The 68956-nt window shown below is 47.6% G+C and overlaps 1 protein-coding gene across 12 annotated transcripts; it reads right to left on the reverse strand.

Annotated features, from left to right (window-relative positions):
* Window positions 1-20215: 20215 nt before the first annotated feature.
* On the reverse strand, window positions 20216-53969 carry LOC113904033 (zinc finger protein 250-like). 12 transcript variants are annotated; one of them, XM_027560664.1, is made up of 5 exons: window positions 30896-30970; window positions 24766-24859; window positions 24421-24547; window positions 24219-24332; window positions 20216-22138 (listed from the first exon to the last, which is right to left on the reverse strand). In XM_027560664.1, the coding sequence occupies exons 2-5, from the start codon at window positions 24808-24810 to the stop codon at window positions 20814-20816; spliced, it is 1611 nt and encodes a 536-aa protein (XP_027416465.1). In that variant the 5' UTR covers window positions 24811-24859; window positions 30896-30970; the 3' UTR covers window positions 20216-20813. The 12 variants fall into 12 exon arrangements, with proteins under 12 accessions (XP_027416465.1, XP_027416464.1, XP_027416471.1 ...); XM_027560663.1 differs by lacking the exon at window positions 30896-30970 and adding an exon at window positions 24960-26384; XM_027560659.1 differs by lacking the exons at window positions 20216-22138; window positions 24219-24332; window positions 24421-24547; window positions 24766-24859; window positions 30896-30970 and adding exons at window positions 39491-41612; window positions 51071-51275; window positions 52170-52449; window positions 52560-52814; window positions 53831-53969.
* Between the last annotated feature and the right edge of the window lie 14987 nt (window positions 53970-68956).

Raw genomic sequence — 68956 nt, forward strand, 5'->3', positions numbered from 1 at the left:
ATGACGCTAAGGCTGAAACTCTGGTACTCTGGCCACCTCACGCGAAGGGTTGACTCACTAGAAAAGACTCTGATGCTGGGAGGGATTGGGGGCAGGAGGAAAAAGTGACGACAGAAGATGAGACGGCTGCATGGCATCTCCGACTCGATGGATGTAAGATTGAGTGAACTCCGGGAGTTGGTGGGGTTGCAAAGAGTCGGACACGACTGAGTGACTGAACTGAACTGAACTGAAGACAGTAAATCTAAACAGTTCTAATAAGGAAAAATACTATTTTTCTTTTTTTTCATTTTGCATCTATATGATATGATAAGTGTTCACTAAACCTACTGTGGTAACCATTTCAAGAGGTATGTAAGTCAAATCATTCTGTAGACCTTAAACTTATGCAGTGTTGTATGTCAATTATATCTCAATAAAACTGGAAGAAAAAAATGACATAGAAAAAAAAAAAGGAACACTAGGCAACATTCAAGTAATCCAGGAAAGGAAAAAAAATAGAAATAAAAATATCGAGGATAGTTATATGTCAACTATACCTCAATAAACACACACAGGGGACAAACAGATAACAAATAATAAAATGACAGACTTATACCCAAATATATTAATGGTCACATTAAAGGTAAATGGTCTAAATGCACAGACTAAAAGAGAGGGACTATCAGACCCAAATACATGCTCTCTTCAGGAAATCCACTTCATGTTTTAGTAGAAGGATGGGTGAAACAAGCCATATAAACAATACTGCTTTATGTAGAGTGACTATATTAACACCAGAAGAAGTAGACTTTGGAGGAAGGAAATTATCAGAGATAAAGAGGGGCATTAAGTGATTTCAAAATGTCCACTCACCAAGAAGATACAATACGCCTAAATGTAGATATACCTAAGGAGTATGTCAAGGCTGTATATTGTCACTCTGCTTATTTCACTTATATGCAGAGTACATTATGCAAAATGCTGGGCTAGATGAAGTACAAGCTGGAATCAAGATTACCAGGAGAAATATAAATAACCTCAGATATGCACATGACACCACCCTTATGGCAGAAAGCAAAGAAGAACTAAAGAGCCTCTTGATGAAAGTGAAAGAGGAGAGTGAAAAAGTTGGATTAAAACTCAACATTCAAAAAACTAAGATCATGGCATCCAGTCCCATCACTTCATGGCAAATAGATGGGGTAACCATGGAAACAGTGAGAGACTTTATTTTCTTGGGCTCCAAAATCCCATGAAGATGGTGACTGCAGCCATGAAATTAAAAGACGCTTGCTCCTTGGAAGAAAAACTATGACCAACCTAGATAGCATATTAAAGAGCAGAGACATTACTTTACCAACAAAGGTCTGTCTAGTCAAAGCTATGATTTTTCCAGTGGTCATGTATGGATGTGAGAGCTGGAGCATAAAGAAGGCTGAGTGCCAAAGAATTGATACTCTGTGGTGTTGATGTTGATAATTGTTACACTGTGGTGTTGGAGAAGTCTCTTGAGAGTCCCTTGGACTGCAAGGAGATCTAACCAGTCCATCCATAAAGGAAATCAATCCTGAATATTTATTGGAAGGACTGATGCTGAAGCTGAAGCCCCAATACTTTGGCCACCTGATGCGAAGAACTGACTCATCAGAAAAGACCCTGATGCTGGGAAAGATGGAAGGCAGGAAAAGAAGGGGACAACAGTGGATGAGATGGTTGGATGGCATCACTGACCCGACGGACATGAGTTTGAGAAGCCTCCAGGAGTTGGTGTTGGACAAGGAAGCCTGGCGTGCTGCAGTCCATGGAGTCACAAAGAGCTGGATACAACTGAGCGACTGAATTGAACTGAGATATATCTAAAAATAGTCCAACAAAAAACACGACGCAAAAATGGACAGAACAACTGCTTTTTCAGTTTCACAGCTTTCCTGGGGTAGAATCCTCCAAAAGCCAGTAACTGGTAGAACCACATAAACAGTGGCTGACAAATGCTGGAGGCTAGAGGTGGCGAGATGAAACTTAAAACTCCTGAGCTAGGGGGAGGGAGAGGGGATGACACTTATATGAGTTTTACTTCCAGGAGCCCCATGGGGTCTTCATGATAAAGACTTGAGAAAAAAAAGAATCAGACTTTCACTATTTAGACAGGGAAGAGAAGAAAACTAACAGTTTAGAAGTGTACCCAGAGAAAAGTAACCATTTTCAGAAACATCCATACCAAAGGGTGTTTCTTCCCTCAGAATAAACTATTTTATCAGACAGAGCCTAATCAGACATGGGGGAAGGGCAAAGAGCAACTTGACAACTGGAACCTCTTCTAGCCTTCCTGTCTTACAACTGGGATGGAAAAAAAAAGGATGGGTGGGAGCTAAGAAACTTCTGAAGGGCACAGTCCAGGACCTCATGACCACAAAAACAGTCTGACTCATAGGAATGCCTCCCTCACCCAGCACCTCTCCACCACATGCACAGGGCTCTGGTAGAAAAGCCATGCATTATACCACGGGCGCTGCCAGACACAGACTCTGTTTCAGATAGAGTTTCTGGGAAAACCCAGAGACAACAGGGAGACCACAGAAGACACCTGAAGCATCTGAAGCCTCTGACATCTACCACAAGTCCAGCTTTCAACACAAAGTTACAAGTCAAACTAAGGGCAAGAAAAAGCAGAGCTTGAGGAGGCCTGAGAAAAAGCAGGCATGAGAACTTGGCTCAGATATGGCAAAGATTTTGCAATTATTAGACTGAGAGTTTAACTATGATTAACATGCTAGGGGCTGTAAAGGGAAAAAAGTGGACAACCTACAAAAAAAACCGATGGGTAATATAAGCAGGGGCTTCCTGGGAAGCTCAGTGGTAAAGAATCCACCTGCAGTGCAGAAGATACAGGTTTGGTCTGGGAAAATTCCATGGACAGAGGAGCCTGGCAGGCTATATAGTCTATGGGGTTGCAAAGTCAGACATGACTGAAGCAACTGAGCATGCATGCAATATAAGCAGAGATATAGGAACTCTAATAAAGAAGCAAAAATAAATGCCAGAAATCAAAAATACAGTAACAGAAATAAAGAATGCCTTTGCTACATTCATCACTAGACTGGACATGGCTGAGCAAAGATTTCAGTAAGCATTAATTTATCTCACTAGAAACGTCTCAAACTAAAAAACAAAGAGAAAAACTAATGGGGAGGGGGAGAAAAAGGAACAGAGTATCCAAGAATTGTGAGACCATCACAAAAGGTGTAATATATGCATAATTGAAATATGAGATGATGAAACAAAGAAATTAACAGAAGAAACATCTGAAGTAACAATGGCAGAGGATTTTCCAAAATTAATGGCAGATCCCAGAGGACACATCCAGGAATTCCAGAGAACCACCAATCAGGATATATCGCCAAAGGACTACACCTAGGCACATCACATTCAAACTGCAGAAAACCAAAGACAAATCCTAAGGAAAGCCTGAGGGGGGAAAACCACCTCACCTATAGAGGAACAAAGTAAAGAATCACATGTCTTGTCAGAAACCATGAGCAAGAGAATGAAGTAATACATCTGAAGAGTTGCATGAATAAACCACCTACCTATGGTTGTATATCCAAAGAAATTATCCTTCATAAGTGAGGAAGAAATAAAGACTTTCTCAGACAAAAACTGAAGGAATGCATTGCCAGGAGACCTGCCTTGCAAAAACTGTTGTTCTTCAGAGAATAGGAAAATAATATATACTAATAGGTCAGAGATTCAGATCAATGTTTAAAGAGGGAAAGCATTAGAGAAAGAATAAATGAAGATAAAATAAAGCATTTCGTTCTTTTTTCTTTTTTTGTTTTTGGCGACGCCTCGTGGCTTGTGGGATCCCTGCTCCCAGACCAGGGATTGAATCCATACCCTCGGCAGTGAGAGCACAGAGCCCTAACCCCCAGTCCACTGGCGAATTCCCTCATGTTTTTTATTATTAACTGATTCAATATATAACTGTTCAAAATAAAAAAGCAACAATGTGCTGGTGATCATAGCTTATGAATGAGTGAAATGAACAACTGCAAGGTTATAAGGAACAGGAAGGAGGAATTGGGAATACTCTGTTAAGAGTACCTGCACTATCTGTAAAGTGAAACAGAGTTATTTGAAAGTGGACATAGATTAGCTGCAAATGTACATTGCAAACTCCAAGCCAACCATAATTTTTTTTTTCAAAAGAAGAATTGATATGCTAAGAGAAGAGAGAAAATGAAATCATATAAAATGCTCATTAAAGTCAGAGAAGACAATAAAAAAGAGTGGAGTATATTTTTAAAAGGTAACAAAGAATAAGTGCAATGAATGGAAGGTTCCTTTACAAATAGAGTAGATAATCCAACTATATCAATAATCACCTTCAATGTGAATGGTCTAAATACACCAATCAAAAGAGTCTGTGAGAATGGATTAAAAAAATATGACCCAACTATATGTAGTCTACAAGAAACGCATTTTATTTTCATTTAAAAAAAATTAATTGCAGCATGCAGGATTTAGTTCCCTGACCAGGGATCAAACCCTGGCCCCCTGCATTGGGAGTTGCTGCTGCTGCTGCTACGTCGCTTCAGTCATGTCCGACTCTGTGTGACCCCACTGATGGCAGCCCACCAGGCTGCTCTGTCCCTGGGATTCTCCAGGCAAGAATATTGGAGTGGGTTGCCATTTCCTTCTCCAGCATTGGAAGTTTGGAGTCTTAAATGCTGGTCTACCCGGAAGTCCCCCAAAGGCAGAAGTTTTTAAAAAATGACCTCTCTCTCCCTTTAAAAAAAAAAAAAACTGCTTACACAAAAATTGACCCATGCGTGCATGCATATATATGGTTCCAAGAGTTTTAACATGTACAGATTTGTATAACTGTCACCACAAGGAGAACACACAAGAGTTCCATCACCAAAACACATGCTGACCTCAAACAGTCCTAACACTGCCCGTGTTTGCTGATCCCACAGTCTTGCCTTTTCCAGAATGTCATATAAATGGATCCTTACAGCACGTGGCCTTTCTGAACTGACTCTTTCTTTCAGCATCGGTGCGGCTGCACGGATGGTTGTCCTTTCACAGAGGGCAGTGTTCCAGGGGAGGGTTGCCACAGTGTGTCCAGTCATTCACCTGGTGGACGATGTTAGGATTGTCTTTCTAAAGACAATCTTTTTGATCTTTCTAAAGAGCCCCCATGCTGCAACTAAAACTCAGTGGAGCCAAATTAAAAAAAACAAAAACAAAAACAAAAAAAACCTCCATCCTTTGATTCCAATTAAAAAGAAAATCCTGGAGGCAAGGGAACACCAAGATCTGGTACCATCTTAGAATGGAAAAAACAGAAGAAATACATATTGAATTTCAATACATTATCCTGCTGCAGGTTTATAAATGTTAAGGCATATATAGCTAGTTTGATCAAACAAAATCACTTCAACTTACTTCGGAGGCTCTGTCATTGACTTCCCAAGGAGTTTCAGCCTCCCTCCCACCTGAGCAACAAAAGTGTGGAATGTGAAGCTGCAATTCCCTTTTGTCCCACATGCAGCCTGTACACAGTTTCTGAAGCACTGGACCGGGACCAGCCCCAGTAAACGGAGGTGGGTGGGTCACCTCCTCCCCAGACGCCACTGTGGAGAAAAGATGTGGGTGCAGACACGTTTCCAAAAACAAATGAGTTTTTCTGTCTGAAGTAAGTAAGTACATTTCTCTGTCTGAAGTAAGAGGCGAGAGCACGCTGCAGCCAGCAGCGAGGCAGGCAGAGCAGACCCAAGGGTGCAGGTCCCAGGACACCTGTCATTACAGAAATGTTATTATTGGTCACAGAACCGGCTAGTTTTATCAGTGTTTGATTCTCTACCAAAGATAGAAATTCCAGAAGAGACTTCACATAAACCCTGTTGTTTCATTTCCAAAATGTCTGAGATCCCAGTGTTGAAGTGAGTGGGTATTAGTGTGACGGACAGCTCCTTCCTCACATGTTAGTCTAAGAACAGACCAGAAGGTCGGCACAAAGCACCCCTGCTGCTGTCTGCAGGGTTCCACATCTGCCAGAGCAATGTCCTCAGGATACCCAGCAAGACGGGCTGATTCCGACAGGCATGATCTTGCTTTTCTTCATCAAATAAGTAAACACTTAACAGACCCAATCTTGCTAATGTCAACTTAAAAAATAGTCACAACCTAAAAGTTGAGAGTTACAGTTTTTTGGTGGGAATTTTTAGGACTTCAAGCCTAAATAAAGTAATCTCAAGTAACCCTGCGGGGGGGGGGGGGGGTTTAGGTTATATAGGTTTGCAACAAAGCACAAGTAGTCTGAACATCAAACGTTATTTTTGTGAATTAAAGAAAACCAGATATCTCCAGGAATTTAGCACTTTTCTACATGTGGGAAGAGGCTAGAGTCTGGGCCCACTAAAATCATTTCTCTCACACGCAGCTCAGCTATCTGGGGTCAGTATCCTACGTTTTTTCACATCCTGAGTTTCCTCAGTGCTCACCGTCGGGAATGGTGCAACCTCATGGCTGCCTTATTGCAGGCATTGTTCTTCCCGGGAGCCCTCGGAGTTCAGAAATCCACATTTGGAGAGCTGGAATTGCTGATCGCTGTGACAGCCTTGTTTACTGATATGGCAGGAAATACTCCATCTCTCACTCATCACTAAAGAAACCGGACTGAAACAACTCAAGCAACAGGTTTCCATCCAGATCTCCCCGGTGCTTCCTCCACAAACCACCGGTCTCCAGGGAGGCACACCACACCAACAAAGTGAATGCCTTAAGGTTTCACTATATTTTTCCAGGACACTTAAGAAACAGACCCTTGAAGGGAGGGGGTGAGGGGGGTTGGTCTGAATGAATTAGGTGCGCCCAGCCTTAGGGAAGGAGGTGGAAACGAACACTACCTGAGGGATGTGAGGAGTCTGGGATCTGCCAGGGTTGGGGGTTGGGAGTTAAACCGATAACCTGGGAAATTCGGGGAGGAGGGGGGGCGGCGGGGAGACAGAGCCGCGGGAGCCGGCGACACCTACTCGCAGACCCCTTGGTAAGGGTTTTCTTTGAAAAGTGGCAGGGGACCAAGTTCCGGGGAGTGGTCGCTGAGGGGTCTCGCGGGGGCAGTAGTCACTGGACGGTCGGGACCCCGGCGGCCCTTTGCCCCCACCCCGGATCGAGGAGCGGCTACCTGTTGAGGAAGGCGTTGCCGAAGGCGTTGAGCTTGCGGAAGGGCCGCCGCGGGTAGACGACGAGCGCGTTGCCCGGCACCACGCCCTCGGTGGGGCCGTGCATGACCGCGATGAAAGAGTCGGTGGTGGGCTCGGCCCGAGGCGCATCCCCTGGAAGTCCTGCTCAATCAGGTGCCGGATGAAGGTGGTCTTGCCCGTGCTGTACTGGCCCACGAGGAGCACCATGGGCTTGTTGTCGAAGTCGGCGTCCTCCAGCGGGCGAGTGGAACTCATGGAAGCGGTAGTGCTCCTCCAGGGGGCAGCAGCTTCTGCGCGTACAGCTGCCACAGCCCCTAGGACACCGTCTGGAAGAGCTCCGGCTCCTTCTTGCGGCGGGCATCCTTGCTGACCCAGCTGAACATGCTGCTGGACACCGGGCTGGCTGCTGTAGGGTAAAGGGGCGGCTGAGAGCCGAGCGAGGCCGCGGAGCCGAGGCTGGGCCGGGCCGGCCGGCTGAGGGGATCGGTGGGGCAGCGGGGGGCGGGGAGCGGCCCGCACTGCGCAGGCGCACGGCACGGCCCGCCGAGTGCCCTTCTGCACAATGGAACGCGCGCCTAGCCGTGCGCTCTTTATAAGGCCCGGCCGCGCATTTGAGCGCGCGCGCCGCCGCCACTCGGGGCCGCGGGGAACTGGGATGGGAAGGAGGAGCCCCGCCCGCGCGCTCCGCACCACGTCCTCCCCGCCCCTTCCTCTCATTCAATTCAGTTCAGTCGCTCAGTCGCGTCCGACTCTTTGCGACCCCATGAATCGCAGCACGCCAGGCCTCCCTGTCCATCACCAACTCCCGGAGTTCACTCAGACTCACGTCCATCGAGTCAGTGATGCCATCCAGCCATCTCATCCTCTGTCGTCCCCTTCTCCTCCTGCCCCCAATCCCTCCCAGCATCAGAGTCTTTTCCAATGAGTCAACTCTTCGCATGAGGTGGCCAAAGTACTGGAGTTTCAGCTTCAGTATCAGTCCTTCCAAAGAACACCCAGGACTGATCTCCTTTAGGATGGACTGGCTGGATCTTCTTGCAGTCCAAGGGGCTCTCAAGAGTCTTCTCCAACACCACAGTTCTAAAGCATCAATTCTTCGGCGCTCAGCTTTCTTCACCGTCCAACTCTCACATCCATGCATGACCACTGGAAAAACCATAGCCTTGACTAGACGGACCTTTGTTGGCAAAGTAATGTCTCTGCTTTTGAATATGCTGTCTAGGTTGTTGGTCATAACTTTCCTTCCAAGGAGTAAGCATCTTTTAATTTCATGGTTGTAATCACCATCTGCAATGATTTTGGAGCCCCCCAAAATAAAGTCTGACACTGTTTCCACTGTTTCCCCATCTATTCCCCATGAAGTGATGGGACCATATGCCATGATCTTAGTTTTCTGAATGTTGAACTTTAAGCCAACTTTTTCACTCTCCTCCTTCACTTTCATCAAGAGGCTCTTTAGTTCCTCTTCACTTTCTGCCATAAGGGTGGTGTCGTCTGCATATCTGAGGTTATTGATATTTCTCCTGGCAATCTTGATTCCAGCTTGTGCTTCTTCCAGCCCAGCGTTTCTCATGATGTACTCTGCAGAGAAGTTAAATAAGCAGGGTGACAATATACAGCCTCAATGTACTCATTTTCCTACCTGGAACCAGTCTGCTGTTCCATGTCCAGTTCTAACTGTTGCTTCCTGACCTGCATACAGGTTTCTCAAGAGGCAGATCAGATGGTCTGGTATTCCCATCTCTTTCAGAATTTTCCACAATTTATTGTGATCCACACAGTCAGAGGCTTTGGCATAGTCAATAAAGCAGAAATAGATGTTTTTCTGGAACTCTCTTGCTTTTTCTATGATCCAGCGAACGTTGGCAATTTGATCTCTAGTTCCTTTGCCTTTTCTAAAACCAGCTTGAACATCTGGAAGTTCATGGTTCACGTATTGCTGAAGCCTGGCTTGGAGAATTTTGAGCATTACTTTACTAGCGTGTGAGATGAGTGCAATTGTGCGGTAGTTTGAGCATTCTTTGGCATTGCTACAACGTGGATGAACCTTATAGTCATTATGCTAAGTGAAACAAACCAGAACAAAAAAAGACAAACATTCTGTGAGTCTGCTAGTGTGAGACAGTGGAATCATCTCAAAGCAAGTTAAATTCAATGACAGAACAGGAGCTGAAAAGAGCTGATGTTTCATGGATGCTGTTTCACCTGGGGAAACTGACTTCCCAAGACATCTCCAAAACCTGTTGTATAAATAACTGGAATCCATATGCAATCAAATGAAAGTAGAAAGAAATTTTATGACTTATACCAAATTCACTTAAATTTCTCAACAGATAAAATGCAAAGCTGTATCTACAGTACTTCAGTTTTGCTTATGAATATTAACAGGAAAAAAAAAACCTGAACTCTATCCCAAAAAATATACAAAATTTAAAACATGACCTTTAAAAAATTAAAAATAAACTCATAAAAGACCTTATTCAGAAAACCTAAACACAAGCTGCCGGGAGCCGGCGAGAGACATTCCACTCGTGACAAAGGTCATGAGGAAGGAGCCTCGGCATACTCAAAGGCAGGATCAAGCCTCAGGAGTCCCCCTGGATATTCTCGAGCATCTACCCCCAAAAAACCAGAGTCTGCCTACTTTATTGCTTTGTGCTCTCACCTCTGACTTTACTGGGGGCTGTCCCCTACCACCATCTCGCTCTCTCTGACAAAGAGTTAACTTACAGCTCCAATTAATAAAAGTTCCTGGGCAATTAGGAGTGTTTAAATCCAAACCCCTCAGATAGCTCTCTAACTCGCCTGGCAAGTTTACCCGGACTCCTACAGCTATGCATACGATTGTTTACAGTCTCCCAGCCTCAAGAGGCACGGGAAGCTTAAGATATTCAAATAGCTTAGAGCCTCTCAGAGAGTTAGAAACTGTCAGAATAAAACTAGTAAAAGATTTCATTGATGAGCCAATGCTTGTTGCCAAGTTTCCACATCCCCTGAATTGTATCCTTGAATGTGTATTAATTAATATAGTTGGTATGTAGAAAAAATAAGTAGTGGCCTTGGTGTTAGTAACTTTAGACCCTTAAGGTAATAAATTCTTTCCTTTGTTGTAAACCCATTACTCATCCGCCCTATAGGAATGCAATTTTATCTTCGGAAGATGGCGCCAAACCTTAAAATAATTACTCTTAAGGAGAATAAGTCATTGTTGATAAGTCTTTGTCAAGAGTCATAAAATGTTAATAAGCCTTCTGGCCAGAAGATGATGTAAATCACCTAAACCATTTGTATACGATAAATTTGCAGGAAAGAAACCTTGGTTTTTGATAAGGATCAAAGACTGCTGACTATGCATCCCCTATTATCCTCTATGTGTAACTTAGGATATATAAGCCCCTGTTGAAAATAAAGCTACAGGCCTTGCTCACCAACGTGTGGTCTCCCCATGTCATTCTTCCCCTCAATTTCCAGCTGAGTCTCCATCTGGAGCGCGGATATCCTCTGCAACCATTTATTTGCCTGGGCTTCTAAGACCCACTTGAGAAGGTGTCTAAGGTGGGGCACCTTCCGCTATTCGAGAGGGCGCCTATGGCCTCCTTGGTCAGAGCTAACCTGGTGTCACGGGTTATATTGATTTTCCGCGTAAACCAAGCCACTCAGCTTCTTTTCTCCACTGAATTTTCCTACTGAGCTATCCTCATTCTATTACTCTTTATATCTTTGATAAATAAATAAATACATAGGTCGCCAAAGCCGCCTCTCCTTCGAATACCCTGGATCAGCCGGGGCTGGACCCCGGCAACAAGCCACAAACAGAGAAATATATCTACAAAAAACATATCTGATAAAACATTGTATACTCAAATAATACCAAAAAATCTGGAACAAACAGCCTCATTAAAGATATATAAATCTGAACACCTGGCCAAAGAAAACATACAGATACTAAATAAACATATCAAAAATACTCAAAAATCATATATCATTAGAAAATTACAAATTAAAACCACACATCTATTAGAACTAGTAAACTCAAAAAAAAAAAAAAAAAAAAAAAACCCAGGGGCTTCCCTGGTAGCTCAGTGGTAAAGACTCCACCTGACAATGCAAGAGATTAAAATATGATCCCTTATCTGGGAAGATCCCATGTGCCACGGAGCAACTTAGCTGTTTTTTTCCCAAAGCTAAACAAGGCTCACCTGAAGATCAAACACTGCACATCTAGTATTTAGAAAACAGCTTTGAAAAGGTGTCCAAATAAAAACTATCATGCAATAATGCGCAGCCGCTCTACTTGTAATACCTACAAACTTTCAAATATCAGGATGTCTTCCATAGATGACTGTGTAAGCAAACTGGGATACATCCAAAGTGAGGGGGAGCAAATGCAACCCCAAAATACACCTCTTCAACATGAGAATTCAGTTCAGTTCAGTCGCTCAGTCATGTCCAACTCTTTGAGGCCCCATGGACTGCAGCACACCAAGCTTCCCTGTCCATCACCAACTCCCAGAGCTTGCTCACACTCATATCCATGGAATCGGTGATGCCATCCAACCATCTCATCCTCTGTCATCCCCTTCTCCTCCCACCTTCAATCTTTCTCAGCATCAGGGTCTTTTCCAATGAGTCAGTTATTCGCATCAGGTGACCAAAGTATCAGAGTTTCAGCTTCAGCATCAGTCCTTCCAATGAATATTCAGGACTGATTTCCTTTAGGATGGACTGGTTTGATCTCCTTGGTGTCCAAGGGTCTCTCAAGAGTTTTCTCCAACACCACAGTTCAAAAGCATCAGTTCTTTGGCACTCAGCTTTCTTTATAGTCCAACTCTCACATCCATACATGACCAGTGGAAAAACCAAAGCTTTGATTAGACCAACCTTTTCAGCAAAGTACTATCTCTGCTTTTTAATATGCTGTCTAGGTTGGTCATAGCTTTTCTTCCAAGGAGCAAGCATCTTTTAATTTAATGGCTGCAGTCACCATCTGCAGTGATTTTTGGAGCCCAAGAAAATAAAGTCTGTCACTGTTTCCATTGTTTCTCCATCTATTTGCCATGAAGTGATGGGACCAGATGTCATGATCTTATTTTTCTGAATGTTGAGTTTTAAGCTAGCTCTTTCACTTCCATCAAGAGGCTCTTTAGTTCTTCTTTGCTTTCTGCCATAAGGATGGTGTCATCTGCATATCTGAGGTTATTGAAATTTCTCCCGACAATCTTGATTCCAGCTTGTACTTCATCCAACCCAGCATTTTACATGATGTAATATAAGTTAAATAAGCAGGTGACAATATACAGCCTTGACATACTCCTTTCCTAATTTTGAACCAGTCTGTTGTTTCATGCCCAGTTCTAAATGTTGCTACTTGACCGGCATATAAATTTCTCAGGAGTCAGGTAAAGTGGTCAGGTATTCCCATCTCTTGAAGAATTTTCCACAGTTTCTTGTGATCCACACAGTCAAAGGCTTTGGCATAGTCAATAAAGAAGTAGATGTTTTTCTGAAACTCTCTTGCTTTTTCTATGATCCAATGGATGTTGGCAATTTGATCTCTGGTTCCTCTGCCTTTTCTAAATCCAGCTTGAACATTGGGAAGTTCACAGTTCATATATTACTGAAGCCTGGCTTGGAGAATTTTGAGCATTACTTTGCTAGCCTGTGAAATTAGTGCAATTGTGCAGTAGTTTGAGCATTCTTTGGCATTGCCTTTCTTTGGGATTGGAATGAAAACTGACCTTTTCCAGTCCTGTGGCCACTGCTGAGTTTTCCAAATTTGCTGGCATATTGAGTGCAGCACTTTCACAGCATCATCTTTCAGGATTTGAAATAGCTCAACTGGAATTGCATCACCTTCACTAGCTTTGCTCATAGTGATGCTTTCTAAGGCCCACCTGACTTCACATTCCAGGATGTCTGGCTCTAGGTCAGTGATCACTCCATCATGATTATCTGGGTCGTGAAGATCTTTTTGTACAGTTCTTCTGTGTATTTTTACCACCTCTTCTTGGTATCTTCTGCTTCTGTTAGGTCCATACCATTTCTGTCCTTTATTGAGCCCATCTTTGCATGAAATGTTCCCTTGGTATCTTTGATTTTCTTGAAGAGCTCTCCAGTCTTTCCCATTCTGTTGTTTTCCTCTGTTTCTTTGCACTGATCACGTCACTGAGCACTTCATCTATATACTCCAAATTTTTTTTAAGTAGAAAATGAAAAGACACAAGAAATGCTAACTCTATTCCTTTAGGCCATGGTGACCTGGGCTGGTATCATATCCCTGGAGCCAGAGCAGGCTTCGGTACCAAGGGTGGAGTGTTGTGGAGCTGAGGAAGCTGGGAGGATGAGGCAGGCAATGTGCCCCCACAATGGACCTGGAGTGCCTCTTGCTTTCAGGTTGAGTCCCCAATCTCTGGATCCAAGTGGGCCTTCGCGCAGAGAAATCAAGCCTACTGCATCGAAAGAACGGTGGAACCTCTGGGCTGGAGGAGCTTTGAAATGTTCCCTGGGCTCCACGTGTCCTCTGGGCTGGGGTTCTCCCGCCCCCCAACCCCCGCCAGCCCCCTTCCTTATGGTCGCCCCTCCACAGAGTGGTGTTCCAGGAACTGGGATGTGCTTTGCGGAATAAAGGGGAAGGGGTAGAAGGAATGAGATGAGACCCTTGAGCGTTTCTTCTGGCGCGCTGCACTCTTGACCGTCTGCGAACAGGATCTTCCTTACGGCCCTGCCTGCGGAATGAGCCAGAGTTGGGCATGAAGAAATGCTGCCGCCTTGTGGCCACGTTTTGTAACAACTTTAAAATCTCTTGAAAGTGAAAGAGTGAAAAAGCTGGCTTAAAACTCAACATTCAGAAAACTAAGATCATGACATCCGGTCCCATCACTTCATGGCAAACTGTAACGGACTTTATTTTCTTGGGCTCCATAATCACTGTGAACGGTGACTGTAGCCATGAAATTAAGAGACGCTTGCTCCTTGGAAGAAAAGCTATGACCAACCTCAACAGCATATTAAAAAGCAGAGACATTACTTTGTCGACAAAGGTCTGTATAGTCAAAGCTATGGTTTTTTCCAGTAGTCATGTATGGATGTTAGAGCTGGACCATAAAGAAGGCTGAGCACCGAAGAACTGATGCCTTTGAACTGTGGTGTTGGAGAAGACTCTTGAGAGTCCCTTGGACTCCAAGAAGATCAAACCAGTAAATCTTAAAGGAAATTAACCTTGAATATTCATTGGAAGGACTGATGCTGAAGCTGAAACTCCAATACTTTGGCCACCTGGTGTGAAGAACTGACTCACTGGAAAAGACCCTGATGCTGAGAAAGATTGAAGGCAGGAGGAGAAGGAGATGACAGAGGGTGAGATGGTCGGATGGCATCACCAACTCAATGGACATGAGTTTGAGCAAATCCAGGAGACAGTGAAGGACAGGGAAGCCTAGCATGCTGCAGTCCATGGGGTCACAGAGAGCTGGACACAGCTGAGCAACTGAACAACAAGCCACGAAGTCAATGGTATTTTGTTACAGACTCTGACACCAGGAGAATTGAAAACTACTCATATAAGCACCGATGAGCATGTAAGCACATGTATAAGCATATTCATAGCAGCATTATACACAATAGCTGAAAGATAGACACCACAAATGTCTATCAACAGATGAATGGACACACAACTTTTGTTATATAATACAGTGGAACATTATTCAACCATAGAAAGGAATGAAAGAATAAGATAGATACAGAAGGTCACATCATGTTTTATTCCATTTATATAAAATATCCAGAATAGATAAAATCCATAGAGACAGAATGTAGATTAGTATTTGCAAGGGGCTGAAGGGAGGGAATATTGGAAAGAAACTACTTAATGATGAAGATGTTTTACTTCAGAGTGACTGAAATGTTTTAGAACTAGAGAAGTGTGATGGTTGCCCAACAATGTAACTGTTTAAATAACCCTGCTTCATATCCTTTAACATGGATAACTTTGTTATGTAAGTTTCACCTCAACAAGTATTAAAAGAGACTCCAAAGTGGTGTTCCTGTGTGTCATAATGAAATGACATTTAAGAAGCAGGTGGATCTGAACAATATAGGGCTATGTGGCCACGGATGTTGCTGGCACCCCACCTGAACACTTTTCCCCTACCTGCTTCGAGTGTTGAACTCATAGCTGCCTTTTCCCCAGAGACCTGCCCTTGCTAAAAACAGAAGCCACTTTAACCTGGACACTACAAGTCATCCCTTCCATCTCTTCCTCTTCACACACTTTGCTAACTGGCACAAACGCCCCCCTGGTGGGGGGGATCAACCCTGCAGGCCAGTCTGCCCTCCAGAGCTCCCTTAGGGAGAGGCAGGCTGAAGCTAGTCCCTAGCAGAGACAGAGAACTGCCCCAATAATTCATCTGAACAAGATTTGTTGTCTCAGGCTTTGTTTCTATGAGAACTGATGCAAAATGGTTATGTAAGCACAATGCTGCTGCCAAGTCGCTTCAGTCGTATCCGACTCTGTGTGACCCCATGGACTGCAGCCTACCAGGCTTCTCTGTCCATGGGATTCTCCAGGCAAGAACACTGGAGTGGGTTGCCATTTCCTTCTCCAATGCATGAAAGTGGAAAGTGAAAGTGAAGTCACTCAGTCATGTCTGACTCTTAGCCACCCCATGGACTGCAGCCCATCAGGCTCCTCCATCCATGGGATTTTCCGGGCAATAGTACTGGAGTGGGGTGCCATTGCCTTCTCCCATGTAAGCACAATACCGATGGTGAATTTTATGGTATTTGAATCATATCTCAATGAAGCCATTATTTTTAAAAATACATTATTCATTTATAATAAAAGTTTTTTTGTTGTTGCTCTTGTTTTTAAGGGCCCATCTCACCAGGGTAACACATTCCTGAATTCCCTAGTCAGATTGTTTCTTAAACTGAAATTGTAACCATCAATAATTTAAAGGGTAAAAATGTTTGTTCTTGACTCCCAAACACCCATTCTTTTAAAACCCTAAATTCCACTGAAATGATCTCTGCGACAATGAACGAAGTTAACCTCGTCACCCCTGCTTGACAAATACGGCTGTCTCCCCCCATTAACGCAGCTGTTGATATACTCATTCTCTTGTGACTTCTTGCTTTAAAACACCCACACCCACAAAGCAGGCACATCGACTCAATGTTTATGTAATTCAACCTTTATTATAAATTAAAAAAAAATTTAATGGAAATGATGTACAAGATGATCATAAAAGCATTCTAGTGAGCGACAAGTCCTGGAGATAAATGGAAAAGGCAGCATGACAGTTCTTAGCAGCCCTTGCTACCCAAGCAAGTACCCTTGCTACTAATGTCCACACTAGTCCTCAGAAAAATGAAGAAAAGCCTCCTATGTTGAAAAATGGGTTTTTAAAAGAAGTTTTCCTAAAGTCAATTTCTTATAATGCAAATGCCTTGTGATGTGCCTTTACTGACGCTTGATGTTCACAATGACGTCTGTATATTTCTGTATATGGCCAGACCAGTCACCTGCTTTCACTAGCAAACTTGGGCCTGCGATCTCGGCCTTACTGTGCATCAATGTACTGGCTGTATCCAGAAGAGCTCTAGAAAAACTTATGGAACAAAACAGCTCTCCGCTCAAAATCATTTTCTTAAAATGATTGGCTTAGTTGAGAGATTAAAAAGGAAAAAGGAATTAGAAACCAACCCCTTGGTGGAAATGCAGTGAATAGGCCCTGACATCAGTTATCAGAGGGGGAGAAATAAGACACCTAAATATCCTTTTAGAATATTGATTCTCTTTACTGTCTCACAGGCCTGGAGGGCCCATCCCTAATTTGGCTTCAGGGTCTGGTATGGGCCTTACACCTATCCGTGGCATGTTCTGACCTGACCCACAGGGGAGGGAACCATGTAGAAGGGTCAGGTTTCACGGGCCATGAAGTGTCGGGGGCGGGGGGGGTGGGCAGTGCAAATGGGACAGCTGGGTTTGTTGGAGGTATAGCAAGGGGCGGCCTGGAAGCCTGTCTCAACTGAGAGCTGAAGGATTATCGAGGGAGGGGTCTTCTGAACTGCCCCTCACCACCAGGTGGGCCGTGGAGAGGCCTCCTGTGGCTCGGGAGGGAGAACGGCTCTGGACGTGGCCACACTGTTTTGTCTGGCATCTCCTCCTCCTTCTGCTCCAAGCCAACGTTCTGGGAACAAGGCAGAGGGTGAGGCTTGGCCTTGCATTTACCCAGCTGTAGCTCTGACACCCCTAGGGGCCGTGCCCACAACGAGTATGTTCTGCCTGCAGCCAGTCTATTGGCTTATGGCTGCACCCCTATGGAGAGAACGCTTTTTCTCTATGCCACCTGACATTTGTACTGGACCTACCTCAAGCTCCTGCAAAACCTTGTCCACGAGGTCCCAGGAGTTCTATTTGTAAGACACAGCTAGTCGAATTGCATCATTGAACAGCTGGAGTGGTGGGAAGGAAAATAAGGCTATGGGCACCAGTGGCTGGGACTCTTGCCTGCCCTGTACCCGCTGGCCCATCGTCATCACTTGTCCACACAACACCCCACCCTAAAATCATCACCTTTTCCCCATCCCCTGACTCCGTGCTGGTCAATATGCCTTTTCTTTCCAATACCTGACCCAAACCATCACCTCCCCTACTGTCGACACCCACAATCATCCCTTCCTGTCACCACGCACTCACCAGGGCCCCCCAGCAATGCCGTCCTCACCAACAGCCCTACAGTCAACCACTTCTCTACCACTTCCCCAGAAACGTCAGCACCAGGCCTTCCCCACCTCACTAGACCATCTCTGCAGTCTCCTATCACCTTCACAACATTGGTACCGTCAGCAGCTGAGACCAAGTACAGGAGCATCGAGAACTTCCTGGCAAAACTGAAGCTTTTTTGGGTCACCTTCATGTCTGCTGTAGAGAGAAGGTAGGACATTGGCCTGTCTACCAAGGAAAAAGGAGAGAGTTTTGAAGGGTAGGTCACCATTCTAGGAATGGAGGTCCCCATTCTAGGAAGTGGGACAACCAGGGACAATCAGCAGACATGTCATAGAAAGAGCTCATTTAACTGGGATCTGTGTCTCAAGGAGGCAGGTTGGCTCACGTGTATCTTACTGGATGGGGAGTTATGGCAAACAGCCAGTTCTTCTATATTGGGAAGAACAGCTCACGGATGGTTTGATGGCCCAGGAAAAGAGGAGGACATGTGTGATGGTGGGTCCCCCATGAATTGCTGGCACCCAGATATAAAAAGCAAAGACACAGATGTCAAAGCAGATATTACTTTGCCGACAAAGTTCTGTCTAGTCAAAGCTATGGATTTTCCAGTGGTCATGTATGGATGTGAGCTGGACCATAAAGAAAGCTGAGCACCGAAGAATTGATGCTTTTGAACTGTGGTGTTGGAAAAGACTCTTGAGTCCCTTGGACTCCAAGGAGATCAAACCAGCCCATCCTAAAGGAAATCAGTCCTGAATATTCATTGGAGGGACTGATGCTGAAGCTGAAACTCTAATACTTTGGCCACCTGACACGAAGAACTGACTCATTGGAAAAGACCCTGATGCTGGGAAACAGTGAAGGCAGGAGAAGGGGGCGACAGAGGAGGAGATGGTTGATGGCATCACTGACTCAATGGGCATGAGTTTGAGCAAGCTCCAGGAGTTGGTGATGGACAGGGAAGCCTGGCGTGCTACAGTCCATGGGGTTAGTCAGACATGACTGAGCGACTGAACTGGACTGAGATGCAGGGCATTGGCCACCACAGTGCAGGGGGTCTCTGGCCTGTACTTGGTGCTCAGGTTCTTTCGTGAGTTCCCTCTGTACATCAAATACCTGCAATCAGCAGAGGAAAGGAGACAGCCCAAGTGCATCAGTGTCTCTGCACACCATCCCCAGGCAACATACACACAAGCTTACAAACACGGGCTTGGGAACTCGGACCACAGACCACTCTGGGCTGCAGCTCCTGTATCCACAAAGGCTACGCCATGGCCACCCTTCTCAGAGAATTACTCTAGAACCTTCATCTCGTCACCAAATTTACCAACTTTAACCAACTGTATCATTTTATTTGTTGCACTATTTACTTATAAGTCTGTAACAAACTGCAAGCTTTTTGGTTTTTTCTTATTGTCTAAACTTTGTTTAAAAGCTCCTTTCTGATAATTTTAAATATTTCTAGAATTTCCTTTCAGTTATTTTGATTTACCTTTAATTATAAACTTTTAAACTTATATTTTAAACTTTAAAAAGTAATGTTTGCCTTTTATTATTCTGCAGCTTATCATAATTTTATGAACTGTTTACAATTTATACTTTTTACCTATTCTAAAAATATCAGCAAGAAGCATGAACACTGTGACTAGCTCTAAGGGACGTTTTCATCTTCACCAGTGACTGCTATGGACTTCAGGATCAACACTCTGCTGCTTAATTTTTCCTGAGGTGATGATGCTTTCAACATCAAGGAAAAAAAAATTATTAGAAACAATGAACAGGGGCTTTTAGTGGTTAAGACTCAGTGTTCCCAGTGCAGGGGACATAGCCTCGATCCTTGGTCAAGAACTAAAATCCCACATGCTGCAATGCTTGGCCAAAAAACAAAACTTATAAATACACTAGATTTATCACAGTATATGACAACAGATACTAGACTCTCTTGGAACTAGAAGTAAAAAATGAAGAAAACCCTTCATCATAGGAATAGAAATATTAGAAATAGTAAACAAAAAGCTATTTGAGAATTTTGTTTTAGAAGTGTGTGCCAAAGACTTTTTTAGTAACATTTCTGGGAAACATCATAATGTGTAAAAAAAGAGGCACCCAGGTGGTACAGCAGCTGTGAGGTCTGGGCTCTGAGTACAAAGTCACCTCCTAAGCCCACATGGGCCCAGAAGCCCAAGACACCCTATGAATCTGCAAAGATTTTGGGGGAAAGATCCATTTTTGAGTTGAATTTTCACCAATAAGTTAGGACATCCCTTCTGATCTTAAATAAAATTAAAGGACCAGATGAAGGGTTTTCTATATTTATATCATTTCTCACTAATTAATCTTTAGACCATTTTCATAGAAAACAAGTAGTTCCACACAGTTAGGATTTTCAGTCATATTACATGATGACACTTGATAACAATATTTTTTAATACCATTTTATCTACACAGTACTTTACTGTTTAACAGAATGCTGAAAATATACTCCAACATCCCAATTTTAAGTGCAATAATCAGAACAACCATTGTATTTAGGAAAGGCATATAATATTCTAAGAAAAAAACATTTATTTGGAGCATGAGGAAGTTTTCCTGGGACAGTGGTCCTTATGCTGAAACTTCCTTTAGCTTCTCATTTCTAACAAACTAACGTTAATAATGAATAGTAGCTGTCTTTACCAAAACTCATTACCATTGTGAGCCTACTCTGCGACGTAACGTCAAGACGGTGAGAGAAGCAAATGAGGCGTCCTCTGAAGTTCTTCCAGAGACACTTCAGTGCTGCCCGTGAGTTCCTCGGTGACACTGGGTGTCACTGGCAGGGGCTTCGCCGGGACTGGAGGCTTCCCAGGGCTGGGAGCCCGAGTTCCCAAGTGTGGCTTAACGTGCAGGCAAGGTCACAGCTTCCTGTGCACCTTCTGGTGCTGGATGAGGTGGCCGTGCTGGTTGAAGGCGCGGCCGCACTCCGCACACTCGTACGGCCTCTCGCCCGTGTGGATGCGCTGGTGCTGCACGAGCACCGAGTACTGGCTGAAGGCCTTGCCGCAGCGGCTGCACTCATACGGCCTCTCGCCCGTGTGGGTCCTCAGGTGCACAATCAGCGTGGCCTTCAAGCTAAAGGCCTTGCCACACTGTGCGCAGCGGAAGGGCCGCTCGCCGGTGTGGACCCGCTGGTGCTGGACCAGCGACCTGCGGGCGCTGAAGGCGTGGCCGCACTCGCTGCACACGTAGGGCTTCTCCCCGGTGTGGACCCGCTGGTGCTGGGTCAAGTGGGAGTGCTGCACGAAGGCCTTGCCGCAGGCGTAGCAGCCATAGGGCTTCTCCTCCGTGTGGATGCGCTCATGGTTCAGGAGGGTGGAGCGGTGCCGGAAGGCTTTGCCGCACTCACCACACTCGTACGGCTTCTCGCCAGTGTGCACGCTGTGGTGCTGGATGAGGACAGAGCGGTCACTGAAGGCGCGGCCACACTCGCCGCAAGCGTAGGGCTTCTCCCCGGTGTGCACCCGCTGGTGCTGGAGCAGTGTCCTCTTCACGCTGAAGGCGCGACCACACTCTGCACACTCGTGCGGCTTCTCCCCCGTGTGCACCCGCCGGTGGCTGCGCAGCACGGTGCTGTGGTTGAAGGCCTTGCCGCACACGCCGCACACGTACGGCCGCTCGCCAGTGTGGATGCGCTGGTGCTGCAGGAGGTGCGAGAGCTGCGTGAAGGTCTTGCGGCACTCGAGACACTCGTGCGGCTTCTCCCCTGTGTGTATCTTGTGATGCTGAGCGAGATCCGAACTCACTCGAAAGGCCTTTCCACACTCGTGGCACGCGTAGGGCTTCTCGCCCGTGTGGATCCTTTTGTGCTTGCTGAGCACCGAGCTCTGGCTGAAGGCCTTGCCACACACACCGCACACATAGGGCCTCTCCCCGGTGTGCGTCCTCTGGTGCTGCAGCAGGTGGGAGCTCCGCCCAAAGCACTTCCCGCACTCCACGCACCGGTAAGGCCTCTCCCCGCCAGGAACAGCCGGGCGCTGGGCGACCGGCGCGCTGGGCCTCACGGCCTGGCCTTCAAGGGGGCGGGCAGGGCTGGGACTCGGACAGAAACTCTGCTCAGGTTCGTAACTGCCTGGATCACTCCACTCGGCAGGCGTTTTCCTCAGAATCATTGATATCTCCTCTGAAGTGAGCGGCCTCAAGCTGGAGTCTGCGTCCTGGTCCCGATCCTTGTGCTCACATCCTGAAACAAAACCAAAACCAAAGGGAGCGTGTTCACTCCTTCTGAGACTGCAGAGTGCATTCCACCCTGCAGGTGCTCCACTGGGACAGGGCGGCCCTCGAGGGCCCAAGGCTAGAAGTCACCAGTGGGTGACAAAGAGGAAAGGTGTCCACCCAACAGTGTGGCTGGAGAAGGGCCGGGTCCCATTCGAGCGCCTGAGGAGCACACACGGTCACAGCCGCAGCCCTGCCCGCCCTGGAGGGTCCAGAGGCCATTAGAGGCGGAACCGAGGCAGGACTACACCTATTACTGTGCAGGGCAGGGAGGGGGCTGCTGGAGCGAAGCACGAGCTCCTGAAAGCCCGTCCTGCAGACTCCTCCCTGGGGAACAAGATGGGGCCCGCAGGTGGCAGTGAGGATGGCCGAGAAGGCGGGGGTGTTTCTACACTCAGGTCAGGGGCACTGCAGGTTGAGGGTGGAGCAGGGTATGCTGAGGATGACAGATTTTAAACCTTGAAGACACAGCCACTGAATTGACAAGACGTCACCAGGAAACAGGACTGTCCCAGGAGGACTGGCTACTCAGAACGATGCTCATCCAGGATACTCGACAGGCGGGCAGGGCTGTGACAGCAGGGGACCGTGTCGGGGCAGAGCCAGTCCTCCCAGGCCCATCTCAGCAACGCCTCTGCTGCTTCCTCCAGTTCCCACAAGGCCTGGTTGGGGACAGCGTTAAAACGGTCCTTGAGGGATGTCCTAGAGCAAGAAGCCCAGCAGGCAGAGCAAGACCTGAGGGGGACACACCTGACGGGAGACTTAGCCAATGAGAGAGAGCTGGACCTTCTCAGTCCAGGGGACCCACTTTCTGCTTCATGGCCAAGACCCGGAAGCCCTCCCTACCTGATTGTGGGGGGTTAGGGTCTCTCTGGGGTTTCTTATTAGGAAGCATACTGAATGGCAACTGGCCACATTCACTGGATTTTGCTTTTTCTGTAACAGGGATATTTTCAAGTCCCATCAATTTTCCCTTTTTTTGGTGGTAACAGCATTACTGAGATGTAAGCTTCACTGTTGAATTCATTCAGAACTTAGGACAGGTGCTGTGCAATGAACTTCCTCAAACCCCAACAAGAGCCCCTGAAAAATAGCAGGCTCCAAAACCAAGCAGTCCCTACACCAGGAAAGGCACTTCCAAGACAGACTCTGCCTGAAGCATCTGCAGGGGTCTGTGCCTAGGAGGTCAACATGTTCTTGTTTGCATTTTTTTTTAATATAATTTTATTTATTTTATTTTTGGCTGCGGTGGGTCTTCACTGCGGTGACAGCTTTTCTCTAGTTGCAGTGAGCGGGGGTTACTCTCGAGTTGTGATGTGCAGGCTTCTTGCTGTGGTGGCTTCCCTTGCTGCAAAGCACGGGCTCTAGGCACGCAGGCTCTAGCACTTGCGGCTCGTGGACAAGCAGTAGTGGCTCCCGGACTCTCAAGCGTAGACTCAGTAGTTGTGTCACATGGGCTTAGCTGTTCCACAGCACATGGGATCTTCTCGGACCAGGGATCAAACCTGTGACCCCCGCACTGGCAGGCGGATTCTCAATCACTGGGCCACCAAGGAGGTCCTGATCAGTCTTCTCACATATAGACAATATCATGAACTACAAGCAATGTTTTTCCTCTTTCTTTCTAATTCTTACAGCTTTACTTATGCTATCGTGTCTGGTCTTGCCAAATTTCAGATGGAACCCCCAGGACAGCTGTGGACGGTGGGCTCCTTTGCCTCACGGCAAACAGCTCTAGCCGCACTAAGAGTCAGGTTAAGAAACTTCCCTTTCACACTTAGGTGCTTCCTTCTTCCCGAAACCAGCCCATGTCCCTCAACCTCTGAGGTCCATTCAGAGCAGGGACCTGTCAGGGGCCCAGCAGCCACATGTGCTCACCTTGCCTCAAGGCACCCAACCCACACCCAGCTGCACTTACCACCCTGCCCATTCCCTGCACTGGGCCTCTGCCTGCTGCCCTCTCACCCGCAGGAGTCCCCGCCAGGTCAGACCCCAGGAGCACCCGCAGGTGCACAGCCCTTAGTGCACAGAGGCCACTCCGCGCTCACCTGAGCGGCTGATGCCCCAGCCCCTGAGCTGCTCGTTGCCCTGCTTGTCCAGGACCCACGGCTCCTCTCCTCGCTCCAGCTGGGAGATCACCTCGGGCTTGGATCCTGGAATTCCTGCTCGTGGGGAGGGAAGTCCTTTCGTCTGTACAATATCCACAAGCACCCTCACCACGCCCCACCCAAGGCCTGCAGGGGGCCTTACCCACGGAGACCACGTTCCCGTAGGTCTCCATCATCACGTGTCGGTAGAGGCCACGCTGGGCGGGGCCCAGACGATCCCACTCATCCTGGGAGAGGAACACGGCCACGTCCTCGAAGGTCACCTTGGCCTGGAACAACAGGGGGCCTGCAGGTTGGACTCAGAGTCCATGTCCCAGACAAGGAGGGTGCAAGCAGTGTGGGGTGTGGGGACGCGCCCCTGGACGGGGGGCAACAGGAAGGGGCCACAGTGTTCAAAATGCAGTGATGCTCAGGATGCCACCAGGCCCCTGGGAGTGGGAGGATGTGAGGATGGCAGGGGCGCTGCAAAGGCCTTGGGGCTACTCACCTGAGGCACCGCTGGTGGCGGCAGGAGCCGGGCTGCCGCCATCATCTGCTCCGTGGCACGTATGAGGGAGACAGTATCGGAGAAGCGTGTAGGGCTGAGGAAGAGGAAGGAGCATATGAGGGGCCCAGGATGGTCCCACCCAAGACACCTGGGGATGCCATGCGCCCCAAGGGCCATTGGACTGCCCAGCTTACCAGGCATGGCCTGCAGTACACACACAGGGCTGGGTGAGCACATCATGGGGAGGGGGAAACACCAGGCCTGACTGCCTCCAGAGACAACCCCCATGAGGAGAGGGTGCACTTGTGGTGTGGGGACCACAACCCTCCTGTGGGCTCGCTGATGCCCTGGGCATGCCTGGTCCTGCCCGGCGGCTCCAGTGGGGGCCCAGTTCTGGTGGATGCATCCAGAGTGACCCCGAGATTTGGTCTGAGGACCTGATGGGGAGGCCTGGGGCTGGGCGGGCTCTGGGAACACTGGGACAAGCACTGCCAAGGTGTGTGCCACACCCACCCTGCCAGACAGAAGTGGGCACAAGCCCAGCAGGCCCATCACCTGGGAAAAATGAAAGGAGTGAATAAAGTTAGCTCAGAATTCATCTGAAACACTGATGTTGGACAAACAGGCATGAGGGTGCTACCAGGCATGAAGAACTGGAAACAACAGGGCTGGTCCCGCCTCACCAACTCTCAGAACTGAAAAGTGGGGGAACAGCTGCCTCCGGTGGCTACTCCAGTGCCCACACCCCCTAGAAGAGCAGTACCGCTCCCCCAACCCTTCATGGGCTGCCCACACCCGCCATCTGTCATGGACAGTCATCCTCCCTATGACCTAATCCAGCCACTCCCTCAGGCGGTCTCCATCCCCTCCATCCCAAGTGGCCCCTGTCAGGGTCTCCTCTGACCTCCATATGACCAAATCCTTATCTGCTGTCAGCGGTGGGTAACCCCAGTCTCCAGCAAGTCGGTCACCGTGGGCGCCCCTGTCCACCCTCACCAGCACGAGATACTGCCTCCTGAACCATGCAGCTCTGGTCCTCTGGGAACCCAGAGGAGATAGACAGTCATTTTCAGATGACCTGACCACACCTGGGCAGGATCTAACAATGAGCACCCATAGGAACCCCGTTCGCCGGCTCCCCGTTGGTGCTGGCAGCCAGCATAGCTAATCTAGGAGCTGCTGGATCATTCGGCCGGAGGCCTCCAGCCAGGCCGGCTCCTGCCCGAGCCCATGTCTGTGACCTGAGCTGCTTCTGCCCCACAGGCCTGAACGTCCAGTGGAGCACAGGGCTCCTGTTGGTGCGCTAAGCTGGCAACCTCCTTCCCCTCCAGCTGGCCATCTCCTCATGGGTGTCCTCTAGCACCTCAGACACTTAACATCCAGCCCCGACACCCATCCCCTCCCCAGGCCTGGTCTGCCCCTGGTCTGGCAAGTGCATTCGATCCAGATCCTGAAGTTGCCCTCCTGCTCACTCACTCACGCCCACTGGACCCGCCCTCCAGTGGCAGCACAGTCCTGCCCCGCCCCCACGGGACGCAGGGCCCTGCCTCAGCTCCAAGCCCCGACCCCAAGGGACGCAGGGCCCCTCCTCGGCTCCAGGCCCCGCCCCCACGGGACGCAGGGCCCTGCCTCGGCTCCAAGCCCCGCCCCCACGGGACGCAGGGCCCCTCCTCGGCTCCAGGCCCCGCCCCCACGGGACACAGGGCCCTGCCTCAGCTCCAAGCCCCGCCTCCGCTCCTGAGGCTGCTGAGAGATCTGCTCTGAGCGCCCCTCCCCGCAGCGGGGTGCCTCCTGCCCCTCAGCTGGCGCTCAGCTGTCACCCTCTCAGTGAGACCATCACCCTCTCATTGAGACCGTTCCCGACCCACCTTGGGGGCCTCTGCCTCATCGTTCTCACAACCCCTGCCAGTCCCAGCAGAGCAGCCAGTGGCTCAAGCATGGCTGAACAAGTGAATGAAATTACAGGAGAAATGACTCCACACTCCACCCTTCAGAACAGCAACAAGTGCCGGAGGAGCACCTACTCCAGTAGCAGTGGGGAAGTGGAGTGTCTGCTAGCTCTCGCAGTTGAGAAAGTCACCTGGCCTATTATGGTGCAGCAGACATACCTCTAGGCAATGCACGCCTTCCTCGGATGGACTTGAAACCAGAAGGGAAGGGGACTGAGCACAACCCTTAAAGATGAGACATAGACTGGTTAGAACCAACTAGGCCCAAGATGGCGGAAGGCTCCGCTTCCAGTGGAAGCTGAGCCTCATTATATGCTCAATGTGATACATCAGCTAAATGACAACACACCCACAGTCCCCACAGTTCCAAGGCCAGATGACCAGAAAGGCTGAAAAGTGGGCAGTGGCCCAATTCCTGAATTCCTGGAAGCCCCTGGCCCTCCCTGAAATAGTTGGATTAATCCTCCTATTCAGCAGCCTATGAAACTACACAGCCCATAGAAACTAACCATTTAGTTAGTTACATTTCAGGGCCTTTTGAGACAGACACCATTCTGTCTAAGGAATGTGTATCTCTCTAAATAAATCCACTTATCACCTATCACTTTGCATCCTGCTGTGAATTCCTTCTGCACTGAGACACACAGAACCTGAGCTTCAGTAAGTCCTGAGCAAAGGTGTGTGGTTTCAATTAAGAGACAGTGGGTTCGAGTCTCAGCTCGTGCGTTCGGATCCCACATGAACTGTGTGGTTTCAGAACAGACTCCAGGATGGTGCTGCCGCCAAATCCACCAGTCCCTTCCACACACCAGTCCCGCACCCACGCAGACCAAGATTCAGGCTGGGCCAGGCGGCCAGACAGGTCAGCAAAAGCACAGGATATGGAGGTGTTCACAATGCTCCTGTTGCACAAACAATGACCCCAGGACCACAAGGGGATGTGAGCCCTTGTCCACAGCACTAGACACACCAGACTGAGATGACACAGCTCCTCGGAGGGTCTCAGGAGGACAGCGAGGTTAAAGAGAGCATGTAACTAAGTGTCACCTCATCTGATGAGATTAACTCAAACCCCCGGCCAATAGTTTGAGGCACGGAGGGGCAGAGAAGGGGACAGGATTCCCACCCAGTGAATTCCAGAGAAGCACGAAAACAGAAAGCAGAAGAGCTCTGCCCAGGATGACCTCTAAGTACTGAAGGAAAACAGTATATTATAAAGTGTGCCTGTTGCTCTGCTCTGGATGTCTGTGCCTCCAAATGACCTAAGGCTCAATGTTGGGGGGGGCGGGGCGGTGCTCAGGTCCTGAGAGTGGAGTCCCCTTGATAAGAGACCCCTCCCTCCATGTGAGGACACAATGTCTGCAGCCAGGATGAGGGCTCCCAATTCTGCTGATCCTAACCTCAGATGTCTGGCCTCCACACTGTGAGAAATGACGTTTGCTGTTTTACAGGCTGCCCAGTCTCTGGTGCTCTATTATAGCAGCCCAAATGGAATAAGACTCTATATTCTGATAAAAGAGAAAGAAAACAAATGTAAAAGTGGAACTAACTAGTTTTTCATTTTTCTGTACTTTTACTTTGGTAGATAAGGTCTGGGTCTCCTAGAATAAGTCTGCATGGAATGAAAAGACAGCAAAAAACACTGCAGGCTGCTAACTGACACCACAGGGATGACAACAGAGCCACCCAGGCACTGAAGCTGGCTGCTACTCAGGGCCCATAGCTCAAGGCAACAGGAGTTCAGGGAGGAAGGGAGAACAGGTGAGCAGGTCAAGTCCTGTTTAGATGATCCCTGAAGTCGGAATTAACAGCATGGAGGGTCAAACTGGCTCTGAGGAGCTGCCGAGGGAAGCCATGCCACCCCCAACACAGAAACAAGTACAAAAGCACCTGCCCAAGGGGTGCCCACAACAGCAACCCATCCACCCACGTCCCAGAGAATAACCCAAACCAAAGCAGAGCAGGCCAATGTTCTCTGCAGCAGTGATCACACTGCAGTGAGACACTCTTCCAAGTGAGTTCTGGCTCGGTGGTGACTAAGGGACAGGAACTGAAAACGGGGCTGCAGAGACGAGAGAGCTTAGGATTCAACATTATTGTTATTTTGTTCTGTAAGCTAAGCTTTAGTAACTTCTAGCTCTAGCTGGCGGAGAAGGCAATGGCACCCTACTCCAGCACTCTTGCCTGGAGAGTTCCATGGACAGAGGAGCCTGGTGGGCTGAAGTCCATGGGGTCGCTAAAAGTTGGACACGACTGAGTGACTTCACTTTCACTTTCATGCACTGGAGAAGGAAATGGCAACCCACTCCAGTGTTCTTGCCTGGAGAATCCCAGGGACGGGGGAGCCTGGTGGGCTGCTGTCTCTGGGGTCGCACAGAGTCGGACACGACTGAAGCGACTTAGCAGCAGCAGCTCTTGCTGGAACTGCTGAAGATCTTCCTCCCAAAGACCCCACCAACAGTGACAGGCGTGACAGGCACACTTGCAGTCCCTGGTCTGGGGTGGACAGCTCCAGGGTCTCCCCACTCTTCCTCACCATCCTCACCCCCAGGTTTTCCCGCTGGAAGACCTGCTCCTCTTTCTTCATCTGCTCGAAGCCTGGCCCGCCAGGCTGGAAGCACCTTCCAAAGAAGCAGTTCTGATCCACCTGTAAGCCCAAACCACAACCCTGCATGCTTCAGAGGAAAATGATCACAGACATGTATCCACACAGGTAGCTTTTCTACACAGCAGCAACACGGAGTCAGAAAACATTCAGGGAAAACAGTTCTAGTCACAGACGGCAAGAAACAAGGTTAAAGTAAACCTTAGAAATATGTTAATGCTGCCCCCTGTATCCACAAAATCGTAGTGCAGAGAGCCAAGCAGTCCTGGACTAGAAAGGGCAGAGTAGGGCCATATCTATAAACAAACAAGATAGGCCAGGCATTCAAATCCTGGGGAAGATGTTCCAGTAACCTCACTCAGACAACAGGCAAAAATTAGTCCTTTGCACAAAGCTCAACCAAGCTCCCAGAAAGCTAAGCAAAAGCAGAAATTAGCCTCTCCTCTGGGGTTCCAGCAGCCTGTCCTCACGCCTCAAGAGTGTACTATCCTTTATTTGCTGAATAAAACTGAGCTGTAACTGAGCTTTAAAAAATAACAGAAATTAAATGAGATCATTTCATATCATATACTGAAAGCACACAGCTAATGAATGAAAAAGAGCTAAATTTTAAAATTATATGATAAAAAGAACCTGAATAAACTCTGGGGAGCAGAGACCCACAGATTTGGATGAAAATCAAAACCTTTTCACATCAAAACAACATAAATGCCAGAAATGGGCCCAAGATTTGGGAGAATTTAACACTGGACAAAGGTGGTTTTCCAAATCAACGGCGAAATGAGTTATTCAATAGTGTCAGAAATACCAGGGTTTAGGGAAAACACTGAAGCTGGATTTCCAACTTTCCCCACATCAAAATGATTCCAGATGGAGCCAACGTTTCACAAGTACCAGAGAAAACGAGTTTATTTTAGAACTAAACTTAGAGTAGGGAAAGCCCTTTAAGACACAGCACAAAGCCAAAAGCCTCGAGGCTAAATATTTGACCACTGAACACTCGAAATCTTCCATCTTAGAACAAAACATCACAACCGGAGTCAGATGATAGTCTCAGAACAAAGTCTTCGATACACCCGTTAAAGAACCAAGCTGATCAGAACCGAAACGCCAGGCAGCGCACACCGAGGGTCCGGCTTCCCGAACCCGAAGCGTCGCGCTGGGCAGGCGCCCGCGGACCCCGGGAATGGCTGCTCGCGCTCACGAAAGGGGCTTTCACAAACAACCGAGAGACGAGCCTCGATAAAAATGGAGGCGGGAGTGGACTCGGGAAGAAGCACTCTCCGCGGAGAGATGCCAACGGCGATCCCAGTGGAATAAGTGTTCGCGCCCCCGGCCCGCACCCGGGCCCCGCGCGAGGCCGGAGCTCCGGGCGCCGCCGACTACCGGCGGCGTAGGGCTCGCCGTTCGCGGGAGTGGGGAGGGCCCGGGGGAGGCGAGAGCGGGGTAGGGGCTCGGAGTGGGCAGGGAAAGGCAAGGGGCGCTCGCGGGCAGCGCCCGATCGCGTGGAGGGTCCTGGCCCCCGACCCCGGCGCGCGGGTAGAGGGTGCGGAATGCAGCCCGCGCCCCGACTCACCGTCCCAGCAGTTGCCTCACCCACAGGGGTGGCCGCCCGCACCGCACTCAGACAAAGGGGGCGCCCCGCCCCATCTGCGCACCCGCCAATCGCAGGGCGCCCCGCCCCCAAGGGCCCCGCCCACGCCTCCCAGACCGCCACTCCTAGGACGCGACACTTCCCAGTCCGCCTTGGGCCCCGCCCTCCCCGCTCTGCGCCTTTCTCCTGACTGACGCACGCGCCAGAGCCACCGAGAGACGCAGCTTCCACCGCGCCTAGATAGGCCATGCCGCGTCCGGGTCTCCTACAGGCTGCACATGCCGGCGGCCTCGCGGAAGCTTCTGCGGGTAATTCGTACCTCCGGCCCTGCGGGCACAGCCCGAGCCCGAGTCGGGTGAATCCTCGCCCTGTTGCCTCCAGAAGTCACGCCTGCCGAGGCGGGGCCTGGCGTTGGCTGTCGGTGGTCGTCGTGTGTGGCGGCGACCTCCTCCCCGTCCCCTTACGCTGGGGTTTGCGCACTTCGGCGGGGCAGGACCAGCGGGGGCGGGAGGAAGAGGTGGCCGTCGCTGCTGCCTGCCGCACCCGCTGTCACCCCCAAAGAGTACTTCCAAGTGGCTCGTTGGCTGGGAGGACCGACCGGACCAAGCTGGTGCCCCGACTTTTGGGCAGGAAACGTGGTCTGGGAAAGACCCGAGGCTGAAGTGGGAGAGGATGTGGCAGTAATTCTGGGGATAGCTGGCCCCGGCGTCAGGGGCAGGGTTTCTACTCGGGAAAGGTGAGGTCAGCTTCCCACAGGGAACTCATCTGCCCCACACATCCCGGTGAGGTAGGGTCCTCTCTGCCAAGAGACTGAAGCTCAGGACCCAGGTTGTCCGATTTGGCCCTATTTTTGGACCATCCTAGGTGGTTTTGGCCAGTTGCCAGTGGTAACATAATTAAACGAGGAGGCCATTAGGGTGGGGGTGGCTCTGCTGCCTTGGTAGCCCCCAGCTAGGCTTTCCAATTAAGTTGACGGCTTAAGTCGTGGCCTGTCAAAGCCCTTGCTTTGCTTTTCCGTCTATAAAAACTAATATAGCTCCTGCTGGCAGAGCACTCCTAACCACTATTCCATCCTCTGTTTGCTCACATAAGCTCTTCATAAATTCTAACATGCCTCAGTTTACCTTTTAACAATGAGGAGCTTGAGCTCGGCAACGTTGGTCCCGGCAGAGAACTGATGCTTCTAAGATCTTCTCAGCACACCCTGCTTTCTTTTTCTCTTCCCAACTATTTCAAGGTCCATATAATCAAAGCTGTGGTTTTTCCACTGCTGAGTTATGTTAGGGTCCAAAATCACTGAACAGTGGCTGCAGCCATGAAATTAAAAGATGCTTGCTCCTTGGGGGGGAGGAGTGGGGGAAGGGAAGCTATGACAAACCTATATCACGGATTAAAAAGCAGCGACATCACTTTGCCGACAAAGTTTTGTATAGCCAAAGCTGTGACTTTTCCAGTAGTCGTGTACAGATGTGAGATTTGGACCATAAAGAAGGCTGAGGGCTGGAAAATTGATGCTTTTGAGCTGTGGTGCTGGGGAACTCTTGAGAGCCCCTTGGACAGCGAGGAGGTTAAACCTGTCATCTTACAGGAAATCAATCCTGAATATTCATTGGAAGGACTGATCCTGAAACTCCAATACTTTGGCCACCTGATGCGAAGAGACTGGGAAAGACTGAGGGCAAGAGGAGAAGTAGGTGACAGGATGAGATGTTTGCATGACATCACTGACTCAGTGAACATGACTTTGAGCAAACTCTGGGAGATAGTGAAGGACAGGGAAGCCTAGCTGCAGTCCATGGGGTTGCAAAGAGCTGGACACAACTTAGGGACTGAACAACAACTTATTTTAAAAATGTTCATTCATAAAGATTAAAAGTATATTACAGTGAAATACCTGCATGTCTTTTGCTTAGTTTCAGCAACTAACATTTTGCTTTTTTTTTTTTTAAGCAATTCAACAACTAGCTTTTGTGTGTGTGTCCAGCTCTGCCACTCTTCACAGGCATGGTATTTATTGAGTGCCTGTTGTATGCTAGGCAGTGTTCTAAGTGCCAGAGCTACATGAGTAGGTAAAACAAGCAACATTCCCAATAAGTCCCTTTTACCTGTGAGTGGGGAAAGCAGGTAGTACACAGTATCAATATGTGAATCAGAGTGTCCAGAGGTGGTGTGAGCCATTAAAGGTCCAGGTGGGCACCGCTGCTACTCACAGTGTCCCTGGCTCATCCCCAGGTCCAGGTGGAGGCAGTTTTTTCCTGTATTTAAAATCCTGGGTTCTAATTATATAAACACATTTATTAGTTATATGTAATGATGTCAGAATAACAATGTCAATATTATTAACACTATGATTATTGAAAGTAGTCTAGATTTGTTTTGCACTTCTTCTTGCTGTTAGGATATATCCCATTTGGGGTATGACCTTAACTCTACAGTTTCAGTTGTTTGCTTTTTAAAGTTACATTTTTAACATTTTGATACAATTTTGTTTTATGATTATGTAAACTTGGGAGGAAAGTCATTACCAACCTAGACAACATATTAAAAAGCAGAGACATTACTTTGTCAACAAAGACAACATTACTTTGTCAACAACAAAGACATTACTTTGACAAACTTTGTCTGTCTAGTCAAGGCTATGGTTTTTCCAGTGGTCATGTATGGATGTGAGAGTTGGACTATAAAGAAAGCTGAGCATGGAAGAATTGATGCTTTTGAAGTGTGGTGTTGGAGAAGACTCTTGAGAGTCCCTTGGACTGCAAGGAGATCCAAACAGTCCATCCTAAGTGAGATCAGTCCTGGGTGTTCATTCGTAGGACTGATGTTGAAGCTGAAACTCCAGTACTTTGGCCACCTGATGGAAAGAGCTGACTCATTTGAAAAGACCCTGATACTGGGAAAGATTGAGGGCAGGAGGAGAAGGGGACAACAGAGGATGAGATGGTTGGATGGCATCACTGACTCGATGGACATGGGTTTGGGTGGACTCCAGGAGTTGGTGATGGACAGGGAGGTCTGGCGTGCTGCCAGGGGTCGCAAAGAGTCGGACACGACTGAGCGACTGAACTGAACCGAAACCATATATGGTTTCAAAGTCCAGTACACAAAAGAATGTGCATTCAGAAGACTTGCTTCCCTCCCTGTTCCCACCAGTCTCTTACCACGCTGCCCTATCAGTAACCATTTATCAACGCTATGGTTTCTGGCTCCATTCCAAAAAATCTGAACGTCAGTGAACAGTAGTTCTTTCCCACTGGCCCATATTTTGGCATATTCCTGTCAGTGTCCAGCCACCTCTCCTTTGCAGCGTCTGGGCATGTCCCTTTCTCCTTTATGCAGCTGCCTTCACCTCCCTTGTGAATGTGCTGTCATGTATTCAGCCAGTCTGCTATTACTGGACGTCTTTTGCCATAAAATTAGTGCTGTAATAAGTAGCTTTAGTTAGGTCTTTTCAGTTTTGCCAGTTTAATTTTAGGATAGATTCCTAGAAATGGGCATTTGTATCTGTTTTTCTGTGTGTTGCCCAGTTCCCTTCCACAGGGTTGTAGGATCTTGTATTTCTGCTGGTGAGCTTTCCTTACAGCCTTGTGAACAAAGAATGTTGTCAAATATTTGGTATTCTGGCAATCTGAGAAGCAAGAAATAGCATCTTGGTGTAATTTCCTTTTGCATCTTTCTTGGAGGTAAGGTTGAGCATCTCTTCATATGATTAAGAGCCACTTTCACTGACTTCTCTGTGAACCTGCTTGTTGGTCTCTTCCCTCTCATTTTAGAAGCACTATAGAGTTAGACTGTAAAGAAAGCTGAGCACCAAAGAATGATGCTTTTGAATTGTGGTGTTGGAGAAGACTCTTGAGAGTCCCTTGGACTGGAAGAACAAACCAGCCCGTCCTAAAGGAAATCAGTCCTGAATATTCATTGGAAGGACTGATGTTGAAGCTGAAACTCCAATACTTTGGCCACGTGATGCGAAGAACTGACTCATTGGAAGAGGCCCTGATGCTGAGAAAGATAGAAGGCAAAAGAAGGGGACAACAGAGGATGAGACGTTTGGATGGCATCACCAACTCAATGGACATGAGTTTGAGCAAGCTCTGGGAGTTGGTGATGGACAAGTGTGCTGCAGTCCATGGAGTTGCAAAGAGTCAGACATGACTGAAGGACTGAACTGAACTGAACTAATTATGTTAACCCTTTGTGACATACATTGCAGATTTTTAAAAACTTTGTTCTTAACACTAGGATTAAAAATTGCAAGCACTTACAGTCTTTTTTGATGCAACTGACAAGTTATATAAGCAATCGATATGATACCAGAGAGATGGTATAAAGAGTAGACTCCAAATTCACTTTTAATAAATTATTTTATTATTATTTTATTTTTGGCTGCACCGTGTCTTCGTTGCAGTGCAGGCTTCTCTAGTGTGTGAGCTCAATAGCTTTGACTCACAGGCTTAGTTGCAGTTTGCAGTATCTTAGTTCCCCACCTAGGGGTCAAACCATGGTCCCCTGCATTGGGAACATGGAGTCGTAGCCACTGAACCACCAGAGAAGTCACCAGGACTTCTTTATAGCATGGAGTACAAGTCCTTTTTTGGATATATATATTTTGCAAATATCTTCTCCCAGTTTATGCTTTGCCTTTTCCTTTAATTTTGAGGAACAAATGTTCTAAATCTTGATGAGTTCCTACTCATTGAATTCCTTCCTCAAAAATTCCTGCTCTTTGTGTTCTATTTAATAAATCTTCACCAAAGATTATTTATTTAATAAATCTTGACCAAAGTGAAGGTCAGTAGGTTTTCTCTTATGTTTTCTTTTAGAAGTTTCTGCTGTACATTTTGGTTGATGATACATTTTGAGTTAAATTCTTTAGATGGTGTGGGGCAAGGATTGAGATTCACTTTGTTGGCATATGGTTATACAATAGTTACAACACCATTTGTTGAAAATGAAACCCCTAATTTTAAATAACCTTATGTACATTAATTTTATATGTGTTATGTATAACATAAGTTGGAAACACTTCCTCCAGTTCACCATTTGTCTTTTTATTTTGAATATAAAGGTGTTGGTCCTGCAAACTTTATTTCTGTGTAATTTATCATTTGTTTTCCCTTATTGCTGCCTGATTTCAAGCTACAGTAAAATTCCCCTAACTTCCCAGTTCTGGAGGAATCCACCCATGTTTTCACCCAGTACTCATTCGGTTTTGTTTCTGTACATTTAAATCTCAGTTCCATTTGGACTTTATTCTGCTAAGAGATGCAAAGAGTAAGTCTAGTTTTGTCTTTTTTCCAAAAGGCTATCTTGTTACCCCGCTACCACATAGGATGAGATTGGTCCTTTCCCCTGAATCTGAGGCCATCTTTCTATCACATTTCCAGTTGGCAGTGGTCTCCCCAGTCAATGTTCTGATGTCTGGAAGATTCACAGTCTGGCCCATGAGCACAGAAGAGCCTGCATACAGAATAATCCTCACAGAGTACCTGCAGTCAGGCCACCTCCACCTCCCCCCATGCCTTTGTGTTACTTCCAGGGAAGCCCAGGGGCCAGTGTCTGCCAAGCCCCAGGGGAAAGAACCAACCTCATCCTACGTGGTTGGGTGCTCTGGCGTGGCCTGCACTGTCCTCAGCCATCAAGGCCCTGTTCTCCACTCAGACCTGAGTTGCCTCCAAAGCCATGGAAACTTCAGGATGGTCCTGGACCCTGGCTCTGGTCTCACACACCACTCCAGTCTCCCTGCTTCTCCTTGCATGGAGAGGCCATGGGTGTCAAGGGACAGTTTTTCCCCTACATTCATCATCTGTGAGGCCTGGGCTGTGGGATCCATGGAGGAGTCTCCCAGAACTCTGCCAGCACATGGAAATCATGGCACAGTTGTTACCAGAGAGCCACCTGGAGCCTGGGCCTAGGGGCCCCAACTGGCATTTTTCACCCAGGGAGCTCTAAGGCAGGGCAGCTTTGAGCTGTTAGGGCTGCTTTTCTGTTGTTCTCACGGAGCTGGCATTATTGGCTGAAGGCAGAAGCGTATGGATGTGGAAATCAGGAGCCAGGAGATTGTCCTCCTGATCTCTAATTCTCGAGGTACGTGAGAAGGGGTGAGGGCTCTGGGAATCTTGTGCAGTCATGGCAGCCAGGCTTTTGTTAGAACAAGGAGTTGAGGGAGAAGTCACAGTACAGAGGAACTTGACGTCCATAAACCAAAGACCAGAGTGGAAGAAGGTGTGGAGGCCAAGCAGGGCTTCTAGTTTTTTGAAGGTATGAAAAGCTTTATTATTGACATAAAGGAGGTCTCTGAGGAGGGTAGAGAAGGCCTCTGGAACAGGTCCGAGGTGGCTTGAGAGCAAGAAGGGTCGGCAGCCTGGGCCTCTACTGCGGTCAGGAGGAGAGGCTGGAGGGATGGTCCCTGGGCACAGGTGAGGGCCTGGATGCTTTCAGTCTCCTGCTGGCATCAGAGGGCAGAGCACCCAGCTGGCTTTTCTGCTTTTCCAGATGTGGGCACGAAACGAGGAGGACGAGGCCTCAAGGTGCCAACCTGCTAGTCACCACTCATCCTGATGTTTGATGAGAGACACACCATGTTTCACTCAGCTAATTCAGAGCTTTTTAAATGAGCTGTGTGGACTCTGCAGCCTGTAGCAGGTGAAACTGACAAGGGTGCCTTGGCCACTCTCAGTAAAACTTGTGACTCCAGAGGGGATGAGGGCATGCAGGGGAGGCCTCGTGTTGTGCCTAAGTATAGGGAGAGCCATCTAGAGACCTTGACTGGTATTTTGGGGCATCTGTGAGGCAAGAGATTCCTGGAGCTTTTTACGCCAAAAGGTGCAACTCTTAGGTGACAGCACAATTTGTAAAAATGTACAGATGAGGCTGTTTGTGAGTCAAGTCACTGGGTGCTAAGACAACTGCCTGGTGTTTGGCCAGTCATGCTGACCCTCCAGTCTGGCCCTGTATCAGGGTCGTCCTGGTTAAAAATGAGGAGCAGCTCCCCTCTGAGCTCCATCTTCCATGACGGTTGGCACTTCTCTGCCTATAGTCTTGGAACTCCCACTACTGTTCCCCCGAGTTCATCCCACCCTGGAGCTCCCCAGGTGGACAGGGTCCAGCAGCCTGACATCTGGAAAGGGTCTGAGAATAGGTGAGGCTATTCCTCATGCAGGTGGAGCAGGCCAAAGGCCAAGGTTCAGCTCCATCCTGCACCAAGGCAGCTCGGCAGCCCCTAAGCTTGTTGGGTACTGCTTCTGTCACCCAGAGCGTAATGAGCAGCTGGGTACAGAGGGTCATGGGCTCAGGAGGTCCAGTTTCAGTAATTGCAGCTCTAGTGGCATATTGTATGGGGGAAAGAGGGCAGTTTCTTGCATCAGAAGCCCTTGGACAACTGAGTGCCATCATGAGTGGTCCAGAGACTCCAGGAGGCCTAGCAGGAGGTGGCTGAAGTCCCTTCCGTGGAGGAGTCTTGCACAAATTTGGTATTGCATCAATTTTAGCCTCTTGTTGGAGGGGTCTCCGACTCCGTAGCAGAGGATGTGACAGCGCACCATGTACAGCAGGGCTGAGCAACACAGGCAAGCAGCAAGCCGGCCAATCAGCGACAGAGTGGAGTAGAGGCGGACACAGATACTTACTGAAAAAAGGAATCATAAGTCAAAGCCAGACTGGCAGAGGAGGAGCGTGAAGCCAGAGGAGCTGCCTTACAGTAAGAACAGGAGCAGTCTTGTCAGGCTGAGGCCAAGTCTGGAAACTGTATCCCATTAGGTGTTGCCAGGGGAGAGGGGGTGGGATGGCGCCCAAAGTGTAGGGGAGGCTATGACAGGGCCTCTGCAGGGCAGCAGGGACAGCTGCTTCATGGGGCCTTGGAGGAGACGCTAGGCAGCCCATGCCACGCAAGCCCATGGACTTGCCTGCGCATCCGAGTCACCCCTCCACCCTCTCTTCTCTTCAGCCTCAAACCACCTCTCCCTCCACATTTGCAACTGCTGGCCTTGCCTCTACTTCCTTGAGAACTCAGAAGCCAGACCTTCCCTTCCCTTCATGACTACAAGCCACTGCCTCCTTTCCTCCTGTAACAGTGCAGGAAGGGTCCCCCATCCTCCCAGGACATTCCCAGGTCAGGCCCTCCCTGGTGGCAGAAGTGTGGCTTCTGGGCTAAGTTCCCCAATGCAGGGAGTCAGGAGCCAATGCCCACCTCTTAGGGGCACCTAGGTGCCCTGTAAATGTCTGATGATGGATCCAGGAGCATGTGGAGAGGAAGGGAGGAGCATGTAGAGCAGCCCCTGGGGGTGAGGCCCAGGACCAGAGCTCAGGAACTGCCTCATGTACAATTGTGCTGCAGCCTGAGTGGGGCCACAGGGCCTGAGCCACCGCAGAGCAAGAACACATAACCACAGACTGCAGATGGACACCACGGAGAGCGGGAAGCAGGGAGGGTCAAGTCCCATTACCAGGTAGGATTGGGGGGGTGGGGAGGTTGACAGCAACCAGACCTGAAAACTCTCAACCTGACATTATGAAAAGATACCAGCCACAACCACTGACAAAGGACTCAGTCCCTTGACTAGTGAGCACACGGAGGTCTGTGGTTGTCTCAAAGCAAATGTCATTTACTTTCTTGGTTATGTTCCTTAACAGTAATAAACTCTATGGATGAGTGCACAGCCTCTATAATCCTTTCCCTTCTAACAAGTATAGCTGTCTCATAACAAACTGGAAAAACAAACAACAAAGAGAAATGAGCTCACAGGAGACAAGGGTGATGGCATGGGACTTGGGAGAAGGAGCAGGACCACAGGACGGTCCCCAGTCTGTGGACAGTGGCCTCTGTGGACGGTGGCCTCATGGGCGATGACCGTGGGGTGGACGGAGTGAGCGAGAGCACGTCAAGTCTGGGGAGGGAGAATGAGGCACAGCCAGGGGGTCAGGGTGAAGCTGCGAGGGGTTCACTCCCTGGTGTGGATCAACTGGTGCTTGGTCAACTTTGACCGCTGGCTGAAGGCTTTTCCACAAGCCGTGCAGTCGTAGGGCTTCACCCCAGTGTGGATCCGCTGGTGCTGGATGAGAACGGAGCGCTGGCTGAAGGACTTCCCACACTCACTGCACTGGTAGGGCCTCTCGCCCGTGTGGATGATCTGGTGCTGGATGAGGTGCGAGCTCTGGCTGAAGCCCTTCCCACACTCGACGCAGGTGTAGGGCTTCTCTCCAGTGTGGACCTTCTGGTGGTGGATGAGGTTGGAGCTCCGGTTGAAGGCTTTGCCACACTGGTTACACTCGTGGGGTTTCAACCCATTGTGGATCCTCTGATGCTGAATGAGAGTTGAGCTCTGGCTGAAGGTTTTCCCGCACTCAGTGCATTCATAGGGCTTCTCCCCCGTGTGGACCCGCTGGTGCAGGATGAGGTTGGAGCTGCGGCCAAAGGTCTTTCCACACTCGCGGCACTCGTAGGGCTTGTCTCCCGTGTGCACACCCTGGTGCTGCACGAGTGCGGAGCTGTGGCTGAAGGCCTTCCCGCAGACGCCGCACTCATACGGCTTCTCCCCCGTGTGGATGATCTGGTGCTTTCGGAGCACCGAGCTGTAGCTGAAGGCCTTGCCACACACAGCACACACATGAGGCTTCTCCCCGGTGTGGATCCTCCGGTGCTGGATGAGGCTCGAGCTCTGGCTGAAGGCCTTCCCACACTCACTGCACTTGTAGGGCTTCTCCCCTGTGTGGACCCTGTGGTGTTTGATGAGGTTGGACACCCGGCTGAAGGGCTTGCCACACTCGCTACATGAGTAAGGCCTCTCCCCAGTATGGACCCTCTGGTGCTTCCTCATGTGTGAGCTCTGGCTGAAGGCCCTCCCACACTCAGTACACTCGAAGGGCTTCTCCCCTGTGTGGACCCTCTGGTGCTTGACGAGGTTGGAACTGCGCCTGAAGGCCTTCCCACAGGCATGACACACGTACGGCTTCTCGCCAGAGTGGATTCTCTGGTGCTGGATGAGGTTGGAGCTGCGCCTGAAGGTCTTCCCGCACTCACTGCATTCGTAGGGCTTCTCGCTCACATGGGACTTCTGGTGCTTTTTAAGGCTGGAGCTCTGGCAGAAGGCCTTCCCACACTCAGAACACATATGCAGCTTCTCCCCATGGTGGGTAAGCTGGTGCTGGAGGAAGCCTGTGTGTGTGCTGAAGAGCCTTCCACATTCGTTACAGATGAAGGACTTGTGTCCAGTGTGCCCTGTCTGATGCTGAGTAAGACCGGGGTCTCCTTCGAAGGTTTTCCCACACTCGCTGCATATGAATGGGCTTTCGGCCACGTGAAGTCCTGTGCAGCTGGGCAGGTCCAGGCTGCAGGGCAGGCTCCGTATGCCAAGTGGATGGGGCCTCCCCTCTGCAGGAGGCCCCTGACACTCCACTGGGCTTGGGCTCCAGCTGCAGCTGCTCTTGATGTCATCACAGTCCACCTCTCTCTCTCCTGAGGGGCTCCTGAGAAGCATCTGTGCTAGAGTTAAGGCTCCCTCCTGGTGAGGGCGGTGCATCTGCCTCTCATCCTCAGGGAGCCCGCAGTCTCTTTCTTCTACACCACAATGGAGTCCTCCAAGCTCAGGTGTCTGGGGAGCATCACTGCCAGAGCTGTCTGATATTTCTACCTGTGATTCCAAGTCCTCAGAAACTTCTTCCTTCTGAACAAACTCCTGGCCCTTAGTCCTGGTGTCCCAGCCTGAAATGACAAACAGAAAGTCACATGGCGCCCCCTCCCCAATGGTCTTCATGCTCTCTCCTTCCCTTTAGCCCATCTCAGCTGAAATACATCACAGAAGATGACCTCTCTGACCATTGCTCCCAACAGGGCTCCGTATCCCAAGGCTGGAGCCACGCAGGGGTGCTGAGTGGGTGGGTGAAGAGCACCCCACAGTACTCTCAGCCTCCTTGGGCCTGTTGCCCTCTGACCTGCCCGTCGGTTCAGGAATGATTTCCATTCACCTACTGAAATTTCTAGAATCTCCCCCAACAGCATTTTGTCTCCCCACGTCACCTGGAGGCTTCTATTCTCCTCAACGCAGACCCAGCTGTGTCGTCTGCTCAGCCTGACTGCCCTGCACACGTGTCTGGTGGTGACAGTTTGCATTCTGGTCACCTGACTCATGGCCCAGCTGGAAGGCCCTGCACAGAGTCTGTGCCAAGACCCCCTCCATGGAACTTGACCGTGTGGCTGCACACAGTGAGGCAACCTGCTTCACCCTCCTGCTGACCGTCAGGCAGGCCTGTCATCACACCTGCAGGTGGGCTACCATCTTCTCCCAGGGCCCCAGCTGTGGGGCACCAGCGGGGCTCCCGTGGGGCTCCCATGTGTGATAGGGGCACAGTGAGGGCTTCAGGGACAAACAGGGTGGTCACTGCAGGAAACAAGGGTCTGGACAGGGTGGCCCAGGGAGCCCCGCCCTCTCTTGGTTGCACAAGAAGGGACATAGCTTTTCCATGAAAGGTCACAGAGGACCCATTCTGGGCTCTGTGGCTGCAGTCTCTGTCATAAGGTCTGCTCTGTTACAATCCTTAAAAAACTGAACTGTTCTTTGCTTGCAGGTCATAAACAAATGGTGAGCTGGATCTGGCCTGTGGGGCATGGCTCGCTGACCCAACTGAGACAAGATCATTGGTGTGGCTCCTGAGGGAGTGGAAATGGGAACTGCTTTGCGGGCCAGAGAGACTATTGGCCTGGAAGGATTTTACTGAGACGGGAAACAAGAGTGAGTCCTGTGGGTGAAGGTAATGGCATTTTTTATTTGGTAGACTGGATACAATTCTCTGCAACATAAGAATTACTGGAAACAATAATGAAAGTTCTTTTTTTTTGAAAGGAAATATAAAGTCAAAAATATGCTTTAAGAAAATTTTTCATTAAAAACACTGGGTTTAATGGTGAAGGAAAAGATGTGTAAACAAATGCACTTGTTTGCCACACTGCCCCCACAAGTGTGGCACCGACTGGCCCAGCCAGCACACAGCAAACCTGTTAGACTTCCCAAGAGGAAACAATGGAGGCCTGTATGATTAGCTGCTCCCAGGTTTGTGAAAAATGCCCCAGTGGAGCCATGCTCACAAGTCCTCATGTGGCTGTGGCTGTCGAGGGGCCCAGCAGAGACTCAGCAGCACCTGCCCCGCCACACAAGCCCCCAGCGGCACCGCAGCCTCGGCTGGGGGCTCCACCCCTCTCCATCCCCACAGGGGCTCTGTTATGTGTATTGAGGTGGAGTTAACAAAATAACTGTTTTAAATGAACACTTCAGTGGCATTTAGTACATTTACAATGTTGTGCAGTCAGAATCTGTATCTTGTTCCAAGACATTTCATTTCCATCACCTCAAAGCCCCAGTGCATTAGTCCGTATCTCCTGGCCCCCAGCGCCTGGTGGCCACCACCTGCATTTTGTCTCCATGGACTTACCTCATTCCTGACCTTGCATGTGAATGAAATCATGATACACAACTTTTGATGTCTGGACTCTTCCTCTCAACCTAATGTTTCTGCAGGTTCAGTCACTGCGGCAGGTACCAGTGCTTCACTCCCTTATGGCTGAATAATATTCCACGGTACAGACACAACACATCTGGTTTCTGCATCCGTCCACTGAGGGGCATCTGGGTTGCTTACACCTCTTGAGTACTGTGAACAGTGCTATGAATATGACATACGTGTACTTGACGGGTATTTGCCTTGAATTCTGCGGGTATGTATCCACAGTGGAATTACTGCATCACACGGTAATGCCAGGGCTTCCCAGGTGGTGCTAGTGGGAAAGAATCCCCGCCTGCCAATGCAGGAGACATGTGTTCAATCTTTGGGTGGGGAAGATCCCCTACAGGAGGGGATGGCAACCCACTCCAGTATTCCTGCCTGGATAATCCCACAGACAGAGGAGCCTGCTGGGCTACACTCCATAGGGTTGCAAAGAGTCAGACACAACTGAAGTGACTGAGCATGCACGCATGGTAATACTAGGTTTAAACTTTGAGGAACTGCCAAACTGTACTGCACCATGGCTATAACATTCTACATTCCCACCATTGTTGGTGTATAGAAACACAACTGATTATGTGTACTGACCTGTACTCTGCAATTCTACTGAATTCATTTAATATTAGCTCTAGCAGGTTTTTAATGGATTCTTTGGGATTTCCTATTATATATACAGGATTGTGCCTTATACAGAGGTAGTTTTATTTCTTCCTTCCCAATTTGAATGCCTTTTTTTTTCTGGCCTGATTGCTCTGGTTAGAACTTCCAATACAGTACTGAAGAGCAGAGTTGAAAGCAGGCATATTTTCCTGATTTATGGGGAAAACCTTTTAATATTTCACTAATGTACATGATGTTAGCTGTTAGCTGTGGGTTTTTCATGAATGCCCTTTATCGTGTTGAGGAGGTTGCCTTGAATGGAGTTCTCAGTGTTTTCATTATGAAAATGAATTTGGTTTTGTCAAACACTATTTTTTTTTTTGCATCAATTGAGATGATTATAGCTTTTCCCCTTCATTTGATTAATGTGGTAAATGACACTGATTGGTTCTTATGTTGCACCACTCTTGTGTTCCTGGGTTACATCCCACTTGGTCATGGGATATAACACTTTTATTAATGCTGCTGGATTCAGTTTGCTAGCATTTTGTTGAGGGTTTTATATATACAGCCACAAAATGTCTCAATGCATAATTTTCTTTTCCTGTGGTGTCTTTGATTATCCTTCCTTTTGTATAGTTTGCAAGCTTGACAAAACAGCATACATCCTTCTTTAAATGTCTTGTGATGCCCTTTGGCCCTGGTTTGTTAGTTTTAAAAGTTACAGATTCAATCTTTAATTGTTATAAGTCTGTTCTTACTTTCTACCTATTCTTGAGTCACTCTTGGTGATTTGTCTTTTTAGGAATTTAGCTCTTTCATGTAGGTTATCTCATTTGTTGGTGTGCAACTGCTTCTCACTCTTTTTTACTTTTGTGTAGTCGGTAATAGCGTCCCCATCCCATTTTCACTTGATTTTCAGTGTGTTGCTTTTGTCATTTCTTGATCATTTCCAAAACCTTTTAAACACATTGATTCTCTTATTGCTATTCCAGTCTCCATTTCTGCTCCGATGTTCACTATTTCCTCCCATCAGCTCGGGGTTTCGTTTACTCTTCTCACAGACCCCTAGGATGTCAAGTTAGGTACTGCTGTAAGGCCTATCTATCCTCCTCCCAATACAGGCATTGACTGCTGCAAATTTCCGCTCTGGGCTTCCCTGCATCCTGTGAGTGCTGGGAGTTTGTGGCTTTGTTTTCATTTGTCTGTAGGTATGTTCTAACTTCCCTTGTGGTTTCTTCTTCGACCAACTGGTTAAGAGTGTGTGGTTTTACTTCAACAAATTTGTGCATTTTCCAGTTTTCCTGCAGTTATTGCTTGGAGATGATACTTTATATTATTTCCACATTGATTGAGACTGGTTTTGTAGTCTAATATATGGTCTACATTGAAGAATGTTTCATATGCACTTAAGAAGACTGTATCTGCTCCCTTGGATGGAGGGTATATCTATGTCTCTTAGGTCTATTAATTATAGTATTGCTCAAATTCCCTGTTTCATTACTAAACGTCTGTTTAGATGTTTTTCTTGACTTTTGGAAGTGAGGTATTAAAGTCTCCAACTGCTACTGTAGAAGCATCTCTTTCTTCCCTCAAATCTATGCCTGCTTCATATGTTTTGGGTTCTTTCCAGTGTTTATGTTAATCACTACTCTATCTTTTTGATTAATTGACTTGTTTATCAATATATATCAAACTGTGGTGCTGGAGAAGACTCTTGAGAGTCCCCTGGACAGCAAGGAGAACAAACCAGTCAATCCTAAAGGAAATCAACCCTGCATATTCATTGGAAGGACTGATGCGAAAGCTGAAGCTCCAATACTTTGGCCACCTGATGTGAAGAGTCGACTCATTGGAAAAGACCCTGATGCTGGGAAAGACTGAGGGCATGAGGAGAAGGGGACAACAGATTAGATGGTTGGAAGGCATCAACTCAGTAGACAGGAGTTTGAGCAAACTCTGGGAGACAGTAAAGGACAGGGAAGCCTGGCGGGCTGCAGTACATGGGGTCGCAAAAGTCAGACATGACTAAATGACTGAACAACAATCTTCCTGATTAATTAACTCATTTATCAATATATTATATCCTTCTTTTCTCTTGTACAGTTGTTTGACATAGTTTACTTTGTCCAATATTAGTTTAGCAAGCCCAGGTCTCTTTTGTTACTATTTGCATGGAACATATCTTTTTCACCTTTCACTTTAAGCTTAGTTTTTCCTTTGGAAGCCTCCTGAACTAAGCCTCCTGTAGACAGTATATAGTTGGGTCATACTTTTTTAAATCCATTCTGTATTTGCCTGTTGACATATCTGCCTGTTGACGAGTTTAAACCATTAACATTTAATTACTGACAAAGAAGGACTCACTTCTACCACTTTGCTTCTTAAATCTTTTCAATGTCTTTGACCTTTGTGTTCCTCATTTGATCTATTACTATCTTCCTTTGTGTTCAGTTTATTTTTTGTAGCATACCATTTGGTATTCTTCTTTATTCCTTTTGTGTATATTTTAAAGATACTTTCTTAGTTGTACCATGGCGATTATAATTAATATTCTAACATCTAAAACAATCTAATCTGGCCCTCTCCCTTCAGCTTTTTTGGTCCCCTGCCCCATCTTTATCGAAATAAATTGCCGTAGAACGTCATGTATCTTTTTATTTAATAAAGAAATTTATTTGTTTGGGGCTGTGCTGGGTCTTCACCGTTTTGCATCATCTTTCTTTAGTTGCAGGGGTAGGGGGTGCACTACTCTTTAGTTGCAGTGCACAGGCTTCTCATTGCGGTGGCTTCTCTTGTTGCAAAGTATGGGCTGTAGGGGCACATGGGCCTCAGTAGTTACAGCTCACGGGTTCTGGAGCACTGGCACAGTAGCTGTGGTACACAGGCTTAGCTGCACTGTGGCATGTGGGATCCTCCTGGAGCAGGGATTGAATCTGTGACCCTGAATTGGCAGGTGGATTCTTAACTTCTGGACCACCAGGAAAGTCCATCATATTAAGTTTAAAGTGCACCATGGGATGAATTGATACACATATATATGCAAATGATGACCACCATAAGGTTAACTGACATATCCATCACCTTGCACAGTATCCACTGTGTGTGTGTGTGTGTGTGTGTGTGTGTGGTGAGAACTTTCAAGATCAACTCTCCCGGCAGTTGACAAGTACACTATACATTATTAACTACAGTCACCATGCTGCATGTTGAATCCTCAGAATAAAGCCACCAAGTTTGAACTGTTAACCAAAGTAGCCACAGCATCATACAGAAACTCCACTCCTATACAGATATGTTGCTACCTTTATGTTGTTGCAGTCACAAATGTATCTTTACATGTTATATGTTAAGTAGTATAGGTTTACGATCATTTCACACATTTGTCTTTTAAATCATATAGGAAATAAAAAGTGAGGTTATAAACCAATACAACAATACTAGCTTTTATCCTAACCTATGTGGTTAATTCTATCAGAGATCTTTGGTTCTCTGTATAGCTTTGAGCTCCTGCCTAATACCCTTTCCTCTTAGCCTGTAACACTTCCTCTGACACTTCTCACAGGGCATGTCTGTTAGTAATAAACACCCTGAGCTTTTATCCAAGAATACCTTAACTTTGTCTTTACTCTGAAAGATAATTTTGCCAGATGTAGAATTCTTAGTTGGCAGTTTCATTCTCTAAGCAGTTTAAATATGTCATCCCACTGCCTTCCAACCTCCAAGGGCTGATGAGAAACTAGCTGTTTGTCTTATTGAGGATCCCTTATACAAGATGGTTTGCTTCTCTCTTGTTGATTTCAAGATTCAATCCTCCAAAAGTTGGATTATAATGAGTCCTGGTGTGGATCTCTTTGACTCTGTCCTACTGGGAGCTTGCTGAGCTTTCTAGACATGTAGGTTCAAAGCTTTTTTGCATCTTTCATCAGATTTAACATGTTTTCCGCCCCTTTCTTTCTCACCTCTTTCTTGGACTCCCATGTGTGTGCTGGTTTCCTTGATAGTATCCCACTGAGAGGGTAACAGGCAGGAAGGCTAGGGGCCCCAACAGAGGAAATAGGCTGCAAGTGTCAGACGTTGTTTCTCTCTCTCTTAAGCAGCAGGAGGAAACAAACTACAATTGTCAGATTTTTTTCTCTTCTCTATACAAAATTAAAAGGAAGTTTCTTTTAAAATTCTGTGTTGCCATGATGACACCTGAACTTAACTTTTCTCAAACCTGAGCTAACCAATGAGTTTTTCTTATGGAAATGTTTTTAAGATTAAGAAATGTTTTTCTTAACATTAAGCTATGTTAATGAACTATGTATTTACCTTAGACTCTATCTTTCTTCAAGTCGATTCCACCTAAGACTCAGAACCGATAATGGCTCAACAAACCAGTATGTTTTACTCACGGAAATGTTCTCTTAAACTATGTGAATGAGACTATGTATTTGCTTGGAAATCTGCCTCTCTTCAAGATTCATGTCAGTTGTTTTATGGTCCAGGATGACTCACTTGTGCCAATGTTATCTCAAAACGCATGTTGTGGGTGAGGGGCCTGGTGCCACTCTGAGTTTTGAGACATTTCCTTTTAACAACTTGCTAATTCTCATTGGAGAAGACTCTGATGCTGGGAGGGATTGGGGGCAGGAGGAGAAGGGGACAACAGAGGATGAGATGGCTGGATGGCATCACTGACTCGATGGACATGAGTCTCAGTGAACTCCGGGAGTTGGTGATGGACAGGGAGGCCTGGCGTGCTGCGATTCACGGGGTCGCGGAGAGTCGGACATGACTGAGCGACTGATCTGATCTGATCTGAATAGGTATATAACTTCTTGCTAAAAACTAGCAAGGGAGCACTTTTTCTGCCCCCTTCTGATGTCTATATCAGAAGCCTTCTCTATCTCTTTTATACTTTAATAAACCTTTATTACACAAAAGCTCTGAGCCGTCAAGCCTTGTCACTGACCGCAGATTGAATTCCTCTCCTCCAGAGGACAAGAATCCCAGCGTCTTTCACAGCTCTGCAACAACCTTTCACCACGAGTCTGTTAGGCTCTGTGCACTTTTCTTCAACTTTTTTCTTTCTGCTACTCAGACTGGGTAACTTAAGTTCACCAGTTCTATAGCCTGCTCAAACCTGCTATTGAAATCCTCCAGAAAACTCTTCACTTCAGTTACTTTAGTTCTCCCTCCAGGACTTCTTTATTTTGACTGCACCACGAGGTATCTGAGATCTTAGTTCCCCGGCCAGGGATCGAACCTGTGCTCCATGCAGTGTGAAGCAGAGCCTTAACCACTGGAGCACCAGGAAGTCCCAGCTCTAGGACTTCCACTCTGTTTCTCTTTATAATAAATAAAATGTGAATTGTATATTTACAACTATCTCTACTGACTTTTTCAGTTCGTTCATACATAGATTTTAGTTCCCTGTCCATGGTTTCTTTCAGATCTTTGAGCACATTTAAGACAGTTTATTTATAAATCTGTTAAGTATCTGTGCTTTTTCAGGGACACTTCTGTCAATTAATCTTTTTCCCTTGAATGGGCTGGCTGTATTTTCTGCTTTATGTATTCTTTATGATTTTTTTGCTAAAAACTGAACATTTAAGAATATTTACTGTGCTCCACTGGGACACTACTTCAGCACTAATTATTACTCTGCGTGGCTCCTGGCTTCCACAGATCATAGAGATCAGCTGGAGGTGACACTACAATCTTCATAGGTCTTTTCTGAGTATACCTTCTATCTTGGGTTTCTATACATGGCTTTCTAAATTCCCTGACATATGAGGGTGCTTTTGAATGTCCTCATTTCTCCGCCCTTCCCTCCTGGGCTTTAGGAAGTTGACTGTACTATTAAGTGATGTCCCAAGTGCCTGTGGAAGTTCAGTTCATGTTTCTATGTTTTGAGCCCAGCACTTTCCACCAAGTAATTCTGAGTTAGGCAACACAGAGACAAACACTTTGATTCAACTCTTTTTCCAACCCCACACAGGGAAGAACAAAGTGATTTCTGAATAAGTTCTGCTCTGCGCCCTCTGGAAGCAGGCACCAGGTCCCACACTTGGAACACAGGATGCTCACTTTCAATATGCTGCTGAACCAGGAAGTATCTGTGAAGCTTTCCTTTTTAAGTTGCCTTTTTCTTGATTTAGCATTTGCTTGGTTGCTGTAAACCTGTTTTCTAGATTTCTGACTATGTTGGTCCTGATAGCTTCTACTTGTTTTTGTTTAATAGTTTATGTGAAGAAATGGGTGTCTGGAGCTGCCTATTCCACTATTTTGCTCTACAGTGGCTTTTAAAACATGAGCTACCATCAACCTGTGTTTTACCTGGAGCAAGGGTCTTGACCTAACTCGCCATTCTCTGCTTGGCACACCCTTGGTCATCTGACAGCAAGTTTTTCCCTCAGAGCCACTTCTTGGCCCCATCATGCCTCTCATCCTCTACCCATCTCATCCTTCCAACACACCTATGACCATCTCTGCCCTTAGCCCAACCTTCTCCGGCCACACAGAGTCTGCCCACGATACTCTGCCCACATGTCCTCAGTATAATACTTCCCATGTAGGTGTATTCTTGTAAAACAGCCATCATCAGATCCCAGCAAGGAAAGCTAACAGTGAGTAATTCCTGATCCCTGCTGAAAGGGCCACAGAAGAGGCAACTTGGTGAGGTGTCTTCAGGAAGGACTGTCTGGAATCTAACAGGGATGGGAGCAGCTGGGCAGTGTGAATGCAGCCAGGAGGGAACAGGGCCAAGGCCTGGAGGACTAGGATTAGACCTGAGGGCAGGACTACCACCAGTCTGGCAAGGAAGTTAGGCAGGGCTCAGCTGGTGATCATAATGTCACACCCTCTATTTCAGGTGAAGAAACCAGAGTCCTGCTCAGGGCACCAGGGCACCCAGGTGCCAGGCCAACTTCCTCTCTGACCTCCAGCCTTGGCCCTGCAAGTCCACAAGGCATTCTGCCCCAAATGCTGACAGGACACCTCCAGAGGTAAGTGCAGGGGAATGTAGACCAAGTCTCCCAAGAACAAGGGCATCAGTGGGGAATGCACACCCAGTATCTGGCTGCTGATGGTGAGGGGAGGTGGCTCCTGGCTCAGCGTCACCACAACAGAGGGAACCATGAAGTGCAGATCCAGGGTGGGTCTCGGCAGGAGCATCACTCCACACAGGCTGGGCTCTAGGGGTCCAAGGGGATGGTCCAGGAACTGAGAGCTCCACTGCTGCCTCTTTAGAGCATACTCTGAGGCTGGGCATGGCTGGGACCTGGAGACCAGCAAGGACACAGGTGAGTGTGCAGAGGAGGTAACTCCAGCGGTTCACTGGCACACCAGGCAGGGGTCACTTCCTCCACCCCTCACCCTGAGACCTCAGGAAGGCCTGATGATTGATACCACATTCTCTGATGCTGGAACCAATGGAGGTCAGCCAGCCAAGGAGACACAGACTCACAAGCCAGGGCCACAGGTGGGATACTGACCACAGAGCAAGGTGACCCACAGTGCCTGTGAGCACACCCGGAAGGGCCCAAGATTGCCATGGTAAGAGGAAGCAGCTCTCATGGCGCCTGTACCTGCTGTGAGCCACCCTGGTCCTGACACAATGCCCTGAAAGTGGACCAACTGACCTTCACAGGCAGCAGCAGCTTCAGAGGCCGGGCTGCCAGGGGAATCTCACCACCGACACGTGGAGTCATCACAGTGTCACTCTACTGGCCAGCCTGAGTTCTGCCACCCAGCAGCACCCGCAGTGGTTGTCCCCACCCCACCCTCCTGGGCTGTCCTCCCACTGCACCAGTGGCTGGCTCCCTCCCAGACTCCTCCTTAGCTCCCTCTTCACGCTGGTGTCCCAGGATTCACTTCTGCATCCACATCAAATTCCCTGGCTAATCTGTCCAGTCCTGAGGTACCAACATCCTTTACCCCATGAAGACTCTAAAGACTGGCCTCATCTCCAGCTCTAACTGCTATCTCCAAGTAGGGAGGCATGCCCAATCAGGCACAGGATGGGACCCCATGTGGACAAGTTACTGATTTTCTCCCCCTCCCTACTGTCCTGTCTCTGAGCATATGCACCATGCCCTGGCCAGCATCCCACCTAGGAGGGGGCAACATCCCTTGGCCCCTGATTCACACCACACCATAAGCAGGTACCACTGACCCCTTTGTCCTTCAGTAATGAAGACGAAGCAGGAAATGTTGGCAGACACTGCCTCCCAACCCTTGGACTGACTTTCTCCTCTTGGACTCATGCTTTCAGTGTTTCCAAAACACCCACTACATGTCAAGGTATTCTGAGGACAGTGTGACCATCACCCGCACGGATTTCAGTGGGAGACAGGTAACAGCAAATGCATCAGTGAGACGGGCAGGTGCGCTGGGCACAGGTAGCAGAGAAGGGGCAGAGCCTGGGGCAGGTGGGCATTTCAACCAGGTCCTGGCTGGAAAGGCAGAAGAAGGCAGGGGTGAGACAGGACAGAGGTGTGAACACAGCTCAGAGGCAGTTCCTGGGGGAGGCGGGGGTGCACAGACTGGAAAAGGCTTTGACTACCTGAGGAAAGTGAGGCACCAGCCGCATTTCTCCACTGGGAGGCAGAATTAATGAAACATCTCAGGAAGATTCACCTGGCGTGGCCGCTCGGAGAGACGGTGCATAAGCAGGGAGAACACTGACTCAAGGCACTCATCCATGCAGCAACAGAACAGAGCAGGGGGAACCTTCACTCTCTCTCTCCCCATGGGAGAGTCCATCCTTTGTAGTATTTATTCAGTTCATTTTAAAATCTTGAGGTTATCATCACTGCCTCTGAACAGGGGCACAGTCACATGGCTCAAAATTCAAAAGGTTAACGAGAACATAAGGTGACACATCCCCCAGCCTGCCACAGTGCCCATTCCCAGTTTCCAGCATGCCCATCCTGGTTACTCTAAGCTTACACAAGCAAACATGAGTATTTTTTCTTTGTCTTTTTATTATAAGTTACACCAAACTATGTCATTTTACATCTTGTTCTTCTCACTTTAGTATTTGTGGGATCCTGTCCAGGAGGTAGCAGGATGCTCCTCCCCATCCATGTCTACATCCTAATCCCCGGGACCTAAACTATACAGCAAGAGAGATTTTGCAGAGGAAATTAAGGCTACAGGCCTGAATTACCTGGTGGACCCAATCTAATCACGCGAGCCATTGCTGACTCGGATGCATGGATCGTGTGCAAGGAGTGGGGTCTCCAGGAGATAAGGACAGTCAGCAAGGAAAAAGCAACCTCAGGAGTTGGATTCTACCAATGAGCTTGGAAGCTGATTCTCCTGGCTAAAGGCTAACCTGGTGCTAAGTAAATACACAACTGTGAGGATTACTAGCCACTACTCCACGGCAGACGGCCACAGGATGGGCCTGACCCATGCTCAGTCCCACTCCCCTGAGGGAGAATAAATCCGTCCCCGTCCCGTGAGATTCCTCTCCACCCGGAGGGCGAATCCACCACCGAATGTGCCAGAATCGGGCGCCAAGCGGCAACCCCATTCATTTCTCCCCCGGCTCCGGACAGCTCTAACGTTCGCACCAATTCCTGAGGCCCTTCCTCCGCCCCAACCACGCGCGACAGAACAGCACAGCACACCTGCCGGTCGCTCTGCGGCTGCCTCGCTGAGCGGTCCCGCCGCCCGGCTCCAGGGCAGGGATTGCTCGGCTCTGTCGGGCAGCGTCCACAGGGCGTCCCTCACACGCCCTCCCGTCTGGGGCCCTCCGAGGCTGCAAGCCGCCCACGATTCCACGGCCCCACGCGCACCCGAGACAGGCCTCCCGGGGCCAGCACCCACCGCCGGTGCATCGGAGTCATAGGTAGAGCGATCAGCAACTCGAAGACGCCACAGCGCGAACAGCCGCCGCCTAGAGCGGCTCGGGGAAGAGCGCAACGAAGAGATACCCAGGCGGCTCGGCCTCGAGGTGCTCCGGAAGTCCCGCCTCAACTTCCGGCTTGCGGACCCGCCAGCCCTACCCAATGTGGCTGCTCTAGGCTGAGGGAGGAGAAGTGACTCGGCGGCTCCACTCCTGACCCGGGACCAGCCCTCCCCACGCCTCCGCGAGGTGCTGGGAACCCTGGGAGACCCGCGGATCAGGGTTGGTGCAACAAGCCATTATAAATGCAGGAAGGACTAGGGACTTAGATACACAGGTACCTGCCATCAAAACAGGTTTTGGTTGATAAAAACATGCTGCATGAGAAGGAACATTCCCTCCATCAGTAAATGATCGCCTAGGTGTCAAAAGGCTCATTAGTTACATAGATAATACACATTTTGTGGGACTATCCATGGAACATCTACATAAATTGACCATACAGTTAGACCTTGCTGACAAAAGACACGCAGGTGAGAGTTGTGAGTTTTGTTTTGTTATCTTTATTTTTATTTGGCTGCGCTGGGTCTTAGTTGCAGTATGTGGGATCTAGTTCCCTGACCAGGGATCGAACCTGGGCCCCCTTCATTGGGACCGCAGAGACTTAGCCACCGGACCACCAGAGAAGTCCCTGAGTTAAGTTTTATTTGGAGGAGAAGGGGACGACAGAGGATGAGATGGTTGGATGGCATCACTGACTCCATGGACATGAGTTTGAGTAAACTCCGGGAGTTGGTGTTGAACAGGGAGGCCTGGCGTGCTGCAGACCATGGGGTCACAAAGAGTCGGACTCGACTGAGCGATTGAACTGAACTGAAGACAGCCTGGGAGACAGCACTTCAGATAGCTCTGAGAAACTGTTCCAAAGAGTTAGGGGGGAGGTCATTATATGTGTGACTCTGGTGAAGAGGGAATACATGTAGTCAAGCACATATTTTTTTGCAGACGGTTTCTGCTAGTCATGAGGAGCATCGGTCACCATGAAGGATTTTACTGCTTTCCTAGCTATGAGGAGATATAAGAATTGGGCTCAAAAAATTGGCTCCTGAAAATATGTAATTGTCTGAAGACTGTTCTGCCTTTTTTTTAACCAACTTTATTTATTTATTTTGTCTGTGCTGGGCCTTTGTTGCTATGCAGACTCTCTCTAGTTGTGGCAAGCAGGGACTGCTCTCTAGTTGCGATGCACAGGCTTCTTATTGCCGTGGCTTCTCTTGTTGTGGAGCACAGGCTCTAGGGCACTCGGGCTTCAGTAGTTGTGGCACATGGGTTCAATGGTTGTGGTTACCAGGTTCTAGAGCACAAGGTCAATAGCTGTGGTGCACAGGCTTAGTTGCTCTGTGGCATGTGGGATCTTCCTGGATCTGGGATCAAAACTGTGTTTCCTGCATTGGCAGGCAAATTCTTTATCACCGAGCCACCAGGAAAGCCCTTTCTGCCATTTTTTCCCAGACCACAGAGCACCTCTTTTCTGCTCTCCACCCTCATCTTATTTCAGGGGGTGCTGAAAGCCAGCAGCTGCAGCAACAAATGGTTTAATCCTTGTAGAGCTAGGTGGCAAGTGCAGATTTGTAGAAGACAACACAAAGAATACAAATATTTTAAAGTATGCCTTTTAAACTATCAAAATTAGACTAGAAATATGTAATAAAAAGTTGACTCCCAAAACTCTAACTGTTGGAGTTTATGAAACACTGTCTACAAAACCTTTGGATGAAAAGTGATACCAGCTGGAAAATTACAGACTATTTATAAAGCAATGAAAGCAAAACACTTTATTCTCACATCTATGGAACTCAGTGTAAAGTATAAAATATAAACTATCCACTGAGTATTTTCCAGACAAAAATATATAAATATATCAGCTTAAATACTTTTTCTTTATTAAAGAAGGCAAAAGCATTTATCTTAAAACTTAGAAAAAGGAACATTTCTCTGCATTGGCAATAAGCAATCAGAAAATGTAACAAAAAATGAAATCTCTTCTACAGACAGCAAGACACTCTGAAATACTGGGGAATTAACAAAGGGCACTCAAGACACTCAAAGAGCACTCAAAGACTCACGGTGGGACATTGCTCAAATGGAACTTAATACATGGCAACAGTAGCTCGACCATAAATGGCAAGAGGGCGGGTTGTTCAGTGGAAAGTGTTGAGAAAACGGCCTCCCTCAATAGAGAAAAGCAAAAGCAGACCCTGATCTAACAACACACACAGCTGCTGCTGCTAAGTTACTTCAGTCGTATCTGTGGTCTCTAAATGAACTACAAACCTACAAATGGAGAGCAAGGAATGAGTAAAATACAAAGGAAATATTTTTCAGACCCTAGGATGGAAGGGATGCTCTGACACCACTTCATATGACTGGGCTGGAAATGCTAGGAGCCTAGGTAATGCTGGTCAGCACTTGAAGTTCAAATATTCTTCTCTCACGTAAAGTCACAAGTCTGTATGGCAGTTTCCCCTAGGCAGTAATCAGGGACCTGGGTTCCCCCCCTGAGGATTTTCCACTGGCTAATTCACAGGGAAGAGAACGGGTAACAGGGAAAAGGAGCTGCTTCTCCACTCTTCCTATGTGGTCCCTGCTGCAGCAAGATGCAGCCCCTTCCAAGAGAACAAACCAAGTCCCATCCAGTCCCTGAAGCAGCTCAGCTGAATCCCTCTGGACAAGGTGCAGCTTCTCCTGGTCCTTTAACTAAAGACGACCTGGCCTGTGTCTTACACCCAACTTGCAGTGTGGAGAAGGAGGAGGATGGCAAACAGCAGCATCCAAGCTGCCTGCTGTGTCCAAGGGTTAGTCTGTTGCAAGGCTGCTGTGCATATGGCGTGGATACTTTAAATGCAGTGATTGCACACACGTAAGTGAGCTGAGCCGTTGTCTCTGTGCAGAGTGTTCAGCGTCCCCTGTGGGCAACTTCACATGAGTGCTGGAGGCCCTCTCCTGGTGGGGAGGCATCCCCAGGACAGCACCCAGTACCCATACTCAGCTCCAGGAGGAGAGCTATGGGCCCTGTGCCTCACCAGGTCTGACTTGGCTCTCCGGCACCTTCACTGTCCATGACCTACCCTCATACCCACCTGAAGAGTGAGGCAAGAGGCTGCACTGGCCAGGACTGCCCAGATGTAGAGGGGCCACTGATTGGCAGCTGGGAGCTGGGTTAGCTTCCATTTAGTTCCACGTGCAAAGTCCCCATCTAGTCATGGGTTAAAGCCCGGGGTCCCCTGTCTTGTGTTCATTGCTTTCTATGTGCCTGCTCTCCTCCTGTCTCTCTCCAGCTCATGGTACCATGAGACCACCTGCAGTGCTGGGCTTGCTGACCACACTTGGTCAGTACAAGTCACAGGCCACAGGCACTGGGAAACTCCCTGCCAAGCTGTGCTCTCCTCCCCCTGTGCCTACACCTGTCTTCCTGCCACCTGAGTCTCTCTAGGGGGGCTCTGCTGAAAGTGGCAAGAAGGAACCAATCCTCGCCAACAGTCCAAACAATTCTGAACCAGCTTCTCTAGGGTGATAGTTATAGTCATAACTAGTCTACTCCTAATATATCTCAAGCAAGGGTCATATCAAATGTTGTGCCATACATAGCAAGGGTCACCAGCTTCCACCTGTAACACTTCTGCCCTCACTTCAGTTCAGTTCAGTTCAGTCACTCTTTGCAAGTCCGACTCTTTGCAACCCCATGGACTGCAGCACACCAATCTTCTCTGCCCATCACCAACTGCTGGAGCTTACTCAAACTCATGTCCATGGAGTCGGTGATGCCATCCAACCATCTCATCCTCTGTCATCCCCTTCTCCTCCTGCCTTCAATCTTTTCCAGCATCAGGGTCTTTTCCATTGAGTCAGTTCTTCACATCATGTGGCCAAAGTACTAGAGCTTCAGCCTCAGCATCAGTCCTTCCAATGAATATTCAGGACTGATTTCCTTTAGGATTGACTACCCTCACTGCCTGACTATTAAGCCAATTGCACATGGAGTAGGTTCTGTTTCAGCACCAACCTACTCTCAGGTATCAAGTACTGGATTAGTTAGAATAAAGTTCAACTGATGTAAAGTGGCACCAGTGGGGCAGAGGGCTGTTTGTGCCTTTTCAGGGCTGTATGCCTGAAGAGGGAGGAGCATGGGCCCCATCCTGCCCAGAGCTCAGTCACTGTTTCAGCCAGTGGGAACAGGACAAGGTGAGACCCTGAAGACCCACAGGTTCCTTCTGCCTGTGGACCACAGGCCACATCTCACAGCATCGCCCTTGGAAACATCACCTTTGCTTGGATGGGCAAGTGTCAGGTACAATTCCACTCTGAAAAGGACAGGGAGAATGAAAACGCAGTGAGGAAGATGAGCAGGCCCTCCACATCCACCACAGGGGAAATAACATGGTCCACACAAAGCCAGGCAGCAGCAACAGGAAACAGAAGATGAAAAACAGATAGATATCCAAGACAAAACCCACAGAAATGGGCCCAGCGAAAGGACATTTGCATAGACCGTGGCTGATACTAAGATAAAAGGTAAAGGTCTGTGGACTGAATCAGCACTTTTGTTCAGCAATTGATAACCATCATTATCTCTGTGTATTAATTACAGTTTTAAGAAATGTCAAAGCTATTTGTGGTAAAGTGTGCTTAGGAAGAGTATCACCAAGAGGTGGACTTTCCTACAAGCTTTTCAAAATTCTCCAATGAGTAAAGACCAATACAACCTCCAGATATACAAGAGCCTGGGAGATAAGGCCTGAGCCATAGGTCAAGTCAATGTAAGGAGCTGCTACTGCTGCTGCTAAGTCACTTCAGTCGTGTCCGACTCTGTGCGACCCCATAGATGGCAGCCCACCAGGCTCCCCCGTCCCTGGGATTCTCCAGGCAAGAACACTGGAGTGGATGGGAAGGTCCGTGAACTTCTAAGAGAAAGTTTCTTTGATAGCAGGGGAAGTGGAATAAACTTATTACTGAAAAGTGCCTGAACAGCTCATACTGCTCACTCAACTGCATTCTCGCTCTGCCTCACTCACAATGCACTGCCCATTGTACCCACTCCAGGTTCCACTCATCTGTCCCCTCCAAAGGGTATGCACACGTGGTGCCAGCTTCTCATCAAATTCCCAGAACCACTTTCAGTTGCCAGACTTGTTTCCAGAGCTGCCTGTCAGGTACTGTTTCTGCTGAATCTCTCATAACCTATTTCAGCCATTTTGATGCTAATCTTTCCTCCACAAAAAAACTAGAAGGCAGTACCATAGAAAGTTCTGGAGAAGGATTCTGATGACATGGGAGGGAACTCACATGAGGAACCAGGGCAGCAACTCTGAAGACTGTGCTCAGGAAATTAGCTCCCAGGAAGCGAGCAGCACCTCAAGCACCGGGCAGCAAGAACACAGGCACCGAGACACCGCTGGACCACATAGCCTGGGGGAGGGGAAAGCATGTCTGCAGCTCATAGTCAGGATCCAAAGCCGACAAACTCCCTACACAGCAACCTTAACCAACCCATGGGAAGCCAGCTGGTACCATGACTTCACCAGGAGGACCTGCCTCCCCCACCAGAGTCTCTCAGTAAGAGGTGCCCACTCACCTCCTCTCTCCCAGAAGTGGATGGAGAACACACCAACACAATTTGTCAGCTTTTTCCCAGCCCCTTGCCAGCCTGTGTCCACCCAAGTTCAGCCTGTAGTAAACCCCAGTTTACAGGAGTCACTTGACTTCTCAGCAGGATGTCAACAGTTTGAATTTACACTGAAGCCTCACCTCATTTCTTAACAAACTTTGCAATGTGCCTAAGACTTCTCAACCAAAAAGGGACAACCCCTTTGAAGTTAAAGTTATCACATCCCTCAGAGTAGAACAAAACATTTTGAAAAGGACCTAAAAGCAAACAAATAAGAAAACCCCAGGACTTCCCTGGTGGTCTAGTGGTTAAGAGTTTGCCTTTCAATGCAGGCAGTGTGAGTTGGATCTCTAGTCTGGGAGCTAAGATCCCACATATCTTGAGGCCAAAAAACCAAAACAAAAGCAGAAGCAATGCTGTAACAGCCTGAACAAAGACTTTAAAAATGGTCCATATCGAAAAAGAAAAAGAAGAAAACCCCACTCCAGTTCCATCATGCTTGAAAGTCCATGGATCCCAGTTACTTTTCTTGAAGCTGAAATAGATGATGAAGATGAAAGAAAAAGGCAGGGGATAATGAAACACCTCACTGTACACTAAGACCTGGTGTTGTAAAAACATGATCTAAGAAAATATATTTGAGTTGAACTGCGTTCATTTAAAACACTCAAACAGAGAGCTAACCTCTGAATCTGAAGGAAGGCATGCTACCCTGGAATGTTTACCATGTAATCTGGCAGCCTGCCTTCAGTAAGCAGCACACTGACAGATAGTTTAATTCCTTAAGGGTTGAATCTCCAAAATGAAAGTCATAAAGTGAGCTTTCTCATTAGTAGGGCTCTGCTGCTGTGAAATAAGGAAGAATTTGTGACAGAATGAGTCACTCTCCACAGTGCAACTTCTTCTGCTGCAGGAATGCTGCCTGTGCACCTAACAGTTTCCCACAGTCATCATATAGATGGGCTTGCTCTCCACTGTGGAGTCTGTGTGCTTCCCTATGATTAATAAGACCTCTTCTCAGACAGAAGGTTTCCCCACACCTACTACACATGTAAGGTTGCTCTGCACTGTGGGTTCTCTGATGTTGAGTGAGGTGACAGCTTTGTTGGAAGGATCTCCCACATTCAGTGCATTTGTAGGGCTTCTCTCCAGTGTGGATTCTCTGGTGCTGGAGGAGGGATAGGCGTGCCCTGAACACTCTCCCATACTTGGTGCACATATAGGGCTTCCCTCCATTGTGAACCATCTGATGCTGAGTAAACTGAGAATGCTGGCTGAAGGCCTTGCTGCACTTGCTGCATCAGTAAGGCTTCTCATCAGTGTGGACTTTGAGATGCTAAACGAGGAGGGGGAAGATATGGAAGGCCTTCCCACACTCACTGCATGCATAAGGGCTCTCCCCAGCATGTATTCTTTGATAGTGGATGAGATGTGTGCTCTGGCTGAAGGCTTTTCCACAGTCACCACATTCATAGGGCTTTTCCCCTTTGTGTGTCCTCTCGTACTTAATGAGGGTGATTATCTTTCCAAATGTCTCCATAATTGTCACACTCGTGGAGCCTCTCTCCAGTGTGAACCCTCTGATGCTGCACCAGGGAGGAGAGCACACTGAAGTCTTTGTCATACTCACTGCACTTATAGGGCTTCTCACCACTGTGTGTCCTCATGGTGAATGAGACTAAAACTCTGGTTGAAGGCTTTCCCACGCTGTCACACTCATAGGGCTTCTCTCCACGGAGAATTTGCTGATGCTGAATAAGGTGTCCCTTGTGGCTGAAGGTTTTCACACACTCATCACACCCGTAAGGATTCTCCCTGGTGTGAATTCTGTGATGTGGAATGAAGCAAAGGTGAGCCCTGAAGAGTTTCCCACACTCACTGTAGACATAAGGCTTCTCTCCAGTGTGGACCTTCTTATATTGAATAACCTGTAAGCACTGAAGGAAGGATTTTCCACATTCATTACACTCATAGGTTTTCTTCATGTCTGAGTTCTCTGCTGTTGGATAAGAGAAAATCATGTACTAAAGACTTAACCACACTCACCACAATCATGGGGCTTCTCTTCAGAATGGGTTCTCTGATGCTGTCTCCAGAAGTCCTCTCCACACTCCACAAGTGTGTATGACTTCTCTGCACTGCACACCCTCTAATGATGGATTGGGTTGGAGATATAACTAAAGGCTTTTCTGCCAGGGTCCAGCCCTAGCAGGATCCAGGGGTACCCTCAGGATGACGGCATAGGTGAAAGGATAGCAAAGCAAAGAGAACAGAGGCTTGATCTTCCTTGATTAACACAGAAAGCCAATAAAGCTCCTATGTTCCAAGGAGTCATCCTGAAGGAAGAACAGAGAGAGAAAAGGAGAGAAAAGGAAAAAAGAATGACACAGGGAGACCAAGCTTCAGTGAGCGAGGCCCATAACTTTATTTTCAAAAGGAACTTTTATACCTTGACTTGTACATAGAGGGAAATGAAAGATGCAAAGTCATACAGAGTCAGCCCAAATATTACATCTGTTTTGTCTTTATCGAAACCAGGATTTTTTCTGCATACCTTTCCCATAAACAATGTTGTGTACATTATCTTCTGGCCTTGGAGGCCTGTGAACATTTTATGACCCTTGTTTGATAAAGGCTGCTCAACCGGAAAACTGATTTTCCCTTGAAGTGTTTTTTCTTTATATTTCTAGTCTATGTCAGCCTCAGAAAGTGCTAAACAGAGTTACATTCTCACGGAGCAAAGGTGCAGTGAGTTACAACAAAGAAAGAACCAATTGGCTCAAAGGTCTGATGTGGTTAATTCCAAGGCTGCTGCTTGTTTTTCTTACATTCCAACCATGTTAACCAATGCACTCCCAGGTGCACAATGGATAAGGGATATGGGCACTTGGCAGCAAGCATTGGCTCAACAATGAAATCCTACACCAGCACTACCCTAATAGTTTTTACCTCTTTGAAAGGCTCTATATTTTTAGAATGTTTTAGGCTTCCCGAGTCTCTCACGGTGGGGAGTTGTGAACAATCACATGCGTAGCTGCAAGGGTCTAGATAAACCTGTCAGGCAAGCTAGAAAGCCATCAGAGAGGTTTGAATTGAAACACTCCTATTATGCCTAAGAGACTTATTAACTAAAGCCCTAAGTTGACTTTTTCCAGAGAAAGGTGGTCAGGGATAGCCCCCTGTTAATGTCAGAAGAGTTAGTGAAAGGCATAATATAATAAACAGTAGACAGATTTTGGTTTCCGGGTAGATGCTCGAGCAGGTCCAGGGAATCTCTCAAGTCCTGATCCACCTTTGCCTGTCAGGTCTCTTCCGCATGACCTTTGTCATGGGTGGGATCTCCCGTGGTGGCTCCCGGCACCTTTCCACGCTGACTGCACTCACAGGGCTTTGCCCCAGAATGAACTGTAAGAGGCTGCATGTAAGATGGGTGTGTACTAAGAGCTTTCTCATGTGTGTCACACTCATGGAGTCTTTCTCCAGTGTGAGTGTTACAGTGAATTCTCTGGTACTCTGAGAAAAGCTTTTCCATACACAGCACAGTTTTCAAAGGGTTTTCTGGACTGTTAATGCTCTGGTTCTCACTGAAAACTGAACTCTGCCTGGGCACTTTCACAAACACATCTGCATGACAGGCTCATTCTCCTACACAGACACTCTGGAGGTTAAGGAGGTCCACAGTTGGCTGCAAGTTTTCTCCACATGACATACTCTGGGGGAGACTCTCCCTGAAGATGGCCTGCAGTTTTTGTCAGGATTCACATCTGCAGTGCAGTCTTCCTCAGCAGCACTGAGCTCTGGGCCTCTCTCCTCTTTGGAGGTCCTCACACCTGCCACTGTCACTGGCCTGAACTGGGTCTTCTGGGGGAATTCCTCCTTCAGTCCCTCTACTGGAGGGTTTTCCCACCAATTCTGTATCCCTCCCTCCATTTTAGATATCTCTCCAAAATCAGATCCCTTGGAAATACTCATTACATGTCCTGATTTTGTTCTCTGGAAGTCCACTTTTTCAGAAATTTCCCACTTTGGAGTCAATTCTGTATTTTCCTTCCTATAATTACAGCATAAAAGAATGGAAGAAGGAGTTATTCATGTTTTATTGCAGGAAATACTTAAAAGCATAAAGTAGGAACACTTATATGAACCAATTATCTCCTAGGATGATTTGGATTCTCAGAATACAAAACCAAAAAATGACCTCACTGGGAATAGAAAAGAGAAGGTAAGGACAGAGAACCAATTGCTCAGAGATGTGAAAGCTGGCATGGGAGGGAGGGAGGGATAGAAGAAACCCAAGGTCAAAGACCTCCCTCTGAGATGGAGTAACAGGCACAGAAGGGGCAGGAGCTTCCAGTGTGACCTGAGGGAGAGATGCCCTCGGAAAGTGAGCAGGGAGGCTGGCATGCTTGGTTGTCCATGGCTGACACTCAGCAGGCATTCAAACATTTATTGATGTCGGGACCTGCCCAACATCAAACTGACCTGAGGGAGCAGTGCCATAGAAGAATAAAGAAAACAAGACTCAAAAATAAAGTGGGGATCAGGGGGCTGACGTAGCATCAGGGGATGCCATTCGCAGGCAAAAGCCCAGATCCTAGTCCTTGCATGCTTTTTATTGCTAACATCTACTTCCTTGTATGTGCTCTAGAGATATCTGTTTTTTACAATCTCAGATCGGGGATAAAGATATACGATTCACAGTCCTCAATGTCAAACCTTCAGGCCTTTCATGACTCTGTTTAGCCCTTCAGGTAGCGATGACCTTTCTCAGCAACCCCCTCAAGGCTCTGGCTATGAGAACAGTCACTAATGGTTTTCCATCAGTCACATCAGTACTTCAATATTTTGTTTTCAAGATGTTTTCCAACGATGTACTTTTTACTGCTCCCAGCCCTTCACCTGGGGGTGATGAGAAAGTCATTCTTATTTTTCAAAGAAGATCTGTTAATTATAGTACAGGCCTGTGCATAGCATATTCCCTACAGTTGAAAAATAAATGTATCAAAAATAACTTATAATGAATGAAAGGCATACAGAGTAATGAGTAGTGGGGAAAATTCTTTGATCTAGACAAGATGGTTATGCAGAAGTAAATTATGGAAAATAGAAAAAAACAGAAAGAAAGAAGCAATCTACCCATTCAATAGCAGGTGCAGCACAAGGTGACAATGCCAGACGTGTGCATCAGTGCATACTACATGTCTCCAATGTGTAAAAGCACCTGAGAATTTGTAAAAACTATGACACAACAGAATTCTGTGATTCAATGAAAGGGAATTTACCAAAAACAAAACTACCCATCCAAAAGCACTGGATTATGTGGCTACAAAGCCTGTGGGAAGATAAGCCTTGTGAGAACTGTGAGAGGGAGGCCTGTTGTGAGAGATCATGAAAGCACAATGGGCTCTCTCTTTTGAAAACAGTGGTTATTATTAGAGCTATGACTTTCATACGGCGTTGTCCTGAGTGAGTTGCTTTGGGGGTGCCGGTGGCCCTCAGGGTCAAAAGGACAAGCTTCCTGTTCAAACGAGGTGTGGGGAGGACCTGGGGTGAGAGCCCGCAGACGGAGTGCGTTAGTCTCTGACTAGGAGCTCTATCGCTCAAACTGGCGACCCACACGTGGCCGGGCCCGGGCCGGGACGTTCCCACTAGGCCTCGGGAGCGGGGAGAGGTTGCGCTCCCGCCGCGGAGGCCCCGGGCCGCGGTGCGGGTGGCCGAGGGTGCAAAGAGACCACCTTACGCTGCGCGCTAGTTTAGACGCAAATCCCGACGCTCGGTTGTAAATCCCGAGGTTTATGCTTCAGTTTTCTCCATCTACTTGAGTTGGTCTCATCCTTGTTCATGGTGTTCAGGAGTTAAGGTTCTTGAGGTTTTTGTTAATGGAAAGCTCCAACGTCACGTTTCTGTTCTCTCGGTTCAAAATAACTTGGACAAGGAATGCAAAAAAAAGTCGTAACAGACTGAGGTGTAGAGAGAAAGAGATTTAGTGACGAACAGACGCGATAGTGCACTCGGGGAAGAAAGCAGGTGAGGAGCGCACCGAGAGCTTTTCAGACACACACACACACCCCATTTCACTTTGGTTTCTCTTTGGTTTCTATGGGAGGTTTCTTGATTAGGGGCGAAGTACACTTTGTTGAAATTGGATGGGATCTTGATTGCACCTGGTTCTGGAAGGCACCGCACATGCTCTTTAAGAGCCATTTTCCTCTATGAGCGCCCTTCCCGAGAGGTTGAAGAGCAGTCACCTACAGCTAGTATGCTCGGCCAGGCCCTGTGGAAGAAAAAAAAAAAAAAAAGAGCTATGACTTTCAGACTGTTTAGTCAGAATGGAGAAACTGGCCTGAAAATATTAATAGGGTAGGCTCTAATATGGGCCAAGTCATCTTTGCAGAACTTCTTCCAGTGCTTCAAAAGCATTGATTCCACTATTCAAGTCTGGAAGGTAAAAAGCAAACAATCATTAATTCCAGAAACAAAAGAGCAGCCTAAAGGAGCAGGTCATAGATGGGAAAGGTCCTGAATTCCCATGGCTTCTGTCAGGGGCATCTGAGGAGTTAAGAGTCCTCCGCATTCTGGGACTAAAGTCTGAAAAGATGATCCTCATCAAGAGGTGTTATTTCATGAACTAGGAAGCAGAATGAAGACTGTGACAAAACAAGAGACCACAAAACAGAGTGACCTGTGAGTTGAGAAGCAGTGTCTCACACCAGTTCATGCTGCCTCGGATGTCAGGAGTCCTTGGTTGCCTGTTTGTATTTCATGATTTTAAATTTTACTATTTCTTTAGCTGTTTTCAAAACATTGAAGTATAATTGATGCCTGTTTATATTTTAAATTAAGGCAATAAAAAATACTTGGGAACTCTACAAATGAGTGTGTTTATGAATCAGAAATGCATTTGAGTGAGATGGTGGCTATAAGGCCAGGACACCCTAAATGTCAAAATTTGGAAGCCTTTACCTAGAGTTATTTGGTTTTTTGAAGCAGTCCCCTTGTTTTTGCCCTATGTAGAAGACATTTTATTGCTGGGTGTTCTTTTTGCAGGACTAGAGGAAGGATATGAAAGGATCAGCTGTCTTCTGTATTTAGTTTTTTAATCTGGTATCTAAGGATTCAGGTTTGACTTTTGTTTTAATCCTTCATAAGTGATAGAATATTTTTCATCAGGAAGTGTAAAATGTCCTGTTGTCTCTCTCTTTATGATATTAGTAGCCAATAAAAATTATAATTTTTCTTAATTTTAAAAATTGGCACGTGCCACAACCACTGAAGCCACATACAGCAACTACTGAAGCCCATGTGCCTAGAGTCTGTGCTCTGCAACAAGAAGCCACTGCCATGAGAAGCCTGAACACTGCAACTGGAGTAGCCCCTGCTTGCCACAACTAGAGAAAAGTCCACATACAGAAATGAAGACCCAGTGCAACCAAAAGAAATAAAACGAAAATTTGGAATTGCAGGAATTTCCTGGCAGTCTAATGGTTAGGACTCAGCCCTTCCACTACTGGGGCCTGCACTCAATCCTTGGTTAGGGAACTGAGATGTCACAATTTGAGCAGCACGGTCAAAAAATAAGCAAATTTTTAAAAATTGGAGGTGCAAAATACTAATTTCTAATTTGGGCCTCCCTGGTAGCTCAACTGGTAAAGAATCCACCTGCAATGCAGGACACCCCAGTTTGATTCCTGGTCTGGATGATGCCCTAAAGAAGGGTTAGGCTACCCACTCCAGTATTCTCAGGCTTCCCTGGTGGCTCAGATGGTAAAGAATACACCTACAATGCAGGTAGACCTGGGTTTAATCCCTGGGTTAGGAAGATCCCCTGGAGGAGGGCATGGCAGCCCACTCCAGTATTCTTGCCTAGAGACTCCCCATGGACAGAGGAGCCTGGTGGTCTATAGTCCTTTGGGGTCACAAAGAGTTGGACAAGACTGAGTGACTACACACATACAGAATTTCTAATTTGGTCATTCATTCTTTTTTTGGCTAGAACGTCTATGAAGGAACTTCTACTCATCAATCGTCTAGTTATCCTGAGGGATAACACATAGTAAAAGCAGAATCAATCCTTTATTCTTTTATTTGCCAGTTTTCAGAATAACAAACCAAGTCCCTAGCATTCCTCAAAGGGGACCAGTGAGTCAGGAATTCTCCCCTGAGTATTGGACCAGCCCTAACAAGCCCTAAGACCAACCCCTAGATGTGACAAGGTGATCAAATGGCATTTTATCTGTCACCAGAAGGAGACTTAATCCTCTTTCAAGAGTGTAACATCATAGAAAGTCTCTATAGCTTTTAATCTATAATAGTTAACAATTGAATGACAAGAACCCAGGAGAAAAAGTACACAACTTAAACAACTTCACAGGTGATTCAGATATTATTAAGAAACAGTTTAAAACAAGCAAAACAATGATTAGTATATGTAAGAAAACAAAGAACTACAGAATGCACTAGAAGTCAAATGAAAATTAAAATTCAGAGTTCAATAGACAAAAGAATTCATTGGCAGATAGCAAGTAACAAAACAGAGGACTAGGTAACTGGAAAGTACATAAGTAAAAGTATTCAGGTTAAAACACAGTGAGGAAAAAGCAGGACGGAGAATACAGAAAAGAGTGTAAGGAGTAGGCACAACCAGACAGGAAGCATATTGTGAGTATCTCACAGTCCTGGGAAGAGAGGAGAAAAGGAACAGGTAAAAGAAATAGTTTAAGAAATGTTGGCCTAGGTGATCCAGTGGTTAAGAATCCGCCTGCCAGCACTATTTACAATACTAGAACACGAAAGCAACCTAGATGTCCATCAACAGATGAATGGATAAAGAAGTTGTGGGACATACACACAATGGAATATTACTCAGCCATAAAAAGGAACACATTTGAGTCCATTCTAATGAAGTGGATGAACCTAGAACCTATTATACAGAGTGAAATGAGTCAGAAAGAGGAAGATAAATACCATATTCTAACACATATATATGGAATCTAGACAAACGGTATTGAAGAATTTACTTACAGAGCAACAGTGGAGAAACAGACAAAGAGAATCGACTTATGGACATGGGGAGAGGGGGAGAGAGGGTGAAATGTATGGAAAGAGTAACATGGAAACTTACATTACCATATGTAAAATAGACAGCCAAGGGGAATTTGCTGTATGGCTCGGGAAACTCAAACAGGGGTTTTGTATCAACCTAGAGGGGTTGGATGGGGAGGGAAATGGGAGGGAGGTTCAAACTTGAGGGGATATATGTATACCTTTGGCTGATTCATGTTGAGGTTTGACAGAAAACAGCAAAATTCTGTAAAGCAACTATCCTTCAAGAAAAAATAAATTAATTTTAAAAAAAGGATCTGATCCCAAGCTTCCTACTGTCAGCCTCGACTGCGCATGCTCTTCGCCTAGTGTGGGCCACAAGTTCAACCCAAAAAATAAA

The sequence above is a fragment of the Bos indicus x Bos taurus genome, chromosome 14 (assembly GCF_003369695.1).
Source record: "Bos indicus x Bos taurus breed Angus x Brahman F1 hybrid chromosome 14, Bos_hybrid_MaternalHap_v2.0, whole genome shotgun sequence".
Lineage (NCBI taxonomy): Eukaryota > Metazoa > Chordata > Mammalia > Artiodactyla > Bovidae > Bos > Bos indicus x Bos taurus.

What these genes read in the sequence shown, in the direction of transcription:
- LOC113904033 (XM_027560670.1), bottom strand. Translation starts at nt 53,850, where the DNA reads ATGACTCCGATGCACCGGCGGTGGGTGCTGGCCCCGGGAGGCCTGTCT. An exon ending in CCCCGGGAGGCCTGTCTCGG is followed by an intron (nt 51,276 to 53,799) that starts GTGCGCGTGGGG and finishes GCTGGTCTCCAG; the next exon opens with GTCCCAGCCATGCCCAGCCT. An exon ending in CCCTCACCATCAGCAGCCAG is followed by an intron (nt 41,613 to 51,070) that starts ATACTGGGTGTG and finishes TTGTCATTTCAG; the next exon opens with GCTGGGACACCAGGACTAAG.